This window comes from Blennius ocellaris (assembly GCF_963422515.1).
Source record: "Blennius ocellaris genome assembly, chromosome: 2".
Taxonomy (NCBI): Eukaryota; Metazoa; Chordata; class Actinopteri; order Blenniiformes; family Blenniidae; genus Blennius; species Blennius ocellaris.
In genome coordinates, this window is record NC_137651.1 from 22,633,557 (window position 1) to 22,687,329 (window position 53,773).

Below are 53,773 nucleotides of genomic sequence, written 5' to 3' on the forward strand. Positions count from 1 at the left end.
CCCCCCCCCCCCAAACAGATCCATGAACCTGAGAGACAGACCGACCCATTCACACTCACAGACTAGAGAACAAGGACATGTAACAAATTTACCATGACTAATGCCACAGTGAGTAATGCAACATGCTGTCAATCATTACTCACACAACAGAACAGTGTCTTCACTCTCGGCTGGCCCACACGCGGCCATGCTGTGCTTCTTCAAAGCAACGGTCCCGTGACTCGCGTCTCGAGGCAACAGAACTGGGCCGGGCTCCGTGTGAGTGTGCGACCGGCCTCGTTCGTGGTCGGGGACGTGTCAACTTGATCTGGCCCCCGTGGGGGGGTCATCGTTTGGTGGAGACATCTTAAAGGTTTGACGTTTGGCCTTGTGAAGGTTGAGAGCGTCGGCAGAAAAGGAATGCGAGTCAGTGCGATGTCCCCCTAAAGGCATGGAGGAATAGTGCATGTGTTTATGTGGAGAAGACGGTGATTACATGAATGACGGGGGGGGGGGGGGTGCTCTTGTCACGGGGGTCATGGACACAGACCCAGTCGACCCACTTTCAATGTGCCCTGGCTCAGGGACGGTAAACAAACAGGACTGTGGGGAGCAGCCATGGCAGCATGTACACTCACAAGTGTCCTCATCTTCCCCCCTCATCGTTACGTCGCTCCTTCAGTACACCTGAACGTTACCGACAATCCATTTACTCAGGCGCAACATGCTTTACATCTGCCGTCCTTCACTTTTATCAATTGGAAACCCCCCCCCCGCCCGCCACCACCACCACCAGTTTGACCTCCAATCCGAAAGTTGGCGGTTCGATTTCCACCTAGAATTCCCCACGTCTTGTGTTGAACGAGCTCCACAGTGTCATTTACGGCCCTTGAGCAGCTCCCAAAAGGCTTTACACTGTTCACCATACCAAGGGGTTGCTGCCATGCAAAAGGCGCTCAATCCATCCACCGGAAGCAATTTGGGGTTCGGTGTCTTGCTCAAGGACACTCTTGATGTGTGGAAAGATGCAGATTTGGAATTGAACCAGCAACCTCCCAGTTGCGAGATGACCACTCCCCCAACCGAGCCGCAGTTTGCTCCGGTGAGTGTTTAATATGTTGTTCTCTTTAACATGCGTAGCAACCAATAATGTCATAATGTTGGCCTTTTTAAATGGACAATTCGCCAATAATTTAATAAGCTGTGAAACTGGTGAACTTACGTGAAAAATATTAGTTTGAAAATGTGAACCAATAATGTCATTGTCCATGAATAGGACTGGAATATTTTGATGATTTTCTGCAGTTTGCTTAACAAATGCAATGAATGCCATAATCAAATGCAGTTAGAATACAATATTTATCTTCGTTACATTAATGTGTTGCCCTTGAACACTTAATCGTCGTTATATACGTCTGTTTACGTTCAGTCAACTGAATAAGAAAGTCGCCAGTAGTTTTTTCTTTGCTCTTCCACGTTAAAAAATTCAAGCAGCTTGAAGTAACCCAAATTTTTCCTGAATACAAAACGGATCAAACTTGAGTCGTGCCTGAGACATGAAGTTGTGTCATGCTTCTAAGAATAAATGAAATTACAGTCTAGGATTGAAGAGCACAACTCTGAAGAAATCTGGTTTTGCTCTCGTGAAGTAGATTCTTTTAAATTGTCCTCTCGGTTCTTCGCTCCAACCATTCTTTTCCTATGTCCTTCTCAGCATTGCAGCTGTGTCGCTTATTGCTTTTCAGTCTCCCACCACCAATAATGTGTGGAAATGACATGATTTTAAACTACCTACAATATATATATCAAGAATGAAAAGACTTTCAGAATCATATGCACATGACTTTAGCTTTACGGCTCTGCTTTCAAAGTGACCTTTTTATTGTGGAGCTCCTCAAATCCATCCGATTTAAAATCACAGATTAACATTAAACGCATGGATTCTTGACTGCAGGAGGAAAAACCAAACGTGCAAACAGAAAAGCCCCTGAGCTCAGGCTTTTTCGTGCAGCTCCCCTTTTTAACCATTAATTTTTATGTATTTTGATCAGGGGAGTCAGTGTTTTGATAAGTCACAGCGCCCCTAAAGGCCTGGCATGTGCACTACATGCCCTTTTGCCTTGTGTTGAGCCGTGTTCCTAGTGAGCTGTGGACGGAGATTTTTTTGGAGAAGGCTGGGGAGAAAAAAAAGATCGTTTTTGTACATTTAATTTCTTTTTTTTTTCTGAAAACATCACGTCGACGGGGGGAACACACTGATACAGCTGGTGTGTGTGTGTGTGTGTGTGTGTGTGTGTGTGTGTGTGTGTGTGTGTGTGTGTGTGTGTGTGTGTGTGTGTGTGTGTGTGTGTGTGTGTGTGTGTGTGTGTGTGTGTGTGTGTCCTACACAGAGACAGAGAGAGAGAGAGAAAGGTGATGGTGGGGGGGGGGTTCCAGCAGCAGCAGTAGAGAGGCCAGAGAAGGGAAGGACAGAGCCCCATAGTTACTGAGTAACCCGGAGCAGAAGTCCCACGCTCAACCTTTCCCCTAATAGCCCTTCACCTTTCGAACCACGTGAAATGAGCCTGTATGCTGACTCCCCATAGTGTACACACACACACACACACACACACGCACACACACACACACACACACACACACACACACACACACACACACACACACACACACACACACGCACACAATCAGTCACTAAGAAAGTTTAGGGAAAAATCACACGTTTCCGATGACAGGAGATCCATCTTAAAAGTGAAGAGTGTCATTTTTACTGTATTCATTCGCCTCTCGGGCTGAAAGCCGCTTTTCACATGAAGGTAACAACAACAACAAGCCGTCACACGTCAGCTCGTGTGTTCAGGTCACCTTTGCTTGTCGTCTGCAGGGTTTGTCGTGTGTCCAAGGAAAAAATCAACTCTAAAAATATCTTTAATTAACTGTGGGGCTTTTTTTCTGACCAGAATATCTTATCAAATTTAATACGACCTGAAGTCTCCAGGAAGCACATTTGTTTTAGAGGATTCTAACGCACGACTTTCTCAAGCAATTTGAAGTTTGCTTGCGTTAAGTTACTTCATTTGTTTTTTTGTTGGGGGTTTTTTCTCTTTTTTTTCCCTTTTTTTTTCTTTTTTCATTTTTCCTTTTCCCCTGTTTTTTCCCTTTTTTTCTTAATTTTTTTCTCTTTCCTTTTTCCCTTTCCCTTTCCCTTTTTCTTTTTCCTTTTCTTTCTTTCGAGAAACAAAAAAGAGGGGGGGGGGGAGGGGGGGAGTTCCTTCATTTGTACACAGATGAATTTTATATACAGTTCACAATGCAGACAATATGCTGACCGTGGTCAAGAAACGAAGGACGAGAGGACAGACCATAGTCGGGGTATCCGATATGAATCAAAAGAAAGCAAGAAAATATAGATGGAAAGAAAAAACTGAGGAAGTTCAGAAATACAGAAAAGATGCAGCAAAGGAAGTTCTACATTACAAATAAATTTAGAAATCAAGAAACTAGTTTGTTACCAACAACCTTTAATTTTAATTGTTTTAATTGGCTCATTAAATGTCAACATTGCTTCTGCTGACTTAAAGATGAAACTGAAAGTTGTGAGTCCAAAATTACAGTTGGATATGGTTGGACGGAGTAGTGTGTGTGTGTGTGTGTGTGTGTGTGTGTGTGTGTGTGTGTGTGTGTGTGTGTGTGTGTGTGTGTGTGTGTGTGTGTGTGTGTGTGTGTGTGTGTCAGCAGAAAGCCGCTCCTTCTCATCAACACGGCTGAATGAGCGAGATGTCAACGGAACAGATGAGTCACTGACCCTACAACTCACAACAATAACGTTGAGCGTGAGCAGTGAGGTGATATCGGCCCTCTGAAGGTGCATTTGTGGCTTTATACTCAGACTGGGAGTGGCCGCCGCCCGACTGCCGGCCTGACGTCATTAATCCTTCGCCGCCCCACCCCCACACACAGACTCCACGCCAGACTGGCGACGGGAGGGCGGTACTGGCTGGAAGACGACAAAAAGCGGGAACCAGAGCGACCGGCGTCAGAGACACTGAGAACCTCGTTCTGTCGGCTCGTCACGAGGGCGTGACCGACCGACGCCCCGTTTCGGAAAGGTTTCATCACCACCTCACACATTTTTGGACCGAGGGCCAAAAATACACAACAAGAAAACCTACCTAAACATTAGCTAGATTGAAATTTTAAGCATTTTAGAGGCCGTCCACACGAGAATGCCAGTTCACATAAACGGGGCGGCGTTCAAGAAGCGCAAAAACATTTTTTTGTTTTTAAGCCGGCTCGGCTGTGAGGTGTGAACAGCAAAGACTATAAACGGAGGATGCCGCAGAAGCTGGAATAGGCGCAGGGCCATAGACCTATGAACTCCGAAATTTCAAAGTCGCCTCCTGCTCAGAGACTTCTATATAATTCTATGTGCTCTGTCTTCTTCTGTGTTTTTGGTTTATTTGGTGAGTCACAGCGCCCCGAAAGGCCTGAAGCCTCGTGTTCAGTTGTGTTCATAGTGACGTGTAGACAGAATATTTTTTTGGAGAACCCTGGGGAGAAAATATATGGTTTTGGCTCGTGTGGATGTGGCCTTAGACAAAGAATATTCCTCAAATAGCAATTTATGTTCTATTTTTATTGAATAAAATTGTAAAAGAAACTTGTTTTTCTGATTATGGTGGAAAATAATTTTGGCATCAGATTGCACGAGAACTTAAATATTTATTTTCACATATATTTCTTCTCACCATGCAGTTTACGTCGTAGAATTTCCATTTTTTTAATTACTTTTCTCTATAATTATCTTACTAAGGTTTTCTGGACTGAAATTCTACTACCAGTTCTAACTCAACAAACCAACCAAAAGCTGTTAAAGTTGTTTTGTATCAGGAATAAATAAATATTTTTCTTTTGATCCCTTTATGTTGACAAAACTGTGACACCTGCTGTATCGGATTCCTTTAAGACTGACGATTTGTATTTCATCGAGGAAAATTATATTTGGAGATGATGTTAAAGCACCGTTTGCATGCAAGTTATCATACGCGTAAAGGCCTTTTTCCATTTTAACCATGGCTGTCAGTGGCCTTTGTGGTTTAATTGTGTCCCAAAACAATCGCCATTCCAAGAAATGAGGATTTGTTTTTTTAAGGAATTCACTCACATTTAAGAGGGTTTCATGGAAAGATCAATACGGTGCTCGCAGCACAAATTAAGGAAAGAAAGAAAATACCAGACAAAAATGGAAAATAAGTTCTAAAAAAATTTGTCTTTATAACCAACATGAGCTCATGTGTGAATAATTCAGGCAACACAACTTAGATTTGCTTTCATTTTGGAGAACAAGGCTTTATTTTTCCAGTGAGCTTGTATTCACAAAATATGCAAAGAAAGACAAAAGCATGGCTAATAGCTTATTGTAACACTGCTTTTAAAAAGTAATACTTAAAAGTGTAGATTTGAAATTTAAGAGGAAAAAAAAGGAGAAATGCTAAACAAGATTAAAAAAACGACAATAAAATGAGGTAAAGTAAAAGTGAACATATTAAAGTAGGGAACTGGCTTAATAAATGATCTGTTAATAACATGTTTTAATACCTCAGCCTCACTGAAGGTCTTTGTTCACAAAAGTAAAAGTGTGACATCAAGTTTGACTGATTGATTCAATGTATTTTTGCCACTGGGTGCTAATTTAAAACATCTTTTTCAAAATATAGATGGAGCAATATATAAACTTTGCTTTGTAATGAGAGGTATTTTCAGATTTTTTTTTTTTTTCGGAATGAAAAATCCAACCCATAAACTCTATATCAGGGGAAATATTCAATTGTCTCTTTTTTTTGCTCATGTAAAAATTTTAATTCGTCACCTTGGTTTTGAGATATGATATTTAGCAGTGTAGAATTAAAGACTGAATCATAGCTTCTTTTTTTTCTTCTTTTTTTTTTTAAGTCAATTTGTGTCATTAGGAAATACGAAGTGGCCAATATTTATTTAATTCCAAAAATTTTATTGTTGAGTTGGAGAAAAGGTTCAGTGTCTCACAAATACAGAAAACCTCGAGAAACATCCAAATGCGACTCGGCAGCACACACGTTGCGCAAAAACTGCAGAGGCGCGACATTGCCGCTCCGTTGGCGACAGAGAAAATCAACAAAAGGAGGAGACAAACGAGGAGGTTTCTAGGTAATAGGACTCACATGAGAGTCAGCTGGAGGACCGACTCAGCTGCTCCTCACACACTCAAACAGAAGCTCGCTAATAATTGTAAAGGAAACGATAGTCCTTATTTTCTTCATTGAATTGACCAAAACGCATGTCTGATTGTGAGACAATGCAGCAAAAGAAGGATTTTAACTTTTGACTATAACCTGCTGGCAAGCGATCGATTTAAAAAAAAAAAAAGATTACTGAAGCATTTACCGTGTTTGAACCCTGCCGTCTCTCGACTTCCTTTAATTGTTACAATATCAGTAAACCCCTGTTTGCTAACAAAATTCAAACATTATCATATGCATGAAAACTACCCGTGATGCATCTGAAAGCCTCAAAAACAAACAATATCATACGATTATAACCTGTTTGATGAAGGCAACATGACTGTAGTTGGATGTTATTGATTGCAATAAATCAGACTCTTCCTCCTCTCTGTTTTCACTGAGACCCTTTTTATACTGGAGTTGTATTACAAAAAAACCCCAAATGACTACACCCAGCAGTGGCTAAACAGGAAGCTACATCGTTTTCAGAGTTTCTGCTTTCTCCATGTAATGATTTTCTAAAGAGGTCGCCGTGTGAACGTGAAACTTTGTATAAATAGGACTTCAGTTTCTTCACATTTTACTTGTAAAATGTGAAGTAATATTGCAAAATATTTGTTCTTATGCACTGTGATACGAAATAAAATCCAAACAGATTGCTATATTAGAAGTTTGCCTGTGGATTTCAGTCCCAACACAAGTATACAACAATTAGGGTTTATTTAGCTGAAGATTCTGAAAGTGGGATTTTGGTCAGTTTTACTCTTTACAATGACTTTTATTATGTATTATTTGCTTAAAAAAACATTATTACTCACTTTGCAAACTCACAAAAGTGAAAAATAATAAAATATCTTTACATAAAAGCCCAGGGTTGAAATTGTCCATCTGAGGTATTTCATTGTGTTCCCTATAAAGAGTTAATGTGGCACAGCAGCACTTCAATAAAACAAACTCTGACGGGCCTACATGAGCAAGAGAATTAAAAATAAGTTGCTTTCTATTTCTATTTTCAGCAGCCAGTGAAGTAATTCCATTACTTATTCTGACTTGCAGTAACAATGTTGGTGAAGTTTCGACTTTTGGAAAAATGAATTTCCACCGGAGCTGAATCAGGATTCACACATTTAAACGCATCAATCCGCCTGCGAATCGAGATGGAAGCTCAACTCCGCGGTGTTGACTCAGAGGATGAATCACGGGACCTGCCGAGGGCCCCGATCATCGGAGCAGCTGTCCCAACAAGCCGGGGCCAGATCGGGCCCTGTTTTCACCGCGGGGGGCCGGTGGGGAGGCGGAGGGTCGACTTCGGATCGCAGAAGCAAATCAAATCCACACGGAGACAAAAAAAACACGCTTTGGTATTTAACCTGAGCGCACAGAAGCAAAGAAAAGGGTTGTTGTGATTGAATGACTGGGCTTAGTGGGTAAACTCTGCGGCCATTTCCTCCCATTCATTCGCCAAAAGGTCTCGGCTTTCTCTTAAGTGATATCTTGGCTGCAACATATCAAATTGTCCAGATTGATCAAGAAGTAGGAAGCGGCGTTTGACCTGAAATAGGAAATCGCCGTAGGAAGTCAGATAAAATTCAAGAAGAGGCTCAAGCTTTCACAAAAACACTTTTCCACTCGTCCGGCTGTGTGATTTATGACGTTTTGTGTTTTTTTTCTCTGCAGTCTAAGTTCAACATCTGCACAAGAAACATACAAAAATCATCACGTACATGTTCTTTTTTTTTTTTTTACGTTTTTGTCTCACAAAAAACAACAGCTCAAAAATCATCACCAGGGATGTTATGCTGAACCCATTTTGCTCATGTTAAGTCCAGAATTTACTTTCTAAATGCCATTTTTCTGTGTCGTATATGTACTGTATATATACAACATAATAAAATAAGTTGTTTTGAAGGCTTAAATTATGGTTGTTGTGGAAACAGTGTGTGATTTTAGCTTGGCGCTCTCATACGTGGGCGGCCTGAATATGAGTCAGCGAATTAGACCACTCACATTGCATCTGCTGTCACGATATGAGTGATTATGAACTCTTATGTATTTATTTTTTTTTTTTTTAATTCCCTGAAGCGAGGCCATATGGTCAAGCCTTCTTTTTCATGCTGCTTCAACCCTCATAATGTGCTTGTTTGGCTTAATTTTCTCCCATGGTTCAACTCAAAAAGTGAGCGATGAGTACGTTAAAATGAAGCATTGCAGCTTCTAAAGAAAGAATGTTCAAAGCAGTCACAATCCCACCCATCGTACCTCTTTTCCCTCAATCTGGCATCAACTCTTGATAACTTCGAATCTGCATGGAATAAAAAAAGTCCCCTGATTAAAATGATTCGCAGGAAATAAGAAGGCGTCGCCAGTCAGAGAAAATACTGTGGCACTAATGAGCTCTGGGAGTGAAAAAGGCAGCTGTAGCCTTCCACCTGTTCCCTGGCTCAGCCGCCCGTGGGAGCAGGTCCTGATCGCACCTTGCATGAAGCCCCGGAGCCCCCGGGAGACGTCGACGCTGCGGAGGAACCGTGTCCAGACCTGCCGGCTTACAGTCAAACTCACTCCCAACTTACAGGTCAGGCCTGTTTTCCTCCGTCTAGCCCTGAGCGGTATCTGGGATAATTAGCAAAACTTTCAAGGATGAGTACAACGTTGGAATCACTGTAACACCTGAGCCTCTGCTCTTTTGTGTGCGTGTCCATGTGTGTGTGTGTGTGTGTGTGGGTGTCTGATATCTCAGCTTTATTTCACTCATTTTAAAAGACTGACTGAGAGTAAAGGGAGCTCTACCTCATATTAAACAAATAGAAAGGACCAGAATATTACTGTGTGGAAAAAACATCTGATTTTAGGGAGAAAAAAAAGGCTAAGACTGCTGGAGGAGCAACACTGACAATCTTTACTTTCTCACTCACCTGTGTGACCAATACATGTCACTAATATTTGCCACTCTCCCAGTCTGTAAATATTTGTTTGCAGACTGGGAGAGTTTACACGACACGTATTTGTTGTTGTGTAAACGGGACGTAAGAGTTTGGTGAACAGTGTGTTTTCAGGTAGTTTGATTACAATTGTTGGATAAATGTGTGTATATATACACTTTATCGACAATATGCCTTGATGTGAATGGTGTGAGTGGGATGTGAACACGAAAGCATCATTGAAACTGGATAATTGTGCTTCCCTGCCCATCACACCCCCATTTTGATACCGCGAGTCCTGTTGTGTGGCGGCGCCCTTGAAGGCTCAAGCCTCCCGGGACCAATAATGTCTGTCATGCATGCAGTAATGGCCCCGCAAACCAGAAGGTGAGAGGCATTAGCTGGCAGTCATGCAAGAGTGCGGTTGCGCTACGACACGCCTGTGGGCATCAGCTGGTTAAAAAAAAAGAAAAAAAGGCTGATAACAGATGAAACCCATGCTGCGCATGCAGACCACCGATTCCCACATGCGGTGCGAGGATGGGGGTGAGCGTGAGGCCTGCAGACACGCCGCGCCCTCACAGGACTTCCCATGCCTCGATATGTATCCGGTGTCACGGCCGACTTCCAACACGGCCATGTGAACGTCTCCGTGTGGAGGAGACAACAAAAACATACACCTCCACTGACTTTATTGGGTGTCAGTTTGAGGCCAGTCTGTTTTTGATCATGCGAGGAATGGTTGTGAGCCGTTAAGGGTTCCAGGTGCCGACAGACCTCCCTCCGGGTCCGGGCCGCCTCGGGCCCAGGCCGGGGGCCCCCGGCAGGACGGCGGAGTGCAGGTTGCCCAGCAGGCCGTGTTGTCTCAGCCTTCAAGCCCAGGGTGATAGATGGAGCTGGAAATGCTCCCAGAGAGGGGCTGGACACGTGTGGCGAGCCGTGGCAGGTGGTGAGAGCCGACTTGACAGCAATTAAATGTACAAATCTTTGATTAAGCTCACGGAAAAGGCAGTCATTAGCACAGAACACACACACACACACACACACACACACACACACACACACACACACACACACACACACACACACACACACACACACACACACAATCAATCATGCACAGTCTCTTTCTTACATAACCTACACACATTTTTCATCCCGGGTAACACTGATGTATGATACATGAGTGACTCAATTCTAATTCAGTATTGGCATCCAGTAGGTCACATTTTTGTTTCGATTTCCAGATTTTGTCATGAAAAACGTGAGGCTGAATGAGTTAATGTTCCTGTTATTTCTTTTCTTTTTTTTTTTTTTTTTTTACATTTGTTTTATTTTGATAAAATGACGCTAATACTGCACCCAGTGTGTGTATTACAACCACTGCAATCAATCTGTCTTATGTGTCTTATTAAGGGGGCATGAATCAGCTTTATTCCTAATTTGTCCACAACGTAGTTTTTAGTCCAGAGATGACAAACTGTGATCATAGTTGGAACCACCAAAATAGTTTGTTTCTTATCAGAAGGCCAAATTGTAGTTTTCTTCTTTGGACCACCTATGAGAGCTGGAGCTACCAAGATCAATTGAATGTCTTTAAATATTTTTCCCCCAGAACATACTGCACATATCTATTGATTTCCATCATTTATTTTACACCATTTAACAAGTGATCGCAATTGATTCCGGCTTCAGATGTGGTTAATTAGGTTTTTGTGGGGGGGGGGGGGGGGGGGGGGGGTCAGAATGCATACAGGACAAGTTTCCTGGCAATTGTTAGGAAAATCTTTTACTTTGTTTTTGTTATTACTTATCTATATTTAAATCAACACTCACTATTGAATTTCACTTAACAGGAGCTGATTTGACACTGAGGTAAGTTTGAATATTGTTTTTACAGCAACTTTGTTGTTGTGCTACAGTATTACTTTATGTTCGTCAAATGCTTTGATTTTACTGTATGTATATTGAATTAGTTAATCAATTACTTTAAGAAAGATATAAATATTCTATATCCATCCCACTTTGTCTATTTATTCTTGTTATATTATTATCAATAACAATTATATTCATTATCCTGTGTGGGCTCAATAAAGCTTATCATATCCGATCTTATTGATTTCCTAATGCGATGCTGAGGACGGGGAAAGCAGAGCGTCATCCTTCTGTCTCTCGGAGTGACGACGAGCCGCCACCAGTACTTACAGTGTATCTATCACTCAGCTAACAAGACCCTTTAGAGTTGCTTCTGTCTTCCTGTGGGACTCAAAGTGGTAATTGCTCTCCTCCCTCCAGCTCTCTAACGAGAGCAAGGCCATTTCTTTCGCCAAGGTCTGAAACTCCCTCACTATTACTCTTGTATCCCATAATCCCACTGCCATGGAGACGGAGGAATTCCTCCGGCTTTACACCTGACAAAATCTCCGGTGAATCTGGCAGAGACGCAGGATTACTGAGGAGGAATCGCAGCTCACAGCAAAGTGAAGGAACACAAACGTCACAGAGCAGCTCTCCTTAGAGAATCTGACTAATATCAATGTGACAGATCCATGATATATAATGGACGTTTACTGGGGACAAATTCACACACTAAATCGACACCAAACACATCTACCTTCAACAGTAAGTTAGAGTTTTACTCCTTTTACTAAAACTGTATTTTATGTTGTATTTCTTGAATTTAAGGCCAAATTTAGGGCCTGGTCTACATGTTTTCATGTGAAAACGGAAACATTTTGTTGTGTTCCGGGCATCTATTCACCTGACAACAGTGCACAGTGACTGAAAACACAACATTTGGAAGATGACTCACAAGTTGGAACTTTTCAAAAACACTCTGATCCTGGGTGCATCCACACGACGAGAAAATCCCCAGCCTTCTCCAAAAAAAACCTCCGTCCACACCTCACTATGAACACGGCTTAACACGAGCCTCCAGGGCATGTAGTACACATGCCAGGCCTTTAGGGGCACTGTGACTTACCAAACACACCAAAAACGCAGAAGAAGACATAGCTTTGGACAGATGGTAGACCAAAAACAGCACATTCAGGTGAACCGTTTTCATGGTGTGGTCTGAGTCTCCTGGAAAAGTGGGGTAAAACAAAACCTTCTGAAAACGCTTGTTCTCCATCTCCGTGGAAACGGTGCCACTGCATGCTCATCACTGCTACAGTATAAATTTCATGTGCACAATTATATGGACATTTAATGTTTCCTCCAGAGTGTCGTGACTCCCCAGTCCATGTTCCCCCAGGACTTGGTAGTTTTATAGTTGACAGTGACCAGTGTACTCACCATTGATATTGTTTATAACATATTGTTCTCTGTACATGTGTGTGGTTTCATTACAAAAACAACCAACAGTTCCCACAAGAGGCTCAACATAAAAACTACATCAGTTCCAGTGTTTCTGCCATTGCTCCGTAAACAGCCATCCTTAAAAAAAAAAAAAAAAGTTGTCGAAAACTCAAAAACGTTGCACAACTGGTGCCTAAACCTGTAGTTTCACATTTGATAACCAAAAACACCATCTTACTATTTTATCCGTTTAAAATGCTTTAGTCATTATAGAAAGTGTTATAGCCACTTTAGCCATTTTAACTATATAGACTATCAGTTTTAACCATTTTAGCTATTTCGCACATTTGTTTCTTTGAGCTGTTTGAGCTTGTTTGAGCTGTTTCATTTGCTTTGGTTCATTTTACCTACTTTAAGTTTGTTTTTGGTTTTGGTTTTTTTTCACGTCATTTATCCATTTCATCTGTTTTCACTTCTTTACTTTGCCAATTTCTCTCCCAAATTAAACATACCGCTAAACCAACATGGCCACTGAAAGCAAATTAGTGTGTCTGCACCTAATAAAACTCTTTATTTTTCTTTGAAACATTTCTTTACTTTGGATTTATTCATCTTAGAGGGCAGGCTGGAAACTGTAACATTTATCACCTTAGTATAAGCAGTATTAATCCCTTCATTTATTTTCGGTCGCATTTGTCACTTTGACTCTTTTGAAAAAAAAAAAATTGTTCCAACAAAATTAAATTAAACATGTGTCACATGTATGTGTCACAGACCTCTGCTTGAGAGTTTTTTGTAGGTTTTTTTTTTTTTTCCAATGAAAGAAAAGTCTTCATCTGGGGCCGCTCATGTGTCATTCTGCTCCTTTCATGGGAGTTTGTATCCGTGGAGACGTGAATGTGCTATCTACCAGCGAGCACCTGAAGAGACGGCAACACGTCCCACCGGACCGAATCCACAGTCGGAATTACATCAGTAGCTTGATCAACACTGTTAATGTAATGTTGTTATTATAAAAACTGTAAAATAGACTTATACACATCGAGGTGGTCCATGCCTATTCTACGGTAGCAATTAAGCCCTGATCTAGGAAAGTCTGTGCATTTAAGAAAGAAAAAAAAGCATAAATGTAATATTGCTGCAACACACAATATGTGAAAACCTTGCAGTCTTCAGCAAAGATGCTGTTGTTCTTGTAGTGAGAGGCCTTTCCTCACCTGGCCCGCTATGGCTTTTATTTGCAGGTGATATTTATTAATTTTTTAAATTTTGTTGTGGGGAACCTGTTGCTTTTTGTTTCACCACAACTTTGTGAGCTTAAAAACGATCCTTTTACCAGCAGATCATTCTCCTGTTTTTTACACAAACTGAAAGCCCTGTCTCACACAGGATCTTCGTTAATATCTCAGAAAAACAACATAAGTGTCATGGAAGCAACCGTTTGGAAAAACATCATAAATGCTAATTGTCAAAAGAAAATCTGTTTACGATGACGGGATCCTTTTAAATGATTTCCAGCGGGATACAGAATAGATTTCCGGAATGAACAAAACAAATCAAAAAAAAAAAAAAAAAAAGGCAAATAAATAAACATCTTCCAAAATTTGAATGGAAAATTGTTGCTTCTTTAAGACTGAGACTGAGATGAAATAAATACAGGACACATGTAGAAAAAAGGTTTTTGTTGTGTTCAGTGGCTCGCAGTTTCAGAGGACGATACATTCGGATTGCAAAAGAAAAAGACATATATAAAGTATTTGTTTGGCTCCTCTCCGCCCACACCACATTGTTGTAATGAGAACGCTCATGTCAAGCAATCAATAGCACTTCCTGGGTCTTGTTTCATTTCCCCGTGTTTTTCTGCTCCTCCTCTCTTCTAAGAATACGCTGGCGGAGTCTAATCACAGGAACCGACCCAGGCTAGAGGTGCATGCCTTTGCACATGGCAGCACAAATTAAAATGTCTCTTGCCACCCGCCTCTCTAATTCCCTGGCACTATGCCCCGGCCTGTCCCGCGAATTACAACCAGACCTCCATATGGTGCAGCCAGCATGGGGCAGGCCGGCTTATTGACACCAGCTCCTCCCTGAACTCTCTAAGTCAATAACCGAGGAGCTCGGAACACACATTCGGCCACGAAGGACTAACCTCATAACATCGTTAGAGGCAGGAGAGAAAGGACTGAGAGGACTTTGATTTTTTTTTTTATTGGTCTCTTATTTAAAAGATACAACAAAACATTCATACATATGTGTTATCCAGGATGTAGGAACAGTATTCTTCCGACTGTGTCATGAGCTGCACCTGATCCATGACAGTTTTTATGATTGTTTTGGGATTTATTTCATTCTATTTAAAACTCCGAATTAAATTCATTGATCCGCCATTTAAATCTTTTTCTCACGCCGTTTGCAGCTTCTCCAGTCTCTTTCCTGATAAAACTGCTTATGATATTAAATAAACAAACCAAGTGTTGCTAATTTGCTAATACCTATTCATCACTAATGCATACAGTCCTGAGACAATTTCAAGGTCACGGTCTTGACGTGGTGACGGCCCCTTATAGTCTTGGTCTTGGGAGGCCATTGGTGTTGATGACAACACTACTCCCTCCTCTCCTGCTTCACTCACTCATCTCTCACCTGTAAGACTGGTGATGTGTCTTTCGAGCATCGTTGCAGAGTCTGTAGCTCTACTTGTATCCTAACTTTAAAGAACTGTGGCTCGTAGAAATCAGCTAACTGCATTGGATAACCAAAGTCAGGGTCTCGTCGTTTTATGATGGAGCCAAAATATTAGCATTGAAAAGTAGCCTGACGTGTGATAAGAGGAGTCGTCACTATTTGTGACTCTGAACTACCCATATTCTCATATTTTGGATACACAACTGAAGTGTATTGCCTTTGAACATTTTGTTCCACGAGCAGAACAGCATTAACTTATTACATGGCTCATCCAAGAAATGTTAAAAACCGAGACCGATAGATTGAAATTTGAAATAAAAAACAAGTTTTGTTCCTGTATTTGGTAATTGTATTATATTGAAATGCAAAACAACTGTAGACTTGGGAGTTAAAATGCTACCCTCAAACAAAAAAAACCAGACTTGTCATGTTGTTGGAGTCTTTTATCAGAACAGAAAATCTTTAACCAGCCCGGTGATGAGATCCTGCACTCGTGCCGCAACGACAAGTCAGAGCCAGACTTTTTCCAAACACACACACACACACACACACACACACACACACACACACACACACACACACACACACACACACACACACACACACACACACACACACGCACGCTGCTTTGGTAGGACGCGCTGTTGATGGTGTTGTTTTCAAATGTCCTGCTGATGCTTGGTCCTCGCCCACATGTACCCTGGATGCATACGATTAGGCCGCGGCTCAGGTAAACGATATGTTCCTGGATAAAACGTAAACAAGCCCGAAACACCTTATGACACGCATGAGTGGCGCGGACACAGAATCAAATACGCTGATGAATATTTGCACGGCCGGCCTGAATGAGCTCACGCTTTGCGCCACACACACACGCTGCCACTGAAACTCATGACTTATGGGCGAATCAGATAAAACTAAACCTGGGGCTTGTACATGAATTAAACTGGAGTTCGCCAAGCGAGAAAAACTAAAATAAGTGTCTGGATTGGCCAGAACCTTTTCTCTGGAAAACGATCACTCGTAACAAGGGGGGATGTTTGTGGTTTTGTGGGAATTAAATTACAACTGAAACATGCAAGCATCTACTATTGTTCCAAAATACTAAATAGTACCTCACCGCAAGCTACAACCAAGGAAAGTACAGTTACAGCATCCTGTGGTTTTCATATTTTAGTCCAGAGGTGCACAGCTGCTATCCGTTTAGACTTATTTTCAATTTCTTTCTGAAAAGAAATCCAGCTTTTCTTTTGTAAGGCAGATGATGTGCTGTAGAAACTGGACATTTATATGGTCAACTTAGAAAACTTGTCTTCATTAGGGGAGTACGTATGTTTCTATTAATCACTGGGGCGGTTTTGTGTTCATGCAGCTGAGAACAAATGTTAGATCATCCCTGCTGACACAGAATTGACAACCTTTCCATCACTCATTAATAAAGCTCAACTATGTTCCATGCTCCACTTTACTGTTCTGTGTGTCCAATGTGTTGAAATAAATTCTACAGCAACATATTAGCCAAATCAAAGACTATCAATAGAAAGAAGAATTACGCGAAAAACTAACATGACGAGTGATGCTGACATTCCAAAGAAGACAGAATCAGAGACAGTTGTTCCACTCGACGTATCGCACCCTTCAAAAACTGCCATCGCTTGACAAAATTACAATTCAGTTGAAAACAAAATGAGAAACCTCCCTCATAAATGAGGATTAAGTACAAAACCTTTCCGGTCTTTCCCCATTTTACAATAAAAAAAGGTTTTAACCCTTTAAGAATTACTTATTTAATTTCACATTTGCATCACATTCTGTACAAATCTATACTGTATAGTCATTACGCACCTAAAACTATTCCAGCTGTTTCCATGTTTAAAAGGCACTCTGTAAGATTTAAATCATGCCCCTGTGAACTTTAGGGAGTATTAAGACACGTTAGATTGTCTTTTGTCTTACTTTGACAGTTTTAGTCCCTTGGACTTTCTTTTTTCTCAGAAGTTGCAGAAGTTCAGATTGGGTCTGTTGGTGAATCAGGCATTATAATGTTTAATATTCCTTCTACTGCTTCTATGAGTGACTCAATACACCACTTGTGGTTCAAACTCGTATTGCAAGGCTAGATATTTCTGCGAGTTGGATAATTCACCAACTTTGATTGACAAAATTGTCACATTCTTTTTGTTATTCCAGGCAAAATTGACTTGACACACTTTAAAATTGTTTAGGTTTGTTTGTCACCAAGTACATCTTAAGAATAAAACACACAAGTGCTTCTTGGTGCTTATTGAATCGTTCAACTTTCCCAGTGGGGAAAATCCCTGTTTGACAGCAGTTTGATGTATTTTTCCAGTTCAGAAGTTGGAGCTTTCCTATTTCCTAGTTTGAGGAAACAGTTGAGTGTTCAAAAGAGTGTTGATTCTACACGCTTTGTGACACGAAGAAACACCTTTATCACCTTCTAAAGTGCTCTGTATTGTCTTGACTTCCTGTCTATTAAACAGTCATGTGAGAATTCTTTGATGTATTTATTTTGTTACTTAATTAAATATTTTTCTGCCTGTATTTTGTATTTTATTTAATTTTTTTTATCTTTTGTCTTTTAAAAGTGTTGATAGTCTATTCAGTGATTATCTCTGTGTTTGAAAGAGGCTACACAAACAAAACCTGCCTTACCTCACTTTCTTTCTTTTTTTTTTCTGTTGATGTTTTTCACTCCGTCCATGCCTTTCGCTTCCCTCCCTCTTTGTCCTCTTGTAATTTTTTTTTACCATAGAAACTTTAATGTTTACATCCTGTCTGCTTTTCATGACCATGTTTATTCTTACGAGTGCCGGTGTGTGACTCTCTTACTACCATTCAGCAGGAAATACCATGAGTCGCGTGCCAGTCACAGCTAACCACATAACCAGGCTGGGTGGAGAAGGGCATTTTTCATGTAAATCATGGAATATGACTGTGGGCGAGCCTTCGCGAGGCTGAGCGAGGAGCCACAAATAGACTCGCCGTTGCATGTAGTAACAGCTTTGAGCAACACAAAGACAGACTGTAGTAACCGTGGCCTGTGGTACCATTGCAGTTGAAAGGGCTCTCATTGTTTCTGCGCTTTGCTGAGTTAGTCATGAGATATTACCGGACCGTGGAGTTCAGTTCATGAACCGTCTGGAAATGAATGCTTTGAATTCTCTGAATGTTCACGTCTTTGCTCGCAGCTGCGGATGCTTTGACAGAATGACAGGGGGAAAAAAAAAAAAACCTCCCTTAATGAACCTCGCTTCACATGTCAGTGAAGTGCCTTTGACACACTTTGGCCTCCAACAAAAACGCTCACAATCTCATCTCTATTTCCCAAGATTGTTTACATCACACCACATTAATGGAGCGCTCTGGATTTAGATATATATATATCCAGCGCTGCGATGACGGACGCTAAAGTAATGTCATGAGTGGAACCTGGGACTGGCTTGAACCGGGATGTGTGACGGTACAGAGACCGATGTGGAAAGTCACTAACCTGGAAGCTGAAGTCATACGGGGGATAGCATAAAGCATAAATTACACGGTGATGGTCAGCAGCACAGTCAGAAACAATAAAGATAAAAAGAGAAGGTAAAAATATGAATCTGATTGGCAGGTGTTTGCGTGTGTGTGTGTGTGTGTGTTATCAGGGTGTCTTATCAGTGCCACTGGGAGGTCAAATAAGGACACAAATCGCACCCCGAGGCTGTTGCCTCTTGTCTTAGCAAGCTCTGGATCTACAGCTGCTTCTATTTTGCTCCTTCTGTCTCTCTTTCTTTCCACTCCTGAGCAGTTTCTTTGGTTGGTGTTTCCTGGCGCCGAAGCAAAGCTGCTCTGCTGCAGGTTCATGTGAAGATGATACAAGTTTTCCAGAATAATGCAGACTTGTGAAGAGTTTCTAATGTCAAAGTTATGAAAAGTTACACTATTGATGTTGCAAAAACCAAATTGGATGCAAGGGATCTGACACACTGCCTGGCAACTCTGAAGTGGATGAGTTGGGACAAAAGATGACGAATATTGAAAACAAGCCACGACATGTAGAAAAAGCAGCAGCTTTTCCATCCACCATACCAACTGCTGCGAAAGGTCACGCAGTGACATCACTTGGGACGCTGTTGCCCAACATGAACACTGGATCGAATAAATTATATAATATTAGTCTGGTCGACTTGGACTATATGCTACCAACTGAAATGACTTTGACAACCCTGTTCTAACTCACCAGTGCAAGAACTACATAAATACATTAGTTGATGGAGCTCTATGTGAAACGTATTTTAATAATCAACTTGAATACCATAGTGTTCGTCCATTGCCATTGATCTTGTCAGACAAACTGTAAAAAGGACTCAACTATTGACAGCCAATAATTCACTTTGATGTCATCCAACGTATTCTGACTGATCAGTGGAATGAACATGTGGGGTTGTTTTTTTTAATGTGGTAATTGCCTACAAATATAGTGCACAAGTGAAGTTTTATGGTGAGGTTATGGCATGCCTTTGGCAATAGTTTATGACTGACGACACATATACTTAGTCTTACCAGACGGGCGCTTTTACCGAACTGGAAGCTTTCTTGGTCTGACTAAAAGAACATTTGCAACCAAACTGGCACTTGAGAGAACCAAAGAGAGAATATGACTAAATCAAAGAGCGTCTGGCAAACCAGATGGTTATTTAAGTTAAAAAGAGGGACACTTCCTGGTGTCTTTTCCAGGAAGGCACATGGGAAAGTGGCGGACACAACTTGACCACACGTAGGATTTTCAGGAAGCGCCATTCAGTAGGTAATTGAGATAACGCTTGGTCTCACCAAATGAGGAATTACAGGGAGTTGCTGCCAGAGCTCAGAGAAAAACCTCCCGTGACAAACCAAAGGTGGTAGTTTTCCCGTTTAAAGACGCATGTGCATTACACCGAGGGTACTCGGCGTAATGTGGGTATCAGCGACGGATCGGTGTGACACCTACAGCTACCAGATCAACCCAGTACTTAGACCGGCTAATAGATGGGCTCAACCTGCCAAGTGAAGGGCGACTTTGGAATCACACTGACTTCCTGGCGAGGCACCGGGTGGAGGTGGAAGGGTATTTAGTGAAAATGTGGGTTTACCAAAGAAAAACCTGAAACGGAGTCCTCTTAGCAGCAGATGGAGGGTAAATCCACACAACAATAAAAACTATCTTTTTTCTCCCCAGCCTTCTCCAAAAAACCCCCGTCCACACCCCACTATTAACACAGCAAAACACGAACCTTCAGGCCATGTCATACACATGCCAGGCCCTTTCGGGGCGCCGTGACCCATCAAACACACCAAAAATGCAGAAGACAAAGCACATAGAATATTAGAAGTAGATTCCTGCTCATAAACCTCTTCCTGCTGTTAGCGTCATGTAGCTTATGCAGCTTGACCGGAGCTTGTAGTCCCTGATTGTTGTGGTTATTTGATGACATCACAGACTGTTCCTCTAACTTAGATGGGTTCAATCCAGGATGTCAAGATTTCACCTCAGGCACCATTTTGCATGTTTCAAGTGAAAATGCATCCTTTGTTCATTTTTCTGAGCACCGTTGTCATTTAACCAGACTCCCAAAAAGAAAAAAAAGTTTGCATTTTCGCTTGAAAATGTTGTCGTTTAAACAGGGCCTCAGTTCAGGATGCAGTGATTATTGGCTTGGGGTCAAATATGTGGGGCCACGCCGTCCTTACTACTTTACGTTACCTGTTGGTTGCTCATTTGCATTCAAGAAGACACAGAAGGCAAACCTAAAACATTCCTTTTGTGTCAGGGATGCCATTGAGATTTATTCTTTGGTGTTTTGGCCCCAAAGCATGTTACTAACTTTTCACGATGACTACATAGCACAGCACTAATAGTTAAAAAAAAAAGAAAAAACAAAGAAAAGGGTGGAATATTTAACCTTTAAGCAAAGAATGTGAGTGGCTTTTTGACGACTCTGCAGATCTAGATAACAAGCATCGTTTTCAAGTATGCATTAAGTGTCCCAGGGTTGTGATGCTTTGATGCAGCAATGACTTTTCTTGTCCGTGGTGGTGGGGGGACCTAACTTTTCCATCATTGAAAATGCAACAGGAGTTAAAACAAGTAGGTTGATGAACTGCCTGACACAGTAATATTATGTTGAGTTGTGCAGGGTCAATTCCCAGCATGCAGCAGTCAGGCAGACTCTGTTGGTGCTGGTGGCCCCTGGGTCCTGTCATCCACATCGGCCCCACACTAGTTACATACAAACCCCCTTTGGTGGAAGTCTTTTGGGCCCAAAGTCTCTCTGAGACTTATTTGTGTCACCGACAAAGCCCTCAGGACACACACACACACACACACACACACACACACACACACACACACACACACACACACACACACACACACACACACACACACACACACACACACACACGCACACGCACACACACACACACACACACACACCCTCTCCCTGCATGCTCAGGCCTGCACAATAGCTCGTAAAACAAATGTAGTAAAGTACAGTAGGCACAAAAAGTCGTAAAATGATTTGTCCTGGTTGCACTTTACATTAAACGTGCAGCACATTGAAATCACTCTGTTGCATGTAAATGATTTATATTCATGCGTACCAGAGTGTGAAAAGTCTCAAAAGGTGGCTTTTATGACAGATTTCACTATCTGTCAGTCCTGCTATGCATTAACAACGACCCCCCCCCCCAACTCGTTTTTTTTCCCCCTCCTAATTTGCTTTAACGTCTACTTATCATCTCAAAAGAACAGTAAAAGGAAAAAGTAGTTGAAAACCGAAGGATGGTGGAGGTGCAGGGGAGGTAAAAGAGGGAAAACACGGAGGCAGCAGCGGCGGCAACGAGTATGAACTCAGTGGCATTGTACTCCGTCCTCACACTACATCTGTGTCCTGACACGGCCCCAGCCATCCAACCACATTTTGTCTTGTGGAGCCCAGGGGAGCATAAGGATAGCATATGCCTTTGGCAGGAGTCCACACCCACATTCCTCAGCTATGTGCTCACAAGCGTTGCTCTCTGCACGCAGCAATGACCCCCCCCCCCCCCCCAACTTCGCGCTGGCACCAAAAACTTGGCCCACATTGCTGTGCACTGTAAAGAAATGCTCCCACTATTTATTTTCCTCCCAGACGCTGGGGGAGGTGAAAAAAAAACAAAAAATCCCCTACAGAGTGGCACATTTCGAACGCAAACCTTTTCAAGTGCTTCTCGGTAAACGTCAATGCAGGTGGACCACCAAGCTTTATTATTCTCCCCTCGCACTTAAATCTTTGGTGTGAAATTGATTCTTTGTGGGAACAAATAGTGGGGGGGGGGGGGGGGGGGGGATTTAATAACGAGAAAGAGAGCTGAATGCTCGAACGAGTATTGACTGCTCTTTTGCAAGACTCTCACCAAGTTCTTTTTTTTTTTTTTTATAAGATGAGCCCCCTGTGGCTCGTCAAGTTAAAGGTTATCTTTTACTTACGAGTCAAAGTCAAAGACAGTGGGGCCAGAGAGGCGGTGCAGTTTGCTGTCTGGGGTGACTGAGTTCAGTGGTAGGGGGGTGCACAGTGCGGAATGTGGCTGAAAGAAAAAGCCAGGAGGAATCATTATAGGGAAGAAATGAGACGCCAGAACTCGAGAGCACACAAGTAGAAAGGTTGGGGCTTTTTTTAAAACAAGCTTCTGCACATGGCTTAAATCTTCTGTTCTGGGATCTTTTATCCTCCTCCTCCGACAATGTGCGCATTCATTTTGTTGTTGTTTTTTTTTTTATTTTCTTTTTAAAGTGTAGAAACTGAATGGCTTTAATCACTCTACCAATCCTTCCATTGTCGAATATTGCTCACGATTTCACCGAAACGTTTCTTTCAGATGTCCTGTGTCAAACCCTGCTAATAACCTTCTGCAGCTTCAGAGGCAGACGTGTCGAGTGCTTCACCTGGAAATGTCATTTCTCATATTAGTCTGGTTGAAAATGTCACTTCTTGCCAGACAACCCGTTAATCATTTCGAGATGGCCTCCTAACCAGAGGAAGAATAATATGTGCATATATTCATCCAAATTATCTGCTCGAAAGTTATCGCAAAAAAAAATAAAAATCTAAATCTTTGCACACAACATATGTTATTGCATAACATTGCTAAACTTAAACCTTCACATTCCCGTAATAGATTGCAGTTTTTTGTGGCTTTTGCAGGAAACTTCCTAAAAAAAATTTAACCATGTGTAATTCATGTGCAAACAGGTCGATTTAAATGAGGATTTTTGCAGCTTGAGATCTTGTTTGGAGTCGAAGGATGCGCTGGAAAAGGGATCATCTCTGTTGGTTTGCTGGTGTCAAATGGAGGAAGTTCTTAAACATGTTGGAGCCTTACAGAAATTAAATCAAAATCCAGCCCCCCCCAAATTTTTTTAATTAAATAACAATGAAGTCACAAATAGATAATATTCCATTACGTGTTGTACATTATTGGCATAAACTCCTCCCAGTGTTTTGCTCTACCTAATTACACTCCCGACCTTCCATATTGGTGAAGACACACATTAAAGGATGGATGATCTGTGATATTTCAAGTGTCTCTCAGACTCAATCAGGTCCAAAATCAACACCAAAGTAAGATTTTGAATGGAAGTATATCAGACTTTATATCTCCAGTATTTGGGTTGGACCTTCTGTGTGGAGTTTGTATGTTCACTCTGTTTTTACGTGGACTTTCTCTCACAGTATGAATGCGAGTAGATGGATCACCGCATCCTTTTACTGAATTGTTTTTATTGTAGGGAGGGATACAATTTATCTTCCCTTGACAGTGATTAACCTTTACAGGACACAATTGAAGGATACTCCATGACTTTGTTAGTTATTGTAAATAAACATCAATGTGAATGTTGATATTTTTATATATGATCCATGCAGAATATATCTTGCAGCTCTACCTGAAATAATTATCATGTTCTTGCCTGTTGTTATCCTCTGCATTATATCCTTACATTAATTTTCTTCTAAACAGGAAGTTTGTAAAACTTGACGCTTTGATAACATCTTTACTATTTGCACACAAATTGCATCCTGCATTTAAACCACTCTGACGTGCCGTCATGTGCAGTAATGAGCACTTTGCAATGGAAGCTATTGCAATGGAGAACAAGTAATAATCAACCAGCAATAAATTTAATAGCGTGGCTTAAATAACCAACACAGATCTGGAACGTCATCATTATGCATGAAATGATGCCGAATTGTTTTTACATTTATCTTTGAATCAGTTGATTTTGCCATTCATCACTTCATGTAGCATACCAATATGAATGAATCAACCAAATGATTAATACCCTACCAAAAAATATCAGTTCAAATGTTTATTTATTTATTTTTACCATTTATAGTGTTCATGTGGCACCAAAAGCTGTTAAAATGGTCTTAATAACAAGGTCGACACATCGTTGTTGTTTTTTTTACACAGAAGTACATTTATTTAGGTCTTAATACATTAATATTGAACAAGTTACATATTCTCGTTGATTGCAAATCACACAGCATAATTCCAATTTATTCCTGTATATCTGTATAAGGCAAATGTAACAGATCTTTCTTTTAAAATATGTGACGGGAACTCTCCCTCTTCTGACGAGGAGCCCTTGGTTATAAAATGTAAGTAAAAGTGCAATATCTAAATTGGTCCAGAATCTGCATTTTGAGCAGACATTCTCTGACAAATAAATATTGTGTTTTTGTTTCCATTTTAAAAATGCAATATAATCTTTACAATATTTTTTTTCTGTAATTTGCTTTTTTGACACTATTTTCTAAAAACTTTAGCTGAATACAATAAAAACGACATTGTCAGTTTACAAAAGCTTTAGCGTATCAATCACTGCATCATCTATTTTCTAAATAAACTACATTTCCCTCCCCCCCATAGAACTATCTGGAACATAGAGTTTCGACAACAATGACACCAAGAACATCTCACAGCGCTATGTTACAATAAAATATCTCTGTTAAAAGTTCAAGGAAAAACAAGAAAAATATAACAATAGCAACATAAAATTAAGGAATACAATGCATAGATTCAATCATTTAAAAATGTAGAGATATAATTTACTTAGTACAGCTCTTTAAGTTGTAGAATGACCCTACATGGATTCATTAGTTTATTGTGACTTGAGGGACCGGCACATATGTACATATGCACACACACACACATATATATATATATATATATATATATATATATATATATATATATATATATATATACACACATATATACACATATATATACACATACATACATATATATATATATACACATATATATATATATATTTGTACACGTATACATATGCATATATCTGAACACATCACATGATAAAAATGCTAAATATATCATTTTGATTTCAAAGAAAGGCAAATTTTGGCTATAGTACACTGTGGCATGTTTGGGTGAGTGAAGGCAACACCTGGCAACGAAGCCAAACAGCAGCAGCTTCTTTAACGGCGCCTCTGCCTTTTTGAAATGTTAAAAATGCACTTCAAAACCTCCTAAAAACCTGCTAACTCTGTAGCTTTAATGAAAAAAAAAGAAAAAATCTATGTCAGTGGAGTCAGTTTGTTTGCCGGCCTGGAGTCTGCAGGTTTTTATAGGAACCAAGAAAAATATTAATTAAAGAGCACATTAGCTGTGTTGGTGTACATAGAAATCTGCATACTCTGAGGACGTGGGGCCGCCAAACACATGTTTCTGGATAAAATATACAATTAACAACCATAAAAAGGTGTCCCCCCCCCCATATATATTTCATTAAATCTTCAAACTACTTTGTCTTGGAGCTGCTATGCCTGCAGCCATAATCTTTTGTAATAGTTGTGACTCTGCATACTAAGTCACAGACAGGCTTCAAAGAGTTTGTGGTTAGTATAGCAACTGAAGTGGGAAAGGTATGTTAGAAAAAAGCAAATATACAAGCTAAGACAAGATCAGATACTTAACACTTAGTGGCGCATTCTGGGGGAAAACTAAATAATGATCATTAGAATTTGAAAAAAAAAGTTGAAAATGATGATCGGCGCTATCAAGTCACACATTACCATTACATCAAATGTTTAAAGAGACGTAATGGTGAGTAGAGGTAGGAGGGGCAGAGTGAAAGCAGTAAAGCTGTGACTACATAGCGTCAGAGACAGGAAAAAGGACTCATATTGGACTAAATCTAAAGAAATCACAAGAGAATACAAAAAAGTTTTTTTAAACTCAAACGGGTCTCGGGCTGCTTCTCACTCGCCATGTCTTCTGTAAAAAAAAAAAAAAACAACAACCCTCGACGGGTCCGACTCAGCCTGGGAGAATATCTCTCCTCCAAACTGCCTTTGACCTCGTAGCATTCACAGCACAGAGACGCGTCCAGGAAACCTTAACAACAACAGTTTACACTCACTTGTTTCTTCTCCTGGAGGAAAGTGAAAGCAGGAAATTGACGAGTCCACTATTTTCTTTAAGACTGCTTTGATTTGAGTATCTTCTGGACCGTAGACATCTACACTATTAAAAAAAAAAAAAAAAAAAAAACAACCTTTAAGCCTGCAGTCAAAGTTTACTTTGTTAGGCACAATAAATAGGCCCCTGTGGTATTAAGGTTCAGAGTGACGAGTGACGTCCCGAGTGCAGGTTATGCACCAGCATAAATCTATATTAACCACAAATAACTTATGTCTCAAATATATACTAAATCTAGTAAACACCTACTGCAATATTTTAATATACATTCGTAATGTATGTACAAGAAATCAGAAAGTGTCCTTATCATTTTACAGCCTGATTGATCTCAAGAATAGGATCCAGTTTTCCTCTGGGAGCTCATTTCTGCTGCCTTGATTTTTGCTTCCATTCTGTAAACACTATTTACAATTGTTAAAAATGCACAACGAGACCTGATTTTACAAACTATATGATTACATTATGTACATTCAGTTATGTAAGTCGTTATGTAACATCGCTCGAGAATCCTTTTTCTGAGAAAATCTCCCGCTTTTTTAAAAATGTATTTGTTTTATTTTCTCACAAATCAGCCGAGGCGGCCTTCCTTCACAACATTGACATCTGCCCACCATGATCAGGTGTGATAACTCGAACGTACAAAAAAAACCCCAAAAAGACAGTGGACTTTGTGGAGTTTGTGAACAGATTGTGCTGCAGCTGCTGATGAGATGTAGTTGGCAGTGTCACTTGCAAAAAAAACGAAAAAACAAAAAAAGAGACGGCATTAAAGTATGTGTAACCATTGTGTGAGTAAACCAGAGAGGGATGTTTCCATTTGGCTCTTTTGTTAAGGCAAAATGTTTGGCACTTAAGTTTGTACAGACCTTAATTCTAGATTTTAAAAAATAATCACGATTTCTCCTTCCAGGGCTCCAATGGTGATTTGTCCACATTTATGAAACAGGAATGTCGACGACACATTTTTAGTCTCAGATAAGTTCTGATTGCGTCTCTTTTACCAAACAGCGATGGCAGGTGACCGAAATATAAACTTGATTTGTTTTGGGTTTTTTTTCTTTTTTTTGGGGGGGGGTTCTATCCCGACACCCAGCTGTGTGTGGTCGTCTTCACCCCGTGGGGGAAACCCTGCTGGGTCACCACCTGATCAAAGTTGAAGTCCAGTGAGTCTCCGTCCATCAGAGTGTCGTGCAGGACCTTCTCCATGTCAATCTCGAACTTCTCGATGGACATGTCGTCCAGGTCGCTGGGCAGTTTCTCCGCGTGTGAGGGGGGGGACAGGCCCGGCCGGCCGTACCCGTTGGTGTTGAGAGGGCAGAACCCGCCGGGGATGCCTCCGGCGCTGAGGTGGCCCGAGAGGCCGTAGGGCATCTGCATGGGGCTTTTGTTTGGAGGCAGACGCGAGCTGCCGCCGCCGTTGTAGCTCAGGGACATGAGCAGCCGGCCGTTCATGGCGGGGGATGAGGCCGGGGCCTGGCTGTGCACGCTGTGGGGGTGAGCGTGAGAGAGGGCGTGCGGGTGGCCGTTCCCTCCGACCATCAGTTTGGCGGCGTGCTGGGCACCGCTGTACGGCGGCAGCATGCAGCCCCCGCCGGTCTGAGACACCACGGAGTCCACCGACGGCATGAGCTCGCCGTGCTGGTCCGCGTCCGACGTCAGCAGCTCCTTCAGGAGCCCCGCGGTGCAGCCGTACTGCCCCATGGCGGGCGCGAAGCCGGGCTTGCTCTCCGACAGCGTCTGCAGCGGCATGGAGGACAGCGCGTTCATCCCCGCCTGGCCGTACACGCACTTGTGGTACTCCTGCTGAGACTGAGAGGCCATGCTGGGGGAGCTGTACGACGGGTACCCAGGGCTCGGCTGCATCATGGGAGACGGGGAGGACTGCGAGGAGCCGGGCGTCGTCGCCCCTCCGCCAACCTGAGCGTTGTTGGGCGAGAGCAAGTTGAGGTTGTCCAGGAGGTTCTCCATCACGTTCTCCGTGCTGTGTCCGAGAGACCCCGTCATCTCGGTGAGGCTGGGCAGCGTGGCGGTCATCTTGGCCCCGGGCGGTCCGGGGTAACCCATGTGGACGTCCCCCTCTCCGATGTCGTCCTCGGGCATGAAGGGCGAGAGGCGGCCGCTCAGGTTGCTGGCGTTGGAGCTGGTCCGGGGCCTGAAGCTGTTCCACGCGTCGTAGTCGTCGTTGCTGTGGGAGTTGGGGCTGCCAGGCCACTTGGAGTAGGAGCCCGGGCTGTCTGCGCCTCCGTCAGGGCCGCCCTGCAGGGACAGCTGTGGGGAGACAGGAAGACTCTCAGCGTACCGACAAAACCAGACGCGCAGTTTAACATGTACTTTAGGCAGAAGCCAGTGGAAATTAAGCACGAATTTGAGTGACACGAAGAACATACCGAAAGACATCTTCCCAAAAAATGTGTTTTCCATATTCTCATTCAGTCGTCGACCACATATCACATTGATTTAGTGTAATTTAGAAAGCATTCAATCATTCATCGATCAATTCTCCACGCTGCTCTGATCCAAGCTGACCACCCGTCCATCACAGGACGCACGCACGCACACGCACACGTACACACACACACACGCGCGCGCAGTTTTAGACACACTAATTAACCTGCAGACAGATGCACTCTTACCAACATACAGAATCCTTCAGTATAAAGACATCAAACGTTTTCCAATATCTGCTTTTCACTTCAAAAAGAAATTTCTAATTATGGTTTACTTTAACAGGAAAATCTACTTCTGACAATTTGGGGCTTTTCTGTCATCGATTGCATCCCCCTCCAAAGGCTGAAAACCACACTAATAAATTACACAGCATGTCAAGACTTTAAGTAACTACGATCATTTTGTCTATTAGGCTGTGGAGAACTGCTGAGCACAGGAGTGTCAGACTGATTTTAGTTCACAGGCCACATGTCATCTCAAGTGGGCCGGACTGCTAAAATACAGCCAAAATAACTCCAAAATAACTTCAAAGATTTTCATTGCAAGTTTATATAAACTCACGCTGACAAAATGGCTTTGAGGCTGGTGTGATGGCGGCGGGATTGCTCGTATTCATGCCTATATCTCAGCTCGGTCTCGGTCTTGTGTTGTGTCCGCTACTCTTAAGAAATTTGTCAATAAAAATCAATTTCCCTGATGCTTTGTTGGGCCGGATTGGAACCGATGTTTGGAGTTTGCAAATTCCGCCTGCGTGAGGCCGTACCTTTTTCTTGGCGGCTCTCCCTCTGCTCTTGGTGAACTTGCTGTTGTTGTCCATGGAGGCGGCCCGGCGTCGCGGGGACTTGCCGCTCTTCCCTCCCTCTGGGTTGAGCATCCACCACGAGCTCTTGCCGGTGCCCTCGTTCTGCACACGGATGAAGCGGCTGTGCAGGGAGAGGTTGTGTCTGATGGAGTTCTGCAGGAAAAGGGAGGGCAAAGAGGGTAGAGATATGAGGATTTGCAGTTGCCCTTTTGCACAGAGCACCTGAGTTCTGCAGTGTCACACAAGTGCAAATCCATCAGCGCAGCTGGTTCTCTCATTACGATTCTGCTCCAATTTATACCGAGCGGAGGACGACTTTATTGTACATGGGGGTTCACGTCCCCCCCCCCAAAAATCTCACATTCCACCTGACTGTGCTCCTCTTTGCACCGGCACCGAATCAAAGGGAGGAAACAGACTAATCTTTCCTCCTTACAGACACATTAATGCCGTGCTTCAACGTTGCTTGGTGACACCACCAGTGGAAAAACAAATTTTTTTGTGTGCAGGAAACTAGTGGAGCGTTATAAAAACAGGGCAAACAAAAGATGTTGAGCAAATGTCTGTTAGTCGAGCCGCAGAAAGTGAGACACCCAGTCTATCCCACTTCACTGGGAGTGCAACGATACCGGGGTGTATCGACAAATCCCACCCGGCGTGTTTTTCAGCTTGTTATGATTTTGTGTCGACTACTATGATCCCAAATTGTAGTTTAAATAACCGCTCGGGCTTTAATGTGTAATGATCCCGGTCCAGACGTTACTGTGCATGCGTAAAGCTTGTTGTTTTGGAAGAAATGCTGGAACTCCCGGCTCAGACACACACACACACACACAGCTTAGCATGCATAGTGGCCAACGTCATCAAGCCTGTTCCTGCTGTGACTCACCGCTTCACATCTGGTTCACAGTCTGCCCTCTGTGCTGCCTTCACCTCTGCTTCGCCTTCTCATCTCAGCCAGTCTGAACGCTTCAATCTGCTCACAATTTGAGCTTCTGACATTATTCTTGTTCTATCAGGAATATTTACTCTGACTTAAAACAACAACAAAAAAAGTTGTTTGGTCAACAAAATGTAAATTTCTTAAGAAGTGCCTTCACACAGTACAAAAGGGTTTTCCAGGAATTCTAATTTTGCCTGATAATGGGAGACATATAGGCGACAAGTCTTGCAATGTGTGATTAAAATTGAGTAACAAGGTATTTACCTTGTCTTTGAGTATGAATTAAATGTAGACGGAATACAACTTCATCCCATCATTTTCCATAATTCAACTTCACGAAGTAACAACCTCTTTTAACCGTGCAGCCCAAGCTGAGATAATCCTCATGATCTCACTTTGACATCATTAGTGTTCTTTTCCAACTCTTTAAAAATCCCTCTACAACTATAAAAAGGCCACAACCAAACCTCTGACTGACTGTCATTCGTTCAGAAATAAGAAGTCTGTATCCTATTATGATATGCAGTAGAGACACTGAAATGCATCACTACATTTGTGCAAATGTTGCATTCATCTGTGTCTGCAGGTGCTCCTGCTTCCTTTACACTTTCACCTAAAGGTCGACGTCATTGAAGCTCCCATTGGATCGAGCTGTTGCAACATGATGCGATTGTTTAAAAGACTCAAAAAAGACAGGAAAGTGCATTGTGACCTGCACAGCAAAAATATGAGCAATGTTATGTTATAATGGATTTTACCTGCTGCTTTAAGTACAGCAGCCTTCATTTTCACCCATAATACTATCTTCGGTTATCCTGTCACTCTGTAGCACTCACAGTTTGACCCTTTTTTTTCTTTCTTCTTTTTTTTTTTTATCTTTTCCTTGACTCACGTCAGCCTTTCGGGCACATGGGGGCCTGCATGAACACTGCTCCTTTACAAATGAATGGAATTATCTCTGCATCAAATGACAAATAGACCCGGGTTTGCATGATCTGCATGACAACCCCCCCCCACCCCCACCCCCCACCTCCTCCTCCTCCTCCTCCTCCTCCTCCTCCTCCTCCTCCTCCTCCTCCTGGACATCGGTAGAAATGACAAAAGCCGAGGAGTAAAGTCTGGTCATGAGCCTCTTTTCCCCATGACTGCTAAGAGTGCTGCTGATTTCAGCTGTGCTGCAATAAAGAATGACTGCAATGTGTGCAGAGATGCCGGGATGTCCTGTTACAGCCCTATATCATCTTGATGACAGGAAGGACAAACTCACAGCTAAAAGTCTCTACTTCGTTTCCAGTTTGGCCCGTCTCGCAGTTCAAAACACAGGGTGCGATGATGGAGGACATTTTAAAACCTGTTTCAAAGCACTGATGCAGTAGAGGGAGCGCAAACCGAGGGTTATAAAATCTGCTCTGATGGGAAATACCAGAACTCGGCAGAACTCAATGTGCCGTGTGGGGAGTGTGGCTGAGGGTGTCTAGTGGGGCCAATGGAAAAGCCTTGTCTCCCACTGTGTGTGTGAGAGAGAGAGAGAGAGAGAGAGAGAGAGAGAGAGAGAGAGAGAGAGCGAGAGAGAGAGAGAGAGAGAGAGAGAGAGAGAGAGCTTGCCAGCTCATGTTTTTAGTGGAATGGCAGCATGACCAACAGCAGCTCAGTATGGTTCTGATTTTCTAGCTTGCAGCAGGCGATATAGCAGTTTCAAAACACGCTATTGGAGACAAACACAGAGTCATCTGTTCGGACGGACACACACACACACACACACACGTATGAATAGTAATCTTTGGGGTACTGAGATTATATTTGAGGAGGATTTATCTCTAGGACGGCGCACAGGAGTCTAAACATTCCAGCTAATCACTGCGTGCAAAGTTCAGTCATAATCACAGCCAACTTGTTAGTATCTCTTAGGAAACAGTGAAGGCAGGATTCCCAGCCATCACAATCAACATTCCTCAGCAAGGTTACAAAACCGCCAATTTCTATTATTGTCGCCAGAGGACGGTCCTATCATATGTTTGTTTAAAAATACGGCCAGAACACCATCTCATTGTGGAATTCTTTTCAACGAATGACTGCATGCAAGTCAAACAAAATGGGGTTAAGTGAGTAAAGACACTCGTACCAATCAATATGTACATAACAGGTATGAACATTTCTTGTCTAACTTATTCACAAAGGCAGAGATGTACGGTTGCTCCCATGAGATCTGCTTGTTTGATTTGGCACAATTTCTATTTTTTTTTTTACTTCGGAAGGCCTTCCTGAAACAACCTGGGCAGTTTGACGGTGGCGACCAATCAGCAAACGTCCGGCGACAAACCTCGCTTCTCTAATAACTAATCAAATGAACAAATAAAAACAAAAACCCGCGGTGCCCTAGACCGATATTGTCTCTCTCACGCAGCCACAGATCACGTTCCCCAGAGTCCACCATGAGGTGCACCGCCTCCGTTCTCTGAGTCAACACAACGCAGCCGCGCTGGCAAAACACCAGGAAGTGACCACATGAAAGAGGCCTGTGACAGGAAACAGAGCTCACTTCCTGTCTCGCAGGAAACATGGCGGCTTGGTAAGCACAGAAAAAGGCGAGGAATGCGGAGCTGTAGAGTCGCGGGGCCAAGTGGACACTGCAAAATTCACACCCGCAGAAACCCCACTGCCCGGGGAGGTTATGTTTAGCACCGGGCTCTGATGGCTGATGCCGTGTTATTTTCATTAAATGAAAGTTGACTTTGTTGTGCAACTGGCTGCGTCCCGGCTGTAGGATGGGCGTCCGGGTGACGCGAGTGTGTCAGAGCAGGAGAATGTGTTTGGAGTGTGGAAAGAAATAGAGAAAGAGAGGGGCTGTGTGTGACAGAGTGGGATCGGATCAGTGAGGAACACACTGTGCTGCTTTAAACTCCCTCACTGGCAGCACAGCTGAAAGGCCACACTGTTTGGTACATCAGACTCTTCTTCTCTTCACTTCTCTCATCTCTCTCTCTTTTTTTTAAACTGTCTTCTTGTATCTTCACACCTTCTCCTCTCTTCACTTCTACTCCTTTCGTTCCTTCACCTCTCTTCACTTCTCACCTCACATTCCCCCCTGGTTTCTCCCCCTGTTCCCTCCTCCTCCTCCTCCTCCTCCTCAACCTGTCTCCACACTTGACCTCTCCTGCTTTCTGCAGCCATGTAACTGCAGAAAAGAAGGAAGAAAGAAAAAAAAAAAGCATTGGCAGTAGTGTGCCAGACAGACGCTTGGCACACTGACCGAGGCGCTGACGCTTCTTCCAGCCGCTCAAATGTCAACTCGTCTAATGAAAAAAAAAATCCCCAGAAGAGCGCGACGCCACCTACACGCTGTGCTGCTTTCAATCAAGTGAAGACCACAAGTGAAACCTCAGCTGCAAAGCACCTTACAGCAGCGAGTTTGAAGTGCAGTAACTCTTTCTGAAAGCGTGCGGCAGGTAGGATCTCACGCATTTACCAGACGCGGAACAGATAAAGGTGAAAAATGTGGTTTCCCTGCACTCTTTCCACTGAACTCATTAGAAAAATCGGTGCTGCCCTGAAACGGCATTTTTCACCTTCCGTCACCCAGGCTGCAGGCTTACCAGAGGGTGTTCGTGAGCTGCAAACGGGCTATTTTTTCTGTGTCACGTCTGCAGCTGTGAGGCGGGGACAACCAATAGAGCATGTGCCCTGTTTCTAACCGCTTCAATAAGTAGTGCTAAAGCTGCAGCTTGGTCACGTCTGGAGGTTTGTGCTGACTACGGCCGAGTCGCAGCGGCGCGGTTCAGACGCGAATCGTGTAAACTTGTTATTAGACGAGCACCAGCTCAGCATGTCTGCCCACGTAACAACAGTGTTGAGGCCGAGTACGCAAAGCACAGGTGAGCCGCCGGTGCAACAAGTGACAGTGAGCTACCACTCACTGACATCACTGTGTTTGTCTGCAGGTAGACTCCCGTGGCTTTCGGGAGGTTTAAATGAGCAAACATGTTGAAATGAGACCATAAACTATATCAACATGCCTGGCGAAGTTGCTTCATGAAGAGAGAGGGGAAAAAAGACAAGAAAACCTGGAAATTTTTAATAAAATACAATTATGCAGCGGTTGAAAATCTTTAGAAGTTAAATGACAGTGACAAACATATATTAGATTTATTTGGTGCTTTGCAGGAATTTTGTGGCTTCATGCATTTTCTCAGAAAGGACGGGCTGTTTGGTAACTGGTTACAAGAGCAGAACTTTGATTGATGGAGGAAGACAATAAAGGCTCTATGTGGCTGCGGCCTTCACGCAGAAGATTCAACCGGTTTAAATCTTGTAAAAAATGTATAAATAAACACAAAAGCCTGACCTCTTGTTTCAGGTCAGGGGTGTCAAACATAAGACCAGTGGGCCAGAACCGGCCAACAAGACGCCACAGTCCAGCCAAGCAAATTGTACAAATTTATAAGAAAAGATTGATTTTTTTTCCCCTTTTAAACAAATGTCTAAAAAGTAGCAGACACAACACAACACTGCGACCTGAGATGATATATTGTGTTTATTGTACATTTGAAAGTATTTTACACCAAAAGGGATCAATTAAAGTTAGTTTTAAGATGAGACTGAAGCCATTGTTTGTAGCAATTGTTAATTTTGTGAAAATATAGACATTTTCATCACATACTCTCTGCACCACGACGAAGAAAAAGCACTATTTTACCAATCGAGATGAAATTTGGCTGAATTAAAATGTGTTCAATGCAGATCAGTTACTTACTTGAACGAGATAAATAAATAACAAGATTGATGGAGTCTATTCAGATAGTTTTTTTATCTGCCCTCTGTACATTTTTTCTCATTAAATAGTTTGAAAATGATATCGTTTCCTGAAACTACAGCCTGTTCACGTCAATTCTCTACAGTTTGCGCCAGCGTTTGGTATTTGTTTATGTGCTTTAATTTGATTGATTTGACTATTTATTTCACTAATCATGACAAAAAAAACCCCAACTTTCTGCTCTAGTTGGGTCAGCTCACACATTCACAGCCAAGTTTGCTCCAAGGCAAATGCTAAAAGTGTCACAATGCACTGTGATCAACGACAAGATAAACACATTTAATGAATCTGACCTACTAAATAGATAGTGCTCATCATAAATCAAGAGAAAACATATAAATATGCTGAAATTACCCCAAAGCGCTTGTTTTTCTTAGTTACTTTGCTTGGCGATGTTAAAAAAAGATAGTGATATTTTGAGCCATGGTGCTCAGCCTCAGGCATACAGTTGTTTTTAATCCGTCTCTCAGACATGAATGCAACAACTCAGGCAATACACACTCACGTCGACACTGTGGCTGAGCAATCGGAACATACTGTGATGACTCTGTGTGTTTGCAGTTTGATAGGTTATCATCAGCACCAATATTGAACTGACCAGCGATAATCACTGACCTATTTACTAAAGTCAATAAAGCAAAGATCATAAAAAATGAATTGGAAATAAAAAAAAAATAATAAAAAGGCACAGCACAGGAAATGTAAAGCCATGGGCTTTCTTTATTATTTACACCAAACCGCTTAGACAGGCTGGAAAAAAGGAAATGATTGTTATTAATGTTGCGTAGCAGCAAGTAGCAGCGTGGCGCTGCGCCTCAGGTGTGAATGGTCAGGAAAGCATAAACATGTCACTGTTAGCGGGGATATAAAAAGATCTCTATTCAACCACAATTTCTGTTAAAAAAAAAAAAAAAAAAAAGGCTCTGGGATTAAATATGGAATCTGACCCTAGGATATGGTTTGAGCCAGAAATAGGTTGTTTCTGCCCTTTATTCCATCCTCTTTGCACCTCAAGTCATTCCTGCCTTGTTCCTCCTTCTCCTCGCTCCTCTCGGTGCTTGTTCACTACAGGCCACACACTGGTGTCACGGCAGGAGAAAAAAAAAAAAAAAAAAAAAAGGGTCCCTTTCTCACCCGCTGACGTCAACTTCCAATAAATCAATTTGGCCAAAAGAGGGGGAGATAAGGACTGGACACAGAGCACTCAGTGTTCAGCTCCTCAAATTCACTTTAGCCCAAGTAGCAGTGTATGACTTCCAGGAAAAACGACCTCCTCAGAATGGTCATTGTCGGATGCCGAGTTATACGGCCGCCATAAAGTGCAGATGGGGAGGCAGAAAACGCAGGTCATGCAGAAGCAAATCTGTCTGCAAATGTATTTACTGACCGCCTCTTGGCAGGATTGCTTTTTCACAATCCTCTGCAGGCGATCTCAGCGCCGCCAACACTCAAGGAGCTGGAGGTTGGAACTTGGAAGGCGATTAGTCGAGCCGGAGATTGTCTCGCAGGCACGTCAGACTCATGATAAACACTGTCCGTTGTCCAGTGAGAATCAGCAAAACCAGACACCTTCTGATCTTTCGTCACCTGGTGATAGCGCGAGTCGACTGGCTGGCGAGCGAGGTGAGTGGCGGAGCGGCTATTAGCGAACTTCCTGCTGCGGCGTATCCGCACAGGAAGAGCTGGCCAGTCCTGATACTGATCCCCACCGATGCCTCCGTTTTCTATGCAAAGCGAGACGCTGGTTGGGTGCTCAGCGAGCGGGGTAGACGGTGGAAACAGTCGAGTTCAAGAGCCACAACTTCCTAATCAAAACTCTGAAGTCTGACGGGGCAAAACAAAAGGAAAAAGGAAGGAGTGGGGCCTCATCCAGGTAGGCAGCAGGGTTACAATGGTGGGTAAGGCTCTTACTGTATATATGCCGGTGACATTTGCACTGGTTATAAAAGTCAATCAACCAACCTGGAAGAGAAAAACCAAAAAAATAAAACATCTTCCCTTTTTTTCAAATTTATCGGACCACGTCTCCAATGGAAGCAAAACGGAATGTGGTCACCAACAATAACAGTTCTGCTAGAGCTTGTTTCACCCCATGAGTTCACCTGAAAAAAGAAAACTTGTCACATTTTGTGGTTCCGTTTGCACGAGGGCACTGAAAACCCAGACATTTTTGAACTTTTTGAACATGCTCAGGCTCCGTTTCTGTGGAAACAGGGGAAAACATGACTTTTCTGAAATGCTGCTACGGCGCATGCCACGCGCCGCCCGTAATGAATAGTTCTTCTGCACATGTATGAGTAAATGGATAACAAACCACAATGATGGCCTCCAGAGTGGCATGACTCTCACATGTAGATGAAATGTAATTTGTTCTATTTAACAAAGTCTCTCTGATGATTCAGGGCGGAATCATTTCCTTCTTACCTGCCAACGTGAGGAGCCTTCAGAAATATTCATCCCCAGCGTTTAATTCCTTCAATATGTCCCTCAAGTACACAGAAGGGCAGCTCAGTCTGTAGGTTATATGACGGTAATATGAAGGGAAAAGTCCAGGATTTACTTCTGAAGATTATAGATACAGACTCGCTGAATTCTCTTCTGAAGATAGTTGTGATTTGGGTGCAGATAAAGAAAAATCTGTTCGTCACACCGGTTTGATAGCATCATGGCAGTGCAGCGATATTGTGCTACAAAATTTTAAGGGCATTTCTTAAGAGTCTTGACAGAGAGATCCCATCATGACAGCCAACATCTCTTCAGTGGCTGCATTTTGCTTTTATGATTGATTTTAAAAGATTTCTTGTTTGAAGCATTTCATGGCCACATACCCGTCTGTCAGAATATGTTCCAAACTGCAGTCTCAGAGGTCATCTGGAGACAGTTTGCTCTACATCTTAAATATGAAGTTTATATAAATGCGCTGAAGCAGCATTTTTTTTTTTTTATACTTCTGTGGCTTGGACCAAACTGCAGGAACATATTTGTGAAACGTATACTCTGCACCACGATAAACAAAATCTTTAAAGTTTAAATTTAAAGGTTATCATGGTGCTTTTTTTTTTTTTTTTACCAGTCCGGCCCAATCAAGATGAAATTGGGCTGTACGGGGTCCCTAACCTAAAATGTGACTCTCTGAATTAAAAAAAAAAAATCCCATATAATCCGCCCACTTGAGGTAAGTCCAAGCACATCTAACTCAGATATGGAGATGTTATATTAGATAGAAACAACATCTGCTGTAGCTGTCCTCGGAATAATTTCCAATCATTCACCCTGAGACACTGGAGTTCTAAAAAAAAAGAAATCACGTCATTGACCCCTGAAGATATACTTCCCTTTTTTGAAGGGAAAGCCTTTAGGAACTTGTTGGAATCTGGTGATACGCATGCTTAATTTGACTGTCTTCTGTTTCCCCCCCATTCTTTCTTTTGTGAAGAGAAAATCTATTCACCAGGAACCTCTCTCATGGTATTACTACTATGTCAAAGCCAGTAAATAAGTTGCTAAAGGTCTTTTCCCCCCCAAAGGTTGTAGCCTTTAAATCAGTTACTTGTCCAGTTTAGTATTTTGAGAGTAACTTGGGGGGGAGAAAAAAGATTTCCTCCAGTTTCATGATACTCTTAATCAGCCAACCTGTGTTTTTGGCAACATTGATGACAGACTAACTCAATGAATTACACTGCATTATGATTTTTGTGTGAACATACGTTGTTTACTGCTTTTATGTCACATCAGCAAGTGGAGCTCTGTGTTTACATGTGGCGCTCTCTCTCTTTCTCTCTCTCTCTCTCTGTCTCGGTCTCTCGTGGTCGTCGATTTCCTGACTCAGACTTGAGCGGTGTGCAGCCCATGTCTCCAGACAGGGACCGGGCTGTGCCGGCGTAGCTTACCATGCTAAAATATATGCATGTGTTGCCGTGCGCAACATAATGTGCGTCTGTAAAATGCACAGAGCTGTGCCTGTTGAAGCTGGGGGGGGGGTATTTTTTGCTTCTGATCAGCTCGGCAGCCGCCGCCTGCCCCACTCGGATAAAGATGCAGTGTGTGGCGGCCCTACATCCAAACACCCGAGCTACTGCTGCACGGACAGGAGGTGTTTCAGCAGGTATATTTATAGGGTGGTCACCCCCCCCCCCCCCCCCAACCCCCCAGCTCAAACAGGCAAACATGGGGATATCCCTGAGCGGTTCTAGACCACTAAGAAATCCTCTTGCACACTCAAAGTACAAAGTTCTCTTCTTGACATACATGATTTTGGTCTTACTTTGTCATATAGATCACTATGATTTTAATAATCTACACACACGCACACAAAAAGGTTTGTTACCTGTAAAATCGCAAACATCCAGAGAAAATCGGACAAAAATCCACCCACAAATGTCACCAAAAAAACAGAATATAACTTGAAGGAGTTCAAAAGAGGACACTGCCTGTCAGTACTGCTTCTAAATGAGGCTTCCATGATGATGTTGTATCCCCAGCATGAAGTCACTGATCATCATAATGTGGCTTCAAAAGAAAAATTAATTAATTAATGGCTTTCAGTTCCTTCGTGGAGCAAATTTGATTTGTGTTAGTGAATAACTGGCTGTAATTACGCCCCACGTCTCTGGACTAGGGTGGCAGGTTGGAGGCAGTGGGTGGACCCCCGCTACAGCAACAATTTCAAGTGAAAACGCAAACATTTCGTCGTGGTTTTTTTTTTGTTTTGTTTTTTGTGGGTCCGTTTACATGACAGCGGCGTGTTTACCTGTTTTCCAGCTTGTAAAGTTAGCCCGAAGTAGCACAGAAACAATAAACATCATCATCATCATCGGAAGCAGAAGAATTCTGTTTTTCTCTCAAAGGTTTTCTATAAATCAGAAAAAGGATTTGTGGCTCAATCCCCCCCCCACCTCATTAAAGATGTCCTCGCGTGGCCTGGAGTGCAAACGGAAACTTGTTTAACATTAAATCATCGCTCTGTTCGCTGATAATCAGCTGTTTTCTTTGAAACGTTGCCCGTGTACTTGTTTTTCAGCCTTGACCATATAACAGTGAAGAGTAAAGACGTTCACTATATGTGTAAATGTGTAGTTCTATGATAAATCAAAGTCACATGAGGACAGCGCTAATTAAACTGCGGTCATGAAAATGTCCTCAAATGTCCTGGAAAGTTTTTCCTTCTTTTTTTCTTTCTGGGCATAAAAATGTGAAATGAATACGTTATATGTCATGAGTAAGCAAATTCATTCCTTTATTGTTTTCAAATTCAAGGTTTACTGGACAGTTGGAAAGTGAGGACTTGGAGCATGACTCAACACCAAGGGAACTTTTAAAATATATACATAAGAAAGTCAAATCGCATACTTGAGGGGAAAAAAAACCCCCAACACACATCTAATACAAATATCCAAAAATACAACTTGACTGCAGTAATATGAGTATTTGTAATCTGATACGTTTGCCTGGATGTCTGACTATGAAACAGGGCTGCACAATACTTAACATGGCATATGCATAAAAATGAGCAGTTAATTTCTTTGTGCTTTGAAACTTGCCTGTTTTTTTTTGTTGTTTTTTTCAGGCATGTGGGCACAAATTCAATTATTCAAACCGTAACGAGAAAATGACAAAAAAAACAAATCATAACCAGCCAATATTATGTAGTTCAACAAACAAATACCCAACCATAATCATAACCAAATACCAGTGCTCTTTCTCCCACCTCCAACTTACACCACTGCTTAATAACCACACAATTTATGTGCGTAAATCACAATAAATCAATTTTTTTTCATATTTGAAATTAGATAATCAGCTCACTCAGTCTTTTTGTATGTATGCTATGCATCTCAGGAACAATACATAGAAACATATTGGGCAGCCTTAACATCAAATGGTATACCCAACGTGAATAACAAACTGAATATTGTGCATTATGTTCGTTTGTAGGGTGAAACTGGTAGTTTTTCAAACAGCTCAAACATTGAAAGCATCAATTTTCAAGCTGATATCAACGACGATGAGTCAAGCGAAATAATGTGCAGAGCGAAACAAATCTCTCACTGTTTTCGGTGTTTCAGTCTAAACAGTGCAGTTTATCTGGCCACATTAGGGGATTTGAAGTGTTTATAGAGGTTGAACAGCAGTAAATCACTTCCAAGCTCTGAGGGGAGGAGGAAGAGGAAGAATGAAAAGTTAAAAGAAAAAAAAAAAAAAAAAGGAGGAAGAAGTCACCAAACCGGGCGTCACGCTTAGTGTCACTTCCCCTCTTGAAGAGTTCACACGGCAGGCTGCCACATACCTTCAGCTGCTTTCAAAATGCTCACTTCCTGTCAGGCTCAGGCTGAAATATGCGTCGCTGAGCTGCTGGAAGTCGTGATAAGTTTCAGAAATGCAGTGACTTAGCAAGTGAAGGAATCTAAATGTGTATGAAAGCACAACAGCAACATGGTTTTTTTCATTATCATTGTTGTATATTAATCATTTTTCCATATGTTGCTTTTGTTTCTCAGATCTGGTGGGTTTTCCAGAGTAAGAGGAGTGAATTACTCAACTGCATAAGATTTAACGATAACAATCTAACTTGGTCGTCTGTCCACACAAATGTGCATGTATTCTCCACTGTTAATGTTTATTGTATTGTTAATTGTATTGTTCTCCGTGTACATGTGTGTGTGGTTTTCATTACAACAACAAACAACAGCACCCACTAGTGGTCTGCCATGAACTACATGGTTTTCCAAATGTTGCTGCGCAAATGCCAAACTTTCCTGAGATGAAACACGCAAAAAAACCCACACAAAACACGCAAATTAATCTTCAGGATCTTGGTTTCATCAACATTCAGCTTTAAGCCCAATTTTGGTACAATTTCCCCTCATCCTTGTGGTTTTGTCTTGCATTTGTTTGGTTTTTTTTTGAGTAAATGGGTCCTAAAATGATGATCCAGGTCGGCTGTGATCTTCACTGGTGTTTAAAAAAAAAAAAAAAAAAAAGTTTTGTTTTTGTTTTTCAACTGGCAACAATTTATGATTTACATGAAAATTGGTCATAACCGAATAACAAATATAAGTGCAAAATGATTTAACTTATATTTTATATAAATTATGACATGTCTGATTCTGTATGCAATCTAACAACTATTCACAATAACGGGGAAAAAAACCTTAAAAGCTCTGGTATTAAACCAAGGGAGGGGCTCAAAACTGCAATAACTCCACTTCACCTTTTGTAAATAGTGAAACAATTCTTCCAAATCAAGACTCAACAATGACGGCGTGTCTGGAAGGCTGTATTGTAGGAGGATACGTTATTTTCCTGATGTTATCTTTACTGTCAATGACTTCAACCGGAGTATGAATGAATCATTGATAAAAAAAAATAAAAAAAACGAGCACACGCTTGCTCACACATTAAATCAGATCGACTGGCACTGCTGCATTTCCAAGAATCCAAAACAAAAACAATGACGGAGGAAGTGGTAGATTCCACCTGCATCGCCCCAACAACATGATCAGGTTTACGTCAAGCGGTGAGAAAAACATAAGGAAAACCTTTTATATTTGTTGGATTAACGCGTAACAAGTGAAACCAAAGTAACCTTATCCCGCCCCTCTGCAAAATGTTTCTGGCTGTACAACACAAACAATAGTGCAGCGATGTTGCAACGCCGAGGTGAACCTGAAGCGAACACTCCCGCAGGCGGTTGGCCGCCGCTCTTACGCACTTCGGTCTGTGAAGGCGGGAACCCTGCCGTCAGAAGCACAGTCATAGCGACACTCCTTATTAAAACGCAGATTGGGTTTTTTTTTTGGTTTGTTTTGTTTCCACCCATGCCCGCCGGCCTGGCTTCGGGGGCCCCGGTGAGCATTCATGTATGTATGATAGAGGGCCTGAATGAGTGTGTGATGGTGTGATAATGCCGGGCGAGTCTTACAGGCACCGTGCATAATCGCTTTAGGGCAGGAGTTGCACAACAATGTGGGTCTGGGTAATGCCTGTGGTTTGGGGCCCTCCCTACCCTAACCCATCCCATAAAAGTGTTCCCTCTGCTCACTCCTTGCGTATCAGCGGCCCGTTCACACACACACACACACACACACACACACACACACACACACACACACACACACACACACACACACACACACACACACACACACACACACACACACACACACACACACACACACACACACACACACACACACACACACACACACACACACTTAACAAGTGATGAGCAGCTGATGGGGCACCACATTAGTCTTCTGTGTGAAGAAACGTGGAAGGCTTTCACTTCTCATTTTAAATCCATGCGACTCTTCCCGATTCTCACACTATAAAACACCTCTTCCAGTCAACCCCTCCACCACCACCAGACACCCCAGCTGGAGATTTTGTTTTCCTCCAAATTTTCTGCCCGATGAGAAGTCGCGATAGCACACAGAGCAACAAGCGCAGTCTGTGAAACAAACTGCCATGTCCGGGCAAACCCCACTGCCAAAACAAACAAGTCACGTGCTCTCCCGTCCCACTACTACCAAACCCCTCGGGGAGAAAAACAAGAACACTCTGATTCATCCTAAATGACTGTTTACCAGACAAAAGACCTGGACGTCAACTCTGTACTTTCCAACTTTTAGCGTAAAGCCGCCTGCGTGGGCGGCGCTCTTCTTTTTATTGAATGGGGCTTCGATTGGCGGCGGCATGTCTTTGTGTGGAACGTACAGTCGGCGTGCAGTCGATGTCTCAAAGATCTCCTTGCGGCAGAGAGCCAGGGGAAAGGAGAGAAAGAAAAACAGAAAGCTTGGCAGGAGCATTCCAAGGCTGTGCCATGCCAGCAGCTCAGGTGGGTTGGAAACACCCCCTGCGCAGATTGGACATGATTTGAGCTTGCAAAAATGAAAGAGGCACTTTGAGGGATTTTCCCATGTGATTTTTACAGTCAGATAAAAGATCGTCAGGTGTGAATGTACCATCTGCAGCTCTCACTCTTTTGACAAAGTTTTATTGAGCTAATGTTCTAGAAAGAGACACTTTTAACGCACTAAATAATGTTACTTTTAAACACCGTTCGCGCAACTTTACAAATGAAAATTATCCGTTTTAGTATTTTTGTTGCAGATGAGTTGCACATTTACATGGCAACGTTTTGAAACCAATGTAGTTTTCATGTTGGGCCACTAGTGGGTGCTGTAATTTTTCTTTAAAATGTTTTAATAAATCCACACATTAATTATAAACATAAACGTGATGGTGAATACTTACCATCTTTCGACCTTCAACAATTGCAGAAATTGGCCGCCTCTCTGTTATTTCCTGCTGAAAGTGTCAGTTGCGAACGCTTGCTCATGTGGTGTCGTTTGGTTTGCCTAATGCGATGGCCAAGTCGTCATTAGTGCTACACCAATGAAACAACGCAGTTTAACGAGTTTCCATGTTCTTCCATTGTCACGTTTGTTTATTTGTTCGACTGTAAAATTGCCAGTTGGAACAATAGTATTTGCACGATCGTCTGGTTAGTCTTTATTTAACCTTGATAAACTTGATCTATAAACCTAATACTCGTTCTTTTATCATATTGTCCTGGAAATGAAGTGGAAATCCCTCACACTGATCGACAGTAAGTGATAGAAACATCAACATCCAGCAGCTGTCTAATGACACTTTTTTTTTTATTAGCATCAGTGATTTCCACCAGCAATTCATCACAGTGAAAGTTCTTTGTGGGTTTCGCTCATTTCTGCACATTCTGAAGGTGTTTCACTGAAGTGTTTCTGAACTACCAAGTGGAAAAGCCTCAGAACACACACACACACACACACACACACACACACACACACACACACACACACACACACACACACACACACACACACACACACACACACACACACACACACACACACACACACACACACACACACACACACACACACACACACACACACACACACAACGGCAGTGGAGAAAAATTGCAGCACGTGGGATCAGCTGCTGTTGTGACTTCATAGCTCTAGAATGACCGGCTCCATAAATGACCTGCACATGGGCCACACCAGCCACCCATTGCTCCACACTGAACCGCCTTTCCCGCCCGGCAAACAGTTCAGCCTGCTTAAAGTTTGACTTTAATGCCAGAAAACGCTTTTAAATGGCAGGGAGTTGAAAGACAGAAATAAGGGCCAGAGTTGAGCCGGATAGAAGGGAAAACATGACATTGTGAAATAATCTGCGGGGCTACTAGTTTCACGCTGTTGCTCAATCTAATCAACATGGACGAGCACCGTTACATCATCAGGATAACATTTCTGTGTTTGATGAAAAACACCGAAAAGAGTGGCTCTGGTTGTACGGTTGTATGTTAACATCAAATCTGCTTTATGTGGTTGTAATTTACAGGAAACACCCCTTTGGTCCTTTTTTTTTTGTGTTGTGTTGTGTTATTTCAGCTTTATTTACTCATACTAATGGGTACACATGATCAATGTATGATGCGATTAAGGAAATAATTATAACTTCTGTGTGAGATGACGCAGATTACAAGACCGCACAACTCACAAGCTGCTTTGTGACGCCCCTGGTGGGCCAAACGCAGTGACTCTGCACTTCAAAGACCGGTGCGACAAAGTGGAGGAGATACGAAAGTTGTAAGAAGATACGGGATTAACATCAGCTGGGGGTGAAAGAAAAGGCCCCATATCACGCCACAATAAAAAAAAAAAAAAAAAAGATATAAAAACCTGCACTGGAATGTTCCCTGTGTCAGCCTGTCTGTCTGCCATCGTGTCTGTGCATCTGCCAGCAGCAGGGCTTTAATTATGAGGCCCAGGTTAGACGCATATACACACGCACACAGGAGACTGGAGCCTTACATATCTCTAACACAGTGCCTCACAGTTCCGCTGACTAACCAGTGGCACCAGACTTTGGCCTGCGGCTCCCTGATTCCAGTAAATGTCTTGTTATGCAACTCCTAACAAGTGTCACCCAGACTGAACTTGGAGCATTCTGGGTCTCTGCTGCTCTGCTGTGCTCCAGCTCTCCCTCCTTCTCTCTCTCTCTCTTTCTCCTTTTCTCTTATCGCATAAATTTTCTGAAGTCAGCGAGCTACTTAGGATTCCACCAAGAGGGGTGGGTGGGGGGTAAAAGGGTAGGGTGGCGAGGCGGGGGTGTGGTGCTCAGTAACCCCCTCAAAACGCCAAGTGTGGCCCGGCTTTGTACCGAGGCAGAAAAAGCAGGAATGGGGAGGCAGGCGGCGCAGGCCGGAAATGGGGAGGAGGGTGAGGAGAGCTCCTTCAGCTCTGTGCCTGAGAAACACAGCTGCCCCTCATGTCTTGGGGCAGTGCCAAGGTTAGACTCCTCGACTGCCCCAGTGTGTGTGTGTGTGTGTGTGTGTGTGTGTAACCAGCAGAAACAGGAGGACTGCTGTTCTATCCAGCTTTCTGTCCCACTAATACACTTTCAGACCCGGAGAATTAAAAAAAGAAAAGAAAGAACTGGTGATAAAGTACAAGCAGTTTCACTCAGGATTACAGCGTCTTAATTCTCTGCTTCTGTATTTCTTTAAGCCATATTCCTTGGAGTTCATGGGAAATATTCTTAGGGTCAAATACAGCAGTTACATCCACCACTGCGTGTCCCTGTGGGGAATTATTGATCCGGAATTATTGAGAATCACAGGCGATCTGTCCAAATAAGCAATTTGACCCTGAAGCCCACTTATTGATCATTTAAACCAAAATAATGTACCTAGAATGTGACATTTATATACAAGTTTATCTACATATATGCAACAAGGAATCCACTACAGATAAATCTAAGCTACAGTCATTTTTAACATGTTATTGCAGAAAACTTAGGCATTTAATAACTTAGGCAGCTTATACATTGGAAATATATATACAAAAAAAATACATATTTCCACTTTTTTTTGTGCCTCATTCAGGATTTTCCCTATATTGCATGATTATAAACCAAATATTTCATATAAAATGGTGATTTTACATGAAAGACAGCTGCTGAATGTAAATAGCCCCCATTTAATTCTCATTAAGGTGCTTAAAAAGCCATTTTTAGCAAATGATTTTGTAACACAAATAACAGCTCTGCTCAACACCATGAAGTTAACCACCAAAACAATTAATTGACCAATACTGCCATTAGGCACAGAATGTGATTACCATCGGAATGAATCGATAATCTGAAGCTTTAAATGGAGTTTTCTCTCAGAAAAATGAATCAGGAGTTATGAACTGAAACAAACCAAGGATGTTATGCAATTAAAGACGCACAAAAAAAAACCTAATAAAAACAAAAGAAAAAATGGATTCAGTTTTAGAAAACTAATTGAAAATATTGTGTATTTTTTTTATCATTTTTAAAGTTACAGATATCAAAGTGAGTTTTCGCCGTAATAAAATATGTGTATTTTTAGGATTGCTACAGCCATGATGTAACATATCCAAGCGGAAAAAGTGAAAACAGAGCATTGATTTTTGAAGTTTAAACCATCATGTTATCAAAATAACGCAATATATTCTAATTATTGGTCATTAGTTAAGCTGATCAAAATCCATGACTGGATTTTCTCAATGAGTCTCGCCTCTCTGGCGTATCCTGGAACAGCTGCTGTGTGAACAGTCCCAACTAACTGCGACTGGAGTCAATAGGTGCACTCACATGGTAACGACCCTTGTGTCGCTTGCTGCAACAATTTACTCAGACCTGCGTGTTTCTCTGCTCCGGCACAGTTTGTTTTGAGATCCGTGGGAGTGTTTACCTGCGTGGGCCGTGGAATTTCAGGTCAAGAGAGCTCCGCGTACAGAGAAATCCTGCGACCGAATTGATCTGGACGCCGACATCAAAGCGTACCTGAGCCGTCCGGCTCCATTGGCCGAAAGCAAATATTTACCCTGCGGTGACGTGCGTGTAGTAGAGAAACACAAGAAAGAACTGTTTTTTTGGCGTCGACGCAGGAATGTGTGCGGCATTTATTCGGCGGCGTTTAATGTTACGGCGTCAATCAGCCTAAAACCTGTTCCGAGTATTTCAACTACACACAGATCAGCCATAACATGACGAGTCTCTCTTTTGAACGGCAGCTGTAAATTAGACTGCAAAGGAACATTTTTTCTCAAAAGTTGGAAAAAGAATAAGGATTTGAGTGTATATTATAAGAGCCGAATTGTGATGATTGTGATTCTATGAGAGCAGCTTTTTTTTTGGTTTGTTTTTGGGGAGTCTGAAGTGGTCAGTAGCTGAGGAAGAAAAAGCATTGAACCACCAACGGGGGTCACAACAGGGCAGCGTTCCCTTCGTCCACACGGACACAAGCCTCGGAGCGCTTTCGGGAAAAAAAAAGTTTCACTTTGGGAGCCGTTCTCAAAACGTTGTGTAAACTCGGTCCACAGTTTAAGGGGTCAGGGCTGTTTGGGAAACAAGAGGGAGGCTTACATTACGTTAGATGATTCCCTTATGGCTGACTGGTCCATGTCAATCACATGTTTTAGATTAAAACATTGTTTTCCCAAAGGCAAAGAGACTGCAAATTAAAAAAAAATAAAATAAAATTAACAACCAGCTTTGCAATAAAAAGGTTTGGTGACACATCATCTGTTCCCCTTCCTGTTGGACGGCGTCCTCTGCCAGGCCCAGAGTCCAGTCCGCCTGGAGAACTGCTCTAAGCTGGTCCCACCTGGCACAACTGTCCTTGAAGATTCACGCCATCACAGACGGCCCGAGAAGTGTGGAGGCTGTCATGACTCAGTTCAGACACGACCCACTGTGGAGGATCGGGAGAGGCAGCTTGGCCTCAAATGCTCACAGACAGACTGACGAAGCCGCTTCGCCAAGAGAAGAAGGGGTGGATGAGTTCGCCAAGACCGCAACTGAATTGAAGCGAATGCTTTAAAGTGTCGCTCCTTCGTAGGAACAAAAGCACGACGGAGCTGCTGTCAGCAGACTCTCTCCGTGTGTGTGTCTTGGAGCACAAAGGAAAAAGCCACCAGAAACTTCATCATATGACTAATTCAGGCGGTGAATCAGCCCAATACTTCCACAGAGCAGTTTTGTTTCTGCGCAGTTCTGAAGCCTCACAAAAGGGACATTTTTTTTTACTTCGGTTACGTTTGAGGTAAACCTTGTAAAACTCATTGTACTGCTACAAAATAGCTTCACGTAAACTGAAAAGGTCATGTGTGTGGAGAAGCCCAGACATGCAAACGTCAACACTGAGTGAGCGGGTTGTCAATACGCCACAATACAGCCCGAGTTTCAAAACAAAAACATTTTGCTGAGAGTATGTGAAGTCAAAATTGATGAGACCATCTGGGGGAAAAAAAGAAAAACCTTTTGTGCATCAAAAGGCAACAAGTTCACTCGCAAATTTGCATTTTACATCATCATCATCATCATCATCATCATCATCATCATTATCAACCCTGCTTGATGAAGTTAGCCGACTCCGAGGAGACAATGGCCCCCCGTGCGGCGTTCTATGAATAACTCTCTTCGCAGCAGTGAATGGCACTTTGCTTTCCCACAGTATTACTCAGATTACACCCCCGACATGGCAGGATAAGCGGCGGCGGCGGCGGCTACGCACCCCCTGTGAAACAAGCGAAGACATTCTCACTCAGTGTCAAGGTCACTCATCTGCCACACTTAATGGGATGCAAATGATTCACTATTGCTGGACACAAGTCAACTCTGTCTCTTATCTTAACATCTCCACTAGAATAAAACAATCAAATTACACTGTAACCTCTGGGAGAAAGTGTTGGCCAAGCATGTGTTTCAAAACCACAGATGGTTAAAGAGCTGACTCGTCAAGTCAAAAGAGCATTTTCTCTTCACGTGCACTCTTTACTTGGTTGTTTAATCGCCTGCATGACTGCATTGTATTTTCTGCCTCGTTGTTTGGGGTGACCATCATCACCCGCTCACAGGGGAAACCTTCTTTTTGCTCAAAATCGTTGTTGATAGTCTTGTGAGAAACCTCATCCCGAGCGGCAGCGGTTAATACAGTAATCAAGCTGCCTACAATTCATAACAAGCTGTCAAAGTATGAATGTTGCATGACGAATAAAGGCAGGGGAGGAACGGCTCTTAAGGCCAAATGTACTTGGGCAATATCACCAACCCTAGCAACACATCTGTCCAGCGCTGGCTGTGTTTACTGAGCCTGGTCCACGACAATGAAGGGGTTTTTTCCACTCTCGCTTAGCGTCACTTGACATGACCGCATATGACAGCTTAACACACGGTTTCTACTTTTCGTAAACACTGAGGTCTAACATATGAAAATGTAATTCAAGCAGGGGGGTGGAGGGGGGCTAGCTTAACAAAACAAAACAAAACAAAACAAAACAAAAAACCCAACGTTTAGCAGGGAAAACAAAAGTCATGGGTGCTATTTTTAACAATGTCTATGTGAAAGAAAGAAAAAAAAAAAGATTGAAGTGAATGTGTCATCCCTCAGCACATGACTCAAACATGGGAGTCTGCTCTGACAGGGGAGGACAAAAAAGAAAAAGAAAAAACTCCACAACTGCTTTAAATTTCAACAGAGGGAAGCCGTAATAAATCTCTCACTGTGTGGCTACAGGCTCAATATGAGTTCCTGCTGGGAGCGTAGACTGTCATTAATTTATTGTCAGACACTGCTAAAACTATGCGTCTCCAAAGAGGAGGTTTACGCCCTTCAGTAGTGAGCAGTGGGAGGGCCTGTCACACCACATCACACATGTTAAGTCCCCCTCTTGTGTAATGTTTTGGACTGTGTCTGGGGCACATGAATGCCTTTAATACCTCCTTAGCGCGCGCACACACACACACACACACACACACACACACACACACACACGCACACACACACACACACACACACACACACACACACACACACACACACACACACACACACACACACACACACACACACACACACACACACACACACACGCATGTCGAAACAAAAACTACCAAATATACAAATGCGGTGACGTTCTCTCACGAATGGTGCGTTAAGGAGTAAAAACCACAAAGCACAAGTTCACTGAAACTTGGAGCACAGGATGATCTGCTTTTCCTGGCCTGATGTCACATCAGCATGACAATGCGAGGAGAGAGGGCAGGAGGGCAAACGATGTAGATCCCTGAATGTGGATAAAGGATGTAAACAAGCCAGACATTTCTGGAGTGGAAGGTGCATGGGGGCCGTCTTAAACTCCCTGCTGGTTGAAGAGGTAGGACTCACACTCACCTTCCAGCCTGCAGAGCTGTTGCTGTCCCCCTTGTCCTTGAAGTAAGGCACGCTCTTCACCATCCAGTCGTAGATCTGGGACAGGGTGAGCCGGCTCTCCGGGGAACTCTCGATCGCTTTGGTAATGAGGTCTGCATATGACATATTCCCCCATGCGTTCCTGCGGGAGGAGCTGCTCTTCCTCTGGGCAGCGGCCGCGGCGGCGGCGGCCGCCGCCGGGGACGAGGAGCCCACCGGGCTGGAGAGCAGAGGCACCTGCTGCTGCTGCGGCGGCGGCTGCGGCTGCTGATGCGGGAGCTGCGGGTTCTGATGCTGCTGCGGCGGCTGCGGAGCCTGGTGGCCGTCCTGACACTGGAAGTCCGGGCAGAGGATGACGGGCTTCTGCTCCGGAAAGTCCTCGGTCTCCTCCAGCAGACTCAGGTTGTTGATGAAGTCGGAGGCGCCGGGCTCCTGCTTCACCGACGGCACTGGCGAGGACGTGTTGGAGTCGCCCGGGTTGATGAACTCCGGCCGGGGCAGCGGCCAAGTGCACGACCGGGGCCGCGACAGGGGCTCGAAATCCGGGTCGATCTCCACCAGGTGTGGCTGCTGGGCCGCTTCCGCCATGGTCGAGAGGTAAAAGTTGAGAGAAGTGTCACACTGTCATGTAAAATACGACGGACCGCAAAAAACAAAACAAAAAAACCACCAAAAAATACACGCAACTTCACCTTTAGAATAACGAGGCAATAATCAGATTAAAGTCCGCCAGATCGCAAAGTCTGCACTGAAAGTCACATCCCAAGCCGGTAAACACCTCCGCTGACAGGAAGAGACAGACGCGTGTGTGTGTTTGTGTGTGTGAAAAGGCCGCTCAGGTGAGATGTAGTAGAGTAGGTGCTCCGGTGTGTTTGTTGTTGTTGTTGTTATCCAGTCGCGCGCTCCTCGTCCAGCCTGTTGACACTGAGCGCAGCAGCATGTGAGGACTTACTGGAAGTATCAACTGTCAGATGACCGCGCCCCCTCCCGTGACTGCCAGCCCCGTCAGCCAATCAGATGCAGGGACAGAGGACCACGAGGGACGCTTTCCTTTTCTTTTTCTTTTAAAATTAACTCAACAAAACGTCACCATTTCTCTTTATAGTGTGTTACACTGTATTAAAAACAAAAAAGAAAGTTAATGTAACATTCCTTGTTTATTATTGTTGTTACTTCTTTATATACTGTTTACATTCAGTCGTCTCCTGTTTACTCTTCTATCTGTTTGATTTGTTTTATTCAACCTTGTTCCTCTAATTAAATATTTTTAAAGTATTATGCTTTCTTTATTAAATGTTCTTTACTCACGTTTAAATGTTGTTGTAATTAATTACGGATATTGTTGTTGTTGTTTTTTTGCCAGCACACACATGGGCAATTTCAAGGTCACAAATTAGCCTCACATACCTGTTTTTGGGCTGTGGGAAGAAACTCAAACAACAACAACAACAACAACAACAATAATGTTGCATTAAAGACTATTTTTTTGCTTTGCTTAAATAAGACACTAAAATCAAATACAATCCCTGCAGAAACACAAATTGTACAATTTAATTTCAGCCCCACGCTTTTATACCACATTGAATTATTATGCTTGGACTGCCTTTTAAGATGGGCAGCTCAAAAACCCTTCTTAGAAGTTGTCAATAGATTGTAATAGAGTTTCCATCAAAAGATGTTCACACCATTGTTTTTGGAGTTCCATATAAAAAGAAGTTAATACAATACCAGACTCATGTATCGGTGGCATGCTATTCCAACTATACTCACCCATAAAGTTTCTAAACTTGAGTAACTTATTAAGCCTCGATTGCCTTGTTATAATGTGGAGAATA

At 42.7% G+C, this 53,773-nt stretch overlaps 1 protein-coding gene across 1 annotated transcript; it reads right to left on the reverse strand.

The window, feature by feature from the left end:
• Nucleotides 1-24,632: 24,632 nt before the first annotated feature.
• foxo1a (forkhead box O1 a) lies at nucleotides 24,633-53,037 on the reverse strand. The gene is made up of 3 exons (XM_080507561.1): nucleotides 51,921-53,037; nucleotides 29,877-30,068; nucleotides 24,633-28,933 (listed from the first exon to the last, which is right to left on the reverse strand). Exons 1-3 carry the CDS (start codon nucleotides 52,524-52,526, stop codon nucleotides 27,743-27,745), a joined length of 1,989 nt encoding a protein of 662 aa, XP_080363687.1. The 5' UTR covers nucleotides 52,527-53,037; the 3' UTR covers nucleotides 24,633-27,742.
• Nucleotides 53,038-53,773: the final 736 nt, after the last annotated feature.

Bases quoted from the DNA above. Each gene is read 5' to 3' on its own strand.
- foxo1a (XM_080507561.1), bottom strand. From the start codon at position 52,526: ATGGCGGAAGCGGCCCAGCAGCCACACCTGGTGGAGATCGACCCGGAT. The intron at 30,069-51,920 runs GTGAGTGTGAGT...CTTTTCCTGCAG, and splicing joins ACAGCTCTGCAGGCTGGAAG to AACTCCATCAGACACAACCT. The intron at 28,934-29,876 runs GTACGGCCTCAC...GTCTCCCCACAG, and splicing joins GGAGAGCCGCCAAGAAAAAG to CTGTCCCTGCAGGGCGGCCC.